The sequence below is a fragment of the Rhopalosiphum padi genome, chromosome 3, assembly GCF_020882245.1.
Source record: "Rhopalosiphum padi isolate XX-2018 chromosome 3, ASM2088224v1, whole genome shotgun sequence".
Classification (NCBI taxonomy): domain Eukaryota; kingdom Metazoa; phylum Arthropoda; class Insecta; order Hemiptera; family Aphididae; genus Rhopalosiphum; species Rhopalosiphum padi.
Genome location: NC_083599.1, coordinates 47,111,166 through 47,166,396, shown reverse-complemented (window position 1 = coordinate 47,166,396; position 55,231 = coordinate 47,111,166). Strand labels below are relative to the sequence as shown.

Below are 55,231 nucleotides of genomic sequence, written 5' to 3'. Positions count from 1 at the left end.
TATAAATTTGTATTTTGTATTTTATTTGTAAAATTTCTATAGCGGATGTCTTAGACCAGGGACGGCCAACGGTCGATCGCAAATGACTTCTAAGTCGATCGTGTTAGAATTTATTTTCAGGCTACGCACACGAAAATTAATCATGGTGGTAGTTAATAACATTATCGATAAATTTTATCTATAAAAAGTAAAAACTTTTTTATTAAATGTGAAGTATATTTTTAGTAGATCGCGGCCAAAAAAAGTTTGGCCGCCCCTGTTTTAGACTATATTAATTATTTAAAAGATGGAGTCAACAATGATGAAAATCGTGAAAGTGATTCATATTAATTATACGTAGTAAATATATCAATATATTTTAAATTTGTATATTATTATATTTTTTAAAAACACAATAATACAAGTAGCTAGAAGGTTTACTTTTTAGCCAGTAATCACAAGTAGACAAGTAGTATTACCAGTAAGACAATTGGTACAAATTTTAAATAATAATAATAATAGTAAGTAAGTATTATAATAATATCAGGTACCTATGTTGCAAATTGTGAGACCTATACATACAAGTTATGTCCTTATAAAAATAAAATAAAAATATTGTATTATATATTAACGCTGCCTATGCGCCGTATTGCAAGGCGGTCGACCGATAAAACGGGTACCGGGTAAGTAAAAGAGAAGGACAAAAACCGCATACCGTCGGCGCCGCGGTAAAAAACGCAAAAATCGTACAAAGCTGGTAAGTAATAGGTACCTATTACATCCGCACAGACGACCGATAACGCGTGCGCAGTAGGCCGTCTTTCAGAATGCAACGAAAATGCATCGTACGCGCGTCCTGTCGCTATTCCCTCCGTCGTCAGCTGCTGCTGCAGCAACTGCACTCTGCGCTGCTGACGACAAATCGAGTGCGTTCTTATCACTAGCTAAAAAACCTATCTTTACGATCGTGAAAACAACGGTCGTTGGTCAATAATAATAAACGGGTCACGGGCGCAATATAATTATTGGTGTATCCGTAGAAAAATTGTAATTATTAATATATATTTTTACGGACGATTTGCCAAAAACAAATATATAAATAAATAATTTAATAATAATAACAACAGCGTCGTATTCTTATCGTTTCCACGATCGTGCGCGTGTACCACTTCCCCGCCCTACCGACCTCGACAAAACCGTCGACTGTTCGTAGTTCGTACGATAATAATATTATATATTATCGTCGTCGTCGTCATTGTCGAATCACTCTCGGCGACTTTCGTCCGCGTCGTCCGGCAGATGTATTGGTACCTGACTACGTTTTTTTAGTACCTACGCGCCGCTCAGAAGGACGTTTGTCGTCGATGTCCGAACGCGGAAGCCGTATATTATCGCGTCCCGTAGACAGCAGACAAAGCTCGTTGTTCGTCGACCGTTCGCCCGTTAGGTACCTCATAAGTAATATCATAATTTGTGTATTGGGTATTATGACTTGCGGGCCGCCGCTCGGCGACCATCGTCACCGACGGATATACGGCTGGTCGTCTGTATTCGTCACCGCACTGGGCACACTAAATATATCACACGTCGCATGAATATCGCTTTTTGTTGTTGTCATTGCTATATTATTATTATATAATTGCGACCCTCGTATTTGGACGTAAACATTCTCAACTCGCTGTAAGTACATCTACATGCAAGCTTAATTTTTTTATCTTTTTGTGTGTATCGTGGCTGCTCCCTGTGAAGCCCAATAACTTTGCTGCTTTGTGTCTCACTAATATCTGCTCAGAGCAACTTGTGTTACATAACTCAAGTCGTTACATTTTTGTGCATTTTTATTTTTACACAACTTGTGAAGTTTTATGTTTATATTAGTTTTCTGAAAGTAAAGTGTTTAACAATTAAATGTGTGCAATAAAATGCTGGTCCCATTGTTACCTAAAAAAAATTGATCTACATTTATCCAAATCATGTTACTTAACTGCTGACCATGAGCATAACTAGGATTTTGTTGTTACAGGGTATAGTCTTGATAAATAAAAATTAAAAATAAGATGTGAAGTTAAAGCCTCTCATAAATCTTCTCCTACTTGAGACCTGACTTAACAATATAGTTCTTACTTAAAACATTAACAAGTAACAACAGCATATTATGTTTCAGCTAGCAACTTACAAATACAATAGTTTAATTGAATTATCTTCATCAATACATAGAGTCCAACGTTCAACCATATGGGTACATATTCAAAGAAAATAACTGTTTTAAGCCAAAAAATAAAAAAAGACAACTGTATCTCTATTTTTTTCTTTTTGAAACTAATGACATAATTTTATATCAAAAATTGGAATTACCACAAGCACAAAATATTAAATATTTATGTCATAGGATGTTAAACTTACTTATAGTTTACACATTATAGTAGGTATAGTTGATTTGTATATTTTCAAATATAACTAGTTACCTATAACAATTTAATTCATAATTTGAATTTTATAAATCTCAATATCTATAAACATGTTAGCTTTAATTTTTTGAAATATCAAATTACAAAAGTGTATAATACCAACAATAAAACCAATGACAAACTATGTATTTTTGATTTTTGGGAGAATTTTATATAATTTATAGAAAAATATTTTGGGAGACTAAATCAATCCCTCTCACAAATATCTTCTTGTTATGATAAAAGTCCATTTCAAGGCCACTTTTTTGAAAATAATCTATAGGTACACTTTTTACTAAAATATATTTTGTTTTGGTTAAACTAAAATATTACTTACTATATTGGGTTTGCATGCAATTGTATTTAATTGGTAAAATGTCAGTACCCTATTTGATAAACATAAAATTAGATACTATTTATACATACATTTTTAAAATAATTTATTAAGTAGTACATCAGATAAGACCTTTCTAAGTGTTGCTATGACAAGCGTACTTTTCATTGAATGTCAATTAATATCTAGGCATAAAAGTTGCATATGAAACTTCACTTTCTAGTTTGTAAAATGTTTAATTGTTACAACATTAAATTGTGCAAACTGTGTTTTAAAATACATAGCTTTGTAATTATATTTTGAAATATATGTTATTACTTTTCTTATTTGTTTTTTGTTTTTACCAATTTGTTAATTATAAATATGAACTTGTAATGAATTTGTTTTATGAAAAACTTTAAAACTTACTATAAAAGATCTGAATTTCTAAGTACTTTTCTGATTTTTAGGTTTTGTTATTTAAAAAAAAATATAGTGAATTATTACTAATTGAATAATTTAATTGTTAAATGTTTGAAATATATAAAGCAATGTATCAACATATAAGGCATATAATGTATTATATTGTTTTAATTAAGTTAAATGGTTTAAAAGTAATAATTTTCTGTTTTTATCTAACACATACGCAACATAGGAATTTATACTTGTTCTATTTTCATCATATTGATTGATTTAGTAAAGGAATAATAATTCTGAAAATAGATTTTAATTTATTGTCAAATCTACTTGAAATCGTCTTTCCCACATTCATGACTTTGATATTAACTTCTTTTGAAATGTTTGGGATAATTGATTTAAAGTTTACTTAAAATTTGTTTCTAGAATTTTTAATGTTTTCATTAAATCTAAAAGTAGAACACACCTAAATTTCTAAGTTTCACGTGTGTTAGAGAAAGACAGAAAATTGTCTCTACCAATTCTCTTAAAAGTATATTTAAAGTGTACTTCAGAAATGGTTTTAACACATTAGTTATAAATTGAAAATATAATTGCTCATTAGGTACTAATATAGGTCCTAATATATTATGACATTTTGTTCCTCTTTATCAAACTTTGATCTTTGAAAAATCTAACCACTGGCATTTTTGTAATTTGTTTTCAATATTATGTTATTAAATTTATTAAACTAAAATAAACAGTTATAACTACTAATAACAAAATATATTTATTATCATAAAATAAACAACTGAAATTAATTTAAATGTATCCCTTATCTTTATTATCAATAAATTTTAAAATAATTGCCCATCCATTAAGTAAATATTTATAATGGTAACTAATATAATTAAGTTATAATATAACTTTATATTATCAAGCATTAAGTTTTTAAAGTTAAATAAATCTGGGGAGCTCAACCTTATCGATTCTGTCACTGAATAACAATTGTATTATGTGTTAAAATAATAAATTATAGACTATTTTAAATCCCTGGATTTTAACCATCTGCATTTAGTAAATTATATCATAATATCATAATTTTCTTCAAGTTATTAATTTATACTAAATAAATAACAGTTTAGTTATTAGATATCTATTTATTTTAATGAAAAATATAATAACAAAATATAATTTACAAAACTTTTACCAATTGTCCCTTTTATTGAAGTATTGTATAAAAATGATTTTATGCTTATAATAGAAACTTATTATTTAAATTTTTAACTTAACCTTTTGTATCAGAAATAATTAAAAAAAAATTACAATAAAAATAATACAGCTATTAAAAATCAAAGAAATTAATAATAAATTGATGCTATTTACTAATGTTTATTTTGATATTTTTTCCGCAAAATATTTTATTATAATAATATATTAAAGATTAATGATTAAAGAGCCACCAGTTCCCAGCTAATAAAAAAAACAACATTTTTTTCTACCTCTTATAAATAACCTTTATAGGTTTTCAGATTTTAGTAATTCATTTACTCAACTTTGGTATTTATTTAATAAATGATAATACTGATTACAGTTTATTTTATGTATATTAAAATACCATAAAAATTATATTTTTCAATATTTGTATATATACTGAAACTTAAATTTATATATAATTAGAAAGCATTAAGAAGATAATTAGAAATATTAAACAAATTGATTTTCAAAATGTAAAAGCCTATAATTTATTAGTGCGAGAAAAAAAGAATGTCTTTTTACCAAAATAGAGGAACCGGTGACGCTCAGATGATTTATTATGTTCCATTTAGTAATTATATTGTTTTGTTAATAATATCTTTAAAAAAAAATTGTTTTTAATTGTGTTACTGTTAATATGTTTTTTATAGTTGTTACATAACATTGTATTTTTAATCTAGACATGCATGGATTGGAAGCAAATAATTCAAAAACATAGTCGTAAGATCTTGAATAGAATAAGTATGGACTTGATGTTAGAAGCATATTTGACTCACGAATCAAGCCTCATGGATTTAGAAGATATACCACAGACAGTTGACCCTGTATGGATACTGGGAAAAAAATATAGTACAGTTATTGGTAATTAAGAGATTTATTATATTTAAAAAAAATTGTTTGTTATTTAAATAATTACCTTTTACAAAAATGTTACCATATTACCTAGTACCTAAATAATACTAAAAATATTTTTCATATTAATGCTATTTTCACAAATTTAAATTATTTTGTTAAATCAAATTTTAATTAAAAGCTATGAAACATTACAATTTTAGTTTTTAAATAGGAACTTCGTCAAATTCAAATTTTTTTTTGTTTCTTCTACATCCGGTTTGCTATTACATTATTATCATGATACATTAAATTTCTATGAAAGCAATAATATTAGGGAAAACATAGACAATTTAAGTATAGGATTTTTAGTTCTTACTATAACTCATTTATAGTTAATATTAGAGCAAATTTAAATATTTTAAACTATACCGTCTATACCTCTTAATATATTTGAATCAATTATTTTTCAAATATTTTGTACATTTAAATTTTTTATGTACATAAATTGAAGTTAAATATTCCTATTCATAATTAGTTTTTATTTGATTAGTATTTGATATTACTGTTACTTTTTTGACAGAATCAAAACAAAAAATTAACTACAAAATAATGTTTTTATTCAAATTATGACTTATTATCTAAAAAAAATACACTTCACAGCTATTTAAAAAATGAGATAATCTTGATTCTTGATATCCTTTATTTTCTAAATTTGTTTTTGTATATTTAATGGGAAAATAAATCTGCAAACATTATTTAAAACAATTTTAAAATCATTAAATTAAAATTATTTATTATTTATATAATATTATTTATTGTGTGTAGATATACAACAAATTCGGAATGATATCCAGTCTAGATTATGGTTTACTTATCGGAAAGGTTTTCTTCAAATTGGTAATACAAATTTTACCTCTGATAGAGGTTGGGGATGTATGTTACGCTGTGGACAGATGGTTATTGGTCAAGCTTTAATTTTTTTACACCTTGGTGAGTAATCTAATTATTTAAATGTAACTCAACGTTCACAATTCACAATATATGGAGCAAAGTGTTTTTTAATTAATAATATTTGATTTCTAAAAATGTCTTAATTAACGCAGAATATGCTTTATGCAGCAGTGTACTGATTTTATATTTTGATATGTGTATTTAAGATTTTCTAAAATATCTATTAATTTGTTGTGATTATATTAACATATTATTGTAATAAACAGTCAAGGCTAAAATTTAATGTATTTTGTTTTTACACAACATTTATTTTTAATTATATTTAATTTGAAAATGATAAGTAACTCATAAAAAGAAAAAAATTAGTATGCTTTAAGAAACAAACATTTCTGAACTTTTTTTGTAAAATATATATAAATATCTATGGATTAAAAAAAATAAAGTGAAATTTTTTTAAATACTGATTATACATTATGTGAAAGTAAAATTTTTCTTTGATATTTTCTCAAATAAATGATTCGACATTTAGAATAATTATTTTTTAATTATATCATTAATACTTCTATTTAAGGTATTTTTTATTTTAATTGAATGAAGAATAGTACAAACTGCATTTGAAATTTAAATATAATCGTAACATATCAATAAAGATAATAAAAAAATAAAATTACTTATATTATTATTAATAGAAATAAATAAAGTATTGCATTAATATACATATATGTTTTTATACTACATACAAATGTGTAATACTTACTTATAAATGTATTAAGAAAAATAACTTTTTAGGAAGAGATTGGCGTTGGGACCCAGATAAGAGGGATATAGATTACTTAAAAATTTTAAGAATGTTTGAAGACAAGCGATCTGCACCCTATTCAATTCACCAAATAGCTCTTATGGGTGTATCTCATGGTAAGCAAGTTGGTGAATGGTTTGGTCCAAATACAATCGCTCAAGTGTTAAAGTGAGTTTTTTTTTTTTTTGACAAAATATCTAAGTAAACAGATTTTATATGTGTTTCATTATTATGCAGAAAATTAGCCACTATGGATGAATTAAGTTCTCTTGTTTTTCATGTAGCATTAGACAACACACTAGTCATTAATGAAGTCAGTGAGTACACAATATTGTATATTAAAATCTCATTTTCTAGTTGATTATAATATATATATTTTTAATTATTTATTTGTTTATTATTTTAGAAAAATTATGTACTGTGATGGAACAAACTAACTCTAGTAAACAAATTTGGAAACCTTTGGTACTAGTAATACCTCTACGTTTAGGTATAAGTTCAATAAACCCTGCTTATGTTCAAGGTGTTAAGGTGAGTAATATTATGATGTTTTATTATTATGAAACCAGAAACATCAACACTAAATATATTGTATTCAGAAATTTAGAAATGTTCTATGTATATTTTGGATTAAATGTATAACTAATTTTATTCCTTAATACATTTAATTAGTAAACTTAAATTCAGTTTTGTCAATATATATTAAAATGTATCGTAGTATTTGTTAAATTAGTGTTAATAATATCTAAAAATATAAATCAATGTCTACACTGTTAAATGTTAGTTACAATAAAAATAAAAATATTAATATCATTTTTTATTTTCTGTAATTTTATCTTATTTTATCGAATATTATTTTTCTCTTACATATTAAATTAAATTTGCCTCTTATGTTAAAAACTTTAATAATGACTTGTGGTCCAGCTTTATATTGAAAATTAATTTTTTAATCAGTAACACACAGGAATGTAAATAAACCCAGAATCTAGTTATAAATTTAAAATGGAAATAGATAAATATTTAAGTATTATGAATGTCGTTTTAGAAATTTTAACAATTATTTTAATTGTTTCAGATGTGTTTCACTTTCCCTCAGTCATTGGGTGTGATTGGTGGAAGACCAAACCACGCTTTATATTTTATAGGTTTCGTAGGTATACAAAACATTTTTAATGAATTTATAATTTTGTTAAGGAGCCAGCCTGCGCATGACTTGTTCTTTGCTCAAAAACACTCCAGTGACTCAACCTACTGATGATATGTGCTTGCGTGTGGTTATATAGCTCCCATAAACCGTTATCAATTACTTATACTCACACTTCACTGTAATAATCATTTGCGATTAATATGAAAGTACCAGTTGATAGCTGTTTTAAAAATCACATGCAGGCTCCTTAACCATTGGGTTTTTTTTACACCAACATTTAGCAGTAATATAATATATAAGTTTTATTTGATTACTGTAAATTAGGTAATGATGTAATATTTTTGGATCCACATACGACACAGCAAATAGGAATGCTGCCGAACAAAGATATAGAAACCGAACATAAAATTGATCATTCGTATCACTGCCAACAAATTAACCGATTACCAATCCTTAACATGGACCCATCACTTGCTGCCGTAAGTGGTCTTTTACTCTTAAGGACATCATCATATGTTTGATAAATATGTCTTGTCTAAAATTACCTTAACTAAATGAAATAACTTCTTTGTTTATAGCAACTGTGTGCTGCTTATGTATTTTAATTTATTCCTGATAACTTTTTATTACTAATTAATTTATAAATTTTAGATACATTTATTTAAAGTTAATACCTCTGACTTAGGAAAAGTATATCAATATTGGCATTTTATATTATAATTCAAAGAATAGAATATTTATAGCTGTAATATGTTTTTTATGAAAAGGAATTAAACAGAAGATGTCATATGTGTTATAAAGCTTTAAATGTTACAACTAGGGTCCAGATCTTATTTATGCAAATTATTATGGAGCATAATATCTATATAATAGAAGTAAAAATGTGGACAATATGTTTAACTTAAAGTGTACGGAAATTTTTTTTTAATATTTGTGAATATTTTAGGAACTAAGGAATATTCAATTCTATAACATATCTTCAAATGTTTTGTAAATAATAATTATTATTATGTGAATGATGCCCAATTTTTAATACATTTGCCAGTTTTTTTTTTTTTTATTTATTTATAAAAGCTATATTTACAATCTGTACAAAAAAAAAGCACAATAAGTAAATTTGATAATAAAGTTAAAATGAAAAAATTTATCTTAGTATTGATCTTACTAAAAAAGTAATAGAATATGATTTAAGTTTAGTCTCAATCATAATCTAAAATAATTGAAAACAGGATTTACATTTTCATTCTCATATTAGACTGATGTCAGCACTAGTAATAATTATTCAAACATATATATTAAAACAAAATTTAAGAAATTAAAAGATTACTATGACAAAAAAGTCATTATAATTAATAACATTTATTTCCAGTAGTTAATTACTAGTAGGATCCATTACCATCATATGTGTGTTGTGTTGATCATGTGTAGTATGCAGTAGCATGCCAATTAAAATATGTATTGATAATATCAATTAATAATCGTGATACAGAAAATTTTGGGTAGAACACGATTGCGTACGTTTGTCCTATTTGGCAATAAGATTGCTTTGGTTTGTAGATGGGTTCAAAGTAAAAATTAACACGATAGCGTATGAAATTGTATGCAACATTGTCAAATTTACTTATTTCATCGTATTATAAATTTATACCTAATAAATATCAAATACATGTACATTGTACAGTTCTATAATAATTCATAAAAAATATTGTAGTGGATAGTATAAAGTTGATAAAAGTGTTTAAGTGTGTATTGAAATGTACAATCTGCGAATAGCTCTGGACAATTCATCATAAACAGCATACAACAATTATCATTTTTCATATTCTATAACTAACGTAGGTATCATATATGAACTTGGAAATAGGAGATACGATTTTTTTCTCTTATCCTACATAGCTTTCTGAACTGAATTAATGTCTTTATTTTCGAAATTACAACTTACATTATTCATTAGTTCTTTTCTTATAATTTTAACAGGTCGTGTTGAAATTCCATCTTCTACTTATCTTAAACAATTTTCTCGCAATATTTGTCGTCCTATTTTTACATCAGATTTAGGTAGGTTCATGTTTGTGTTTACCAATAATACTTACAGTTGAACTTCAACTGTTGAAGTCTTATGCGCATCAGAAACTATGGTTGCGTAACATGTTTTAACTAACCTACGTGTTCTTATATGCCTATACTTATTAAAATTTAAAAGAACTAACTGTTTTCCTTTTTCGGATTGTTTAAGTTTAATTGAATTTTCCATGTTACAAAACGTCGGTATAATATATAATACACGCTCAACGCACTACAACCAAATACCAATTACGATCGACTGAAACCAGAAAATACCATATAATATCACGGAAATAGCGAAATTTCGTTATATTTTATCACGGAGATATCAAGGTCCGTGTATTTTATATATTTGATATCAATAACAACAAACGTAGGTAGTAAAAGCAATAAAAGCCTTTTTCTAGTTCACTCGTATAGTCATGTATATATTATACTGGTATAAAAATTGTCAACAACGCTTAAAATGTTGTACGTTTAGTTAAAAATCAGGTAAAATCGTACGGAATCGTGTGGGGCGTGTTGCTTGAAAAGGTATTGCCGATAACGAATATACGTAATCGTGTTTTACCCACAATTTTTAATTCAATTTTATAAAATATGCAAGTATCCTTTGAATAATATTTTTAAAAGAATTTCAAATTGGTTACAATTTTTACTTGACTTAAGAAATAACACGATTATATGTAATTTACCTACTTATTAAAAGTCATAAAAATAGTATATAATTATAACTAAATATAAATAAATATTTTTTAATATCATAGTCTTAGACCTTATAGTTAATAAAAATTATTAAACAAATAAATGCTAATTATATAAATAGACAATTTATTTAATGATTAGGAAAATATTTATATTGTACTTACAATATTATTAAACACATACTAAGTATAAATATTAAATACCAAGTTGATTCTTTGTACTTAAATCATGTTTTATATTCTTTTATTTTTATATAATTTTATCTTAAATATCAGCGCCAATGAAAGCACTTAATTTAGTGATTTGATAAAATATGTATTAGTGATTATTATAAAGTTAATTGTTATTTTTTAGTCACTTTTTTGTCCAATTGAATTTTATAAACTTTAATATTCTTTAATATATTCTAGTTAAATACAAATATACTAAAAATCTACCTTACCTAAAACTATAAGTACAAATTAATATAAATAAAAAAAGTATGTATATAGTAACTTAATGATCAATAACTCATATACTTACCTCTGGTTTTACTCTCTTTGAGATTATTGAATAGAACGATTTTTTTTTTTTTGTTAGAATTTACAGCAATATGTAAATTTCTGTAATTTTTGTCTTGGTTTATTCTGTTTTATACGCAGTATAGTTTATGTTGTTTCATTGTATAAAATAAAATTTTTAACACGGGCGGTTTAGTGATAAGTCATTATTTTCTTGGACAAACATTAGAGTCGCAAACTTAACTATCTAATATTATAATATATTATAATCATATCCATGGTAATTTTAGTGTTTCATGTGCAAGACTGAAAACGATTTTAATGCACTATGTAATGAGCTGAAAGTACATCTAGTGCAATCTGATCAATCACCATCACAATCACTTATTACTATATGTGATGACCGGCCATCCGATTGGACGTTGGATACCTCTGGAAATCTATCCACATCATCTGAAAATGTTGTCGTGTCATTATCAGGTAGGTCACATCTTCAAAATATTTTCTGTTCCATAGAACGTGACAAATTATAAAAATATTAGCACAACCAACTTAAAATTGATCTATTAAACTAAAAAGTTGAAGGTTAAATTGTTTACATGTATATTGCATATATATTAAAAAAATTCAAAGTATGTGATAGTAGAGATTTTTTTAATACCTGAGGATGGTTGATATAATTTATGCAGTCACTTGCTGTTAAATTATATTATATTAAAACACTTATTTTTTTTTCAGATTTGGAACTAAACGATAAAAAATTGTTAACTGATTCAGATGATGACTTTGAACTATTGTGATATTTATATGAACCAATAGGATTCTTAATAATTCTAAATATCTGTATTTACATATGGAAGATATACACACAAACATCGAAAAATGATATTATGTACTTTTAAAGAGATTATGATCAGTACGATTCCTGGTTGGGGCCTCAATGAATAATTTGGTTGCCCTTCCAATTAAATGTTCTTTTATTATTTTTATTATTATTATTATTAATTTATTATTAGAATCAGTTATGTTTTATTTTATTAAATATTTTGTTGTATAACACTTGAAATAATATAAATTACTAAGTAATTATTAAACTTGTTGGAAGACCGGTGATGTGCAAATCTTTATTTTAAGATTTTTTAAATGATCATTGATTTTGTTATTAAATTTTCATATAATTTATATAGGAAACTGTTACAGTTTAAAAGCCCTTAATGTTAAACTAGTCTGTTATGTTTAATTTCTCGTATATATGTATACTAAACTACACAAAAGAAAAGAAAACAAGATTAGGTTAAATTTATTATTATTTTTTCCCAAATAACCTTACTTTATTATTTGTATGTTATATGTTCGGTTAGTATACAATCAATCATTGTTTAATTTGGCTCCTGTATAGCAATAAAATATTTGCAATAAAATGTGTTAATAACAATTGTTAAATTGTGTAATACAAATAAATAATTTAATTTGTAAATGTATATGAAAAGAAACCAAATTAAAATAAATATATTTTATTTATTCTCTGTATATACTTTCATTTATAAAAACCTAGAAATATAATATTCTATATACTGGAATTTATGTGTAAATAATAACACTTATTATTTAGGCTTAACGATTATATTGAAAAACAGTGTTTTATTTAAAAAAAATATTAAATCTAATACATGATTAGATAGATCTTTATTGTTAGAATAAGGTATTGCTTGTTAAATTATTAAGGACTCTTGTCCAGTAATCCAGCAGTACAGTTTTGATCTTCGTCTGAGTATGTTGTGCGTTAATGATTGTCCCTTATCTAATCTTTGGTATGTGACTGATTATTTCTTGTTTATTTATCATCTGAACAGTTCGTTTTATTCATGCATGCCATGTTGCTTACCTTGAAGACTCGATACAAGTTAATTATTTTTAATTAAATCTATTGTGTTGCACTAAGCAAATCACCTTCCTCGAACACTCATTGGCCATTTCACATACAATGTATGTATAGTTACACCCATTACTGAAGCACAATTTTGTCATGTTTTTAATGTCCCTGCTTTTAAATCTAGAAATATATTAAGCTTTTATGTTTCTCCCAGTACTCAAAATTTTATAATTAACAGTCCAATATGTCGCTTAGCTGAGTCATGTATTACACCTTTCAATTTCAACTGTAAATTTGATCCTGTATCTACCTATCTAAATTAAAATTATATGTAGGAAAATATTAATTGTATTTTATTATTATCTGTATATCTATTACCATATAAAATTATTATATAATAAATATTAAACATCACTGTATCTTGCCTCTTGATGGTATTAATAAATAAATATTTTATTTTTTCTATTTTTGCTTAAGCTACTACAACAAAAAGTCTTAAAAGCATCATTTCAAACAGAAAATGATAATTTATTTAGAACTTTCCCATCAAAACATTGATTCAACACAGAAATGAATTAGTATGTATCTTACTTTTGTTTTTGTATTGTAACTCGTTACATTTTACTTTTTGGCTCTTGGTAAAATATATTTTTAATTACTATTTTTTTTAGTTAAATATTTAACAATTTAAAATTAAAATAATGTAGAATAAATAATTTGTTTTTAGTCATCATTATTTATATTTTTCTTTTCAATAATCTCATCTTATATCTACAGTCTTTAGAATAATATTAAAAAGCGCATAAAATATAAATTCTTTGAAAACATTTTTTTAAAAAAAACTGAAATGGTTATAATAAGAGTTTCATTGCACTGTTATTGAATAATTACAATAACACAGTTAATATATAAATATGATACAACATTTTGCCCCCGTAAAATAATGAAACCAAATTACCAAGTATACGCTTTTGTTCAACGTACCCACGGCTGCCAAGTTTTCGATATTCTTCTCAATCGGCCAAAATGACATTCATATACTTATCGAAGGCTGCAAAATATGAACAAACATAATATATTTTAGGTGTAAGCAAAATTATCAAATGTTTAACTATTTTGATTGCGTTTAAACAAAATACCTTTAACTTTTAAGGACGCCGATCAATGTTCTTGAATTTTGTAAGGTAAAAAGCACTCTGTAGTTGATGTGATGCATCATTATGATTATATTAATCCTTGTGAAGGGCTAAAACAAATAAAAATTATTCAATAACAACAAGAATTCCAAGTATAAATGATAAATGTTATTAATTAAATTTCTATTCTTGTTGTAGCTATAGATATATTTTTATTGAACTATATTTGAACATTTAAAGTATTTTAGTATAAAGTTTACTATAAACTATCAAAAAAATATTTTGAATTTAAAGTGGGTAAGTGGCTTAATTATTTTTGATTGAAAAAAAAAGTTTTAATATTTTTGTATTACATATTATACTCTTTTTAATAGTTCAATTATTAGTAAGTTGTAATGTTTATTAATAATATTCTAATCTGAGGTGCTTAATTATTTTTTACTTATACTAGCGGCCCTGATGTTATTATGGTCAGTTGTTGTTATATTTTTGAATTTTTCTACATTTCGCAAAACAGTTTCCCGAGTCACCTAAATCAGTCTGTACCACCTAACTAATGACCAATATATTTATGTATAATAATAATATATTATAATTAATTTAAAATAAAGCTAACCAATAATGTTTATAAATATATTAAATAATAATATAGATACATAACCATTATTCTCACTGTCAACAACTAACAAGTGTTATGAATTTATGATTGTTCCAATGTGCACTTGTATTAAAATTTAATTGTCGAGGAAGGACTGTAGGCATGGGCGGATAGGCCATTTTTGGCCTACCGAGAAATTTTAAAAAGGGACCCCCACATGAAAAAAAAGTCTAATAGGGCCCCATTACCGAAATACGAAGGAGGGCCTACCGGGAAATGCCCGGTTTTGCCTATTCGCCCATCTATGGAGGAACTATTGCTCACGTTATGAAAATCATGCTGGTTAGCGCCACCGGCAACCGCGTACTCCGTACCTTACCCACGGAGAAAACACTAAACAGTTGTACCTCACTGATTGAAGGACTGCGGCGCATACCTACTGCATACTGACGCTATTGTTTAATTACAAACGTTTTTTTTAAGACAATCGTCAATTTCAGATTATTCATTAGTCATTGCGGACATTACGGTTACACTGTTACAGTAACACACTAATACATCGACATATATCCAATTGAATATTGTCGGTTTACATCACGGCTATAGGCCTATAGATATAGATATAGTATCTATAGCTGTGGTTTACATACATGAAAAAGTAGTAAGTACGGCAAATTGAATTGTTATTGAACACGACGAGTCGACGGAGCTTAGAGCATAACGAATAACGATCAGCCACCTGATTTTTTGATGTGGACCATGGTTGTTGTTTACTATCTACAACCGTGACGACGACTACAGGTATATTATCTTATCACTTATCAGTTATTCTGTGCCGAACTCCATGTGGTATTGTCGAATTGTGACTTATGAGCTACAGTACTTCACCGGTCGGCGGTCACAATAAACTACTGAGATGTTTGTTTAAATATATGAGTTATTTAGATTTAAAATTTCAACGTCAATAGCTGGCGGCGTGGAACAGAATAAATTAAACATTAATACAATCGCACGCCTTGATCAAAAATGGACGAGTGAGTCGGAATCTGATTTTTGTTATTTCTATCATAATATATGTTATTAAATATACTTACAGCTATAAAGTTATACTTATAGCTATAGGTAGGTAGTTGTATTTTGTATCATACATTCAATCTGTAAATAAACAAACCTAATTTGCTGATAAAATATAAAATATGTATGGCTTAAATGCTTAATGCATAATAATTAAGTCGATATTAAGGTCAATATTTGTTTACAATAACTAACTACACACAAGCTAAACATCTATAATGTTTTATTATAACTACTATCTAATGATTGCATATAATAATTTACTACATTAAAACTATAATATCTACTTATATCAAACATATAATTTAATTTTAAAGTTTGTATTAGTACACAAAAAAACAGTTAGGGCTTTAACAATTTTGTTTCATTTAAAATTACTGCACATTTTTTCCATTATATTTGCTTGTAGATTAAATAACCTAGTATAAGTATATGCTCACGGAAAGTGCTATACTATAAACTAAATTCTGATAATTATTTTATAACTAGTTGTATAGCCCAGAATAGAATGAATAAATATAAAATATGGCGCTATGTAGGTATACCTCAGTTCATGGGCAATTGAAATACTTCACTTTGTGAACAAATTTATAGGCAATTTGCATGTAATAAATATATAATTATATATATTTTCAAATATTATAACTTCCTATTGATATTTTTAAGAACAATCTCTGAATCTTACGTCAAAATCAGTTAAATAGTTTTTGTTTCTACGAGTAATAAACATATAGACATTGTCATTTGATGTACATAGTATAAATAATATTTATGGTAACAAACTGTTACTAGTAAAAGCAAAAAAAAAAAAGTATGAATATTTTTATTTCACATTAAAATGTGACTTAAATTTTAATCAAGAAGATGTATACCGTATGTGTTGTCTCTATCTTACTAAAGTATATCATAGCAAATTTACATTCAGCAGAACATATTGTATATTATAAGCTTTATATTGGAGTCAACTGACTTAGTATCAAACTTAAAGGTAAGAATATTATCTAGGACATGTCATATGTTTTTATTGATATTATAATTTTAAAGTTATAATATTTTATAATGAGACAGCACATGCAGATATGTTTTCTTAATGCTAAATATTTATAAGCACATTGAGTATTTATGATTAGGTTCTTATAATTTAAAAAGTTTTTTGGTTTTTTTTTCAGGGATTGTGCTTATGAGATATGTATGGTTGATTCGTCAAAGGAATTACTGAAGGTTGGTTAATAATTATAACTATTATAATTTAAAAATTTATTTTAATTCAAACTTAAAGTAATTATTATGTAAACAATTGATTTACTTTTATTTATGATTGCAGGAAGGTTTTATTAATTTATGTCAAAAATATGGTACAGTTAAAAATTTTACTCTTTATAAAACAAAATATGAAAATCAAGCATTTATTCAGTTTGAGGATAATGAGTTAGTAATTTTACTCTTTATAAAAGAAACATTTTTTTAAATATATTATTGCCATGTAACTGTCGACGGTCATCTATATTTCTCAAATTTTATGTTTTTATAACTGCTGGCTGGCGTCCATAGTTGATCATTGCTACTATGTAACATGATCACCGGTTATTGTAAATAAATATGGTTTTAAATTATTTATTTTTCTGTGGTATTACAGTAATAAAAAAAGTTCTAAAAAAAAGCCCAGTGGCATTGTGAGAATATTTATGATTCATTTGATGTAATAAACATATTTATTTTTATTTTTTTAAATATAATAGTATAGCAAACTAGGAATAGTATGAAAAAATATGTGTGGCGTTTCGTTAAACCTTATAGTGTGATGCGGACACATAGCAGTTAACGTGTTAAAAACATTTTATTTATTATTTAATACAATTTAACAAGGGCATTTCATATGACTACTCAAACATATATTGCTATAGAAATATTAACCTAATGTCTGTTATAGTCTTTTTCTAATACTTCTAGTATTAAAGATACTTTATATAAAACTATTTATTAAAATAAATATTAAATCGACACTTTCTTGGTAAAATTTTACTAGGCTCGATTTTTACAAAATGAGAACTATGAAAAGTAGTTTTGCTTTATACTTTATTATAGTTAAGAACCATATTTAGTTGCAAAATTGTACTTAGACACAGTATGTAAATTATTCTTATTATCAATTATATAAACTAATATAACATAACTAATTTATTTTTTAACTAAATGGAGTTTGCAAAATTAATTATTTTAATAACCAACTATTATTTTTATAGTTCTGCATATAAAGTGTTAAATGAAAAATCATATTTTCCATCTTTCATATCAGTGGATCTCTCCAATCGAACACAAAAAATGATAAATGTTAACATTGGGAATGAAAATGATAAAGATGAAGAGAAATGTGAATCTGATGAAAATACAAAAACAATTATTAATGAAGACGCAAAAGATGAATCGTTAGCTAGGTTAGTTTTTAATAATAAATTAGTTTTTTTGTTATAAAAATATCATTTATTAGTTATTTGTGATTTTTTATTAATTTATTTTTTAATGTTTTAATGATGAACACTTCCTTAAGCCAAGTTTCCACAAATTGTGTATTTTTTTAGTACACTAATAATTAATAGACGAGTGTATAACAATATTTATAACAACTGACAAGTATATTTAAGTATATTTGCTGCTTCTGGAAAATTCACCATTGACTTATAACTATAGAAGTTGTCAATCCTTGGGCATGGCAAATATCTATGAGTGATGAAAGTATTCTAAAAATATTTGTCTATTAAGTCTAAGGAACTCGGCTTCAAAACAATAAGACTTTTTTCAAGATGATAATAGAATATTTAGTATGAAACATGATTAACTAACTAGGTATGCCAGCAATCAAATGATACGCATCGTGCTATGTCATCCGCCTAGGATTTGTTATCAGTATTCAGTATATTCCACACTCCCACAATCCGGCCAAAAATAAAATCTTTGGCGGCTGACGTCACATTCTATTAGAATAATCTGGCTGCGTGTATTAATACTAGCATTGGTAAAGTTGCTGCTGACATACTTAGTTAGTTAATCATGGTATGAAAATAAATAATTGTTGAATTAACTGTCTATTACTTTGAAATTGAAAATTTTAGAGACAATTTATGCTGTTAATCATGTATTTAAAATCCACAAAATATATTTCTTAGATTTATTTTCATACACTTATTTTATTTTAACAAATAATAAATAATGTAGTCTTTCCTATTATAGATTAATATTATTGTTTGTATTATTTCCAGGGATTTATTTTATATCGGTCCTAATGTTTCGGTAAAAAGTTTAGTTGAGGAATGCAAAGAATTTAAAGCAAATAAAAAAATACCTTATAATCTAGGAAATGATGATCTTTTTGGAAAGCCTCTTAATACAAAATGGGAAAAAATAGAAAAGTATTTATAATATATTGAAATTAATACATTTTTACAAAATATTAATGATTAAATTGCAGGCCTGAATTTGAAATTAATAATCTTGATTTCTATAATCGTTTTGAAAATTGTACGGGCGGTGAAATTAAAATTGTAAAAAAGTTAAGTCCAAGCATGTTTACTGCTTTGACCACGATTTTTAATGACGGTGAAAATGTACAAGACAAATTAAAGATTATTAGCAATGATATTGAAAGTTCTGATCTTCTAAATATGTAAGTGATCAATTTGTTGTAACTTGCAAATAGTTAATATTATTATAATATTAATTTAATAATTATTTGTTAATGTTATGAAATAAACAATTTAGAAACAATCTGAAGTATGGAATGTTAGTGGGTGCATTTGATAATGTAACTAATTTGTATGGTCGTGGATATGTGACTTTGGTAGCTGGAAACAGTGTTAATGTTGCTTTGAGCGATTATGGTAGAGTAATCAATACAATAAAAATTAGAGAAGTACCTGAAAAATATAATCAGGTACCAGCCTATTCATTTAAAGTGCATACCAAAGGTGACTATGTTCCACAGTTAAAAGTAAGATCAAAATTATTCCTAGTTCTAATCCTCAGAAACTTCTTGATTTCTTATTTCTTTTTTATGTTTTAGAAAACATCTTATATTTTTAAAGTGGGCAGTGTTTGCCCAACAAGAATCGTGTTGATTATATTTGATGAAAATAAAGAAATTAAAGCCCAATTGAAAAAATGGCAGCCTACTATAGAAGAATCGGGTGTTCCATATATTGATTTTAAGAACAATAGCTCAGTAGAATTGCTAAAATTAAATTATATGAACTCAGCATTTATTAGATCAAAAGAAAAGCACCATTTTGAATTTCTTTTTTCATCCTGGAACAATTTGGCAGCTTATTGCTATAAAAATTGTAATTATTATTTTTATATTTGATTCTATATGTATTTAATAATCCAATGACATATTAACCAATATGGTACATGGAGAATTCATTTTAAATATTTTGAAAATATGCTACACTTTATCTTAAGTATTCACTAATCAAGTAAATATTTACTTTAATATTTTTATACGCCACAACAAAATTATTATTTTATCATTTTGTTATTTTAGAAAAAATGTTACTCTACTATTTTTAAAATTTTAAATGTATTTTATTTTTTTGTGCTATTTTTATTTGATACAATTGTCACTAACAGATATTTTATATCAATTTAAAAGCCTTTTTAAAGAAAAGTAAAGTAAATTTAATAAAATCTCATTGTATGCATCAGTCTGGAATCAGTGGTGTGACAAAAGTTATTGTCTAATATTCCACTCTACCGAAAACCTAATAAAGGCATTTACTTTCACAGTTCTAACTAGCTAACATAGCTAATATTAAATTATTATACGTTGATCATAACTTACCTACCACCGTCCCTAAACCATGCTCAGAGGCTATTATCTCTTAATTATCATTAAACCACTGCATGAAATAACCTGTTATTTTTGCATTATTACCAAATTAAAATTTACAGTTTGTAAAGTATATTATCTTTTTATGTTAAAATATTTAAAAATACATTTTTTTTTTTTTAGCTCAAGCTTTAAATAGAGAACCAGTTTATGGCGAAATCGTAGGATTTAAATCTCCTATAACCAATAATTATGTCAGAGGTAGAGTTCATAAATTGTTCAGAGACAACATTTATTCTGTGAAGCATATGGATAATCCCATAAAAGAAAGTATCAAGTTGTCTGAAATGATAGAACTACAGTTTGAACATAAAAGTGTACGTATTTTGGCACTCATATTCATGTACATATATATTATATATTATATACCTTGGTGATTATTTAAACAGTTAAGGGGGATTGGAAGCGATGATTTTTTGTCTTTGTTTAACACACACGTAACATAGGATTATAGATGTGTTCTATTTCCAACGTACCGATTGATTTAATGAAGCTATAAGAATTCTGAATACAGATTTGAATTCGTCATCGAGTCTTCTTGAGATTGACTTTCCCACATTTTTGATTTTTTGATTTTTACTACTCGTAAAATTGAAATATGTCAATTTTTTAATTACTCTTTTTTAATATAACGTTTTTCGGATTTTGGGAGGATAAAATCAAAAATGTGGGAAAGTTGATCTTAAAGGGGAAACCAATCCCCTTAACACATAAATTAAATAAAATCAATTCAAAATGAAATATAAATTTAAAAATTAAAATGGATTTTTTCTTTGATGAATGATAAATTAATGTATTTTTTTTTTATTCTGAATGATAGCAGACATAATTAAAAAATGTTTACTTCATTTGTTTTTTTATCTTAATATTATTGTGAACTATTGTCTCTGACGAAAATGGTAAAATAACAATATTTGTCACTGTGTCAATGGACACAAGTTTAAAATTTGAATATTTTTGTTTGATAAAGTATTTTAATAAGGCTAAATATTATATAATGTTACTGCGAATGTCCGCAATCGGTGAGTGCTGGCAGTCGCCGGTTAATGTCGTCATACACCAAAGTCGTTGGTGAATGTTGGCATACTGATTAAACTTAATATACTGCTTGTAAACATTTACTAGCGAATGTTGAATTTATATAACGATATTGATGAATGTTGGTAATGCCGATATTATTTAATCTGATATCATCTAATATTTTAGTAGGTAGTACCTTTACACGATGTAGTTGTAAGACAAAGTACACCACAAAAAAGTGTGGTTCTATAAATGTTGGCATTTTATGCAGTTCAAAATGTGTCATGATAGTTTGTCATGTTGCAATAAATAGAACAATTTTTGCCGTTTTTTTAAAATAATAATTTTTGTATGGCAAAATAATCATAATTAATAAAAGTAATTGTTAATATTTACAACTAAACATATCATTTCTATTTTATATTATTGTCTGTATCCTATGTCAACATTGACCAAAACCGTGTTGTGTATGTTAACAATGACCAAAATCCTAATGTAAATGTCAACATCCACTAGTAAATGTCTGTTATTTTAATTTTTCAACATTCACCAATTTAGTAGGCGTATGTTGACATTCACTAGGCTATTGTCAGCACTCATCAATTGCTGACATTCACAGTAACATATATATTATATTTAAATGTGTGCTACGAAAATTGTGTAACACCAATTACATTATGTGTGATTATTTTTAAGTAATTTATGTTTGTTATAGATACCTGTAAGTTTTTTAAAAGTAGGACTGAAAAATGCTTTACCATATCCTATCCAGTTTGATGCTGCATTTTTAGTCAAACATGTTATTGGTGTTCGCCTTTCTGTGGTAAGTTGACACTTCAAATTAAGAAAAATGAACAGTAATTTTAATTACAGAAATATAATTGTATTAGCATTTTGATGAATCAAAAGCAGAAGGATGGAAACATGTAGATTTAACTATTATACCCGTAAAAGAAAATATGAATTCTATATTATATAATTTAGTTGAACCATTGTGGCTGAAAGATGATGCTAATACAGATAGTATGTATACAATTTTATATGTTAATTGTTATTTTTAACATAGTATAAAGTATAAAATAATGTATTTAATATAATTTATAAGATCCTAGTTGGTATTTTTAATTTTGGATTCATTTAGTATAAGAAAGTTTTTATTCAGTTCATTATGGTTTCAAAATAATAATTTTTATTAATTGTTTAGTGAGCACACTATGCTTTTTCATGGAAATTGTTTTATAAAAATTAATGAACAATTATAGTTTGGCTATCGTAGATGGGAAACCTAATGGGTGTAACCTTGCTAGTTAAATTATAAGAAGTAGTCATATCTTGTAGTATGAACATGTCTTGTAGTAGTTAACAAGTCGTTCCCCATCCCTACATGTATAATTCTTAAAACTTTTTGTTGAATACTTAGTAAGTAAATCATATAAATTATATTTTAATTAGGAAACTTCAAATAGCTATAATTCTAGAATTACAATTTTGAAAATAGTATTGATGCATTGTATAAAAAAAACTATCAATTTTACATAGGTTTCAAAAGAAAACAATTTTAAATCATGTAGTAGCTAAACTTTAACTATGTCAAATTGTAATTTTCTAGTTTTAACCTTTTTTACTCAAATCAATTATATTTATTATTAATTCCTTAAAAGAATATTAACCTTTATTAGGCATAAATTATTTTGAAATTGGTAAGGATTCTATTTGCATATACCATTTTATGATTTTTATTTGTATACAATACTTTTTTAAGTAATCGGTGTGATTTTCATCATTCGATGTGTTCAAAGTGTTAATATAACCTTATCAAATATTTTATGTACATCTAATTTATTATCTTTTTATCTGTAATTATGATCAGTATAATTGGGATTTTAATAATGTAAAAAAGTACCAACATTTTCTTTTATTAGCTGTAAAAAAACTCTTATAATTTTTAAACAGTAGTTTAACATTATATTAGATATTAAATTACAATATTACAAAACTTATACAATTATTCTAATTAAAAAATATTATTTTTAGTTTTAATTTTTTTTTTCATAATATTTAAAATATAGGTAGTGATGGAAGCTATTCTAAATACATGGATTTATTAAGGAATGAATTAGTTGAGAAATCCGTGGTGATCATGAAGTTTGTTGTATATCATGATGGAGTATTTTATATGAGAGACAAATTGTTTGGAAAGTCTTTTTCAATTTTATCTGACATGATTAAAGAGTATAGTGGTCTGAATTTAAATCCTTATTTACCACATATTGATGAAGTATGCCTAGGTCAATTTCCAGGTATTTATTACACTTTAGTCTACTCGCTGTTTATATATTAATTTGATAATATGCATATATTATTTTATCTTTTAGATGGTATGTGGTACAGAGTAATATGTGATCAAATGAAACCGGGTTCATTGGTAAAAGTACATTCTATAGATTTGGGAAACATCGCATATTTGAATACTAGAAATTTAAAAAAACTCCCATTAGAATTACTTTTTCATCCAACTCATGTTTCTCTGTGCATTTTAGGTAAATTCTGAATTATTCATATTTAAAATTATATAAATGTCATAGGTTTGATTATACAGTATTATGTTGGTTTTTTTAGATTCTTCCATTCAGATAAATGAAAAAAATATAGAAATATTGCAAAAATATGAAAATACCGATTGCGAAGTAACTGTTTTGAAAAGTTTAGGTGGTAAAAATCATTACTTAATCAACTGTCCATTCTTTGAAGAGATTCTTCAATAACTTTTTAGACATTAGTTATAAGAATAGTTTTAATATCTTAATTTAAGATAATCAAAAAATTATATGAACAACATATATAATCAAAAGAATTTGTATCTATTATAAGCTACATTTAATATTTACTTTTTAGTAACAATTTTTAATTGTACATTGTTATATAAATTCATTTTTTTTCCTAATTTTTGGATTGATCATTTTTAGTATAAGTTGAATGCATTAGTAAGCAGTTCAAATCTAACTCTCAAATCAAATATATTAAATATTTAACTGGGCATAATAATATGTTAGTTGTAAAATTAATATTTTTATTTTATATTCATTAGGGTAGGCAAGCCTCAAGCATTTTATATTTGATTAAATCCTTAATTTTTTTTTAATCGTCAGTAAGATTACATGCATTATTGTAACAAATGGGACAGGCTGAGCGTAGTTATTATACTCCGTAACATACAAAAATTTCGATTTCAGATCCATTCAAATTGTATAAATTAGAAGATTTTATAACAAAATACATAACTACAATAATTTATAATCTTGTTAATAGGTATATGATATTTTATTTTCATAAAACATTAATATCTCATAGAAGTATTTAATTTTAACTTTTTTCTTAGTTTTTGATGAATAATTGTTTGTATCATATTATTGCATACATTTCTTAATAGACTGTTAATTATATTAAATCCCAAAAAATAAATAAAGATGTATCAAGTGTTTTATTTTCAATACTTAAATTTGATTTTAAAATAAATATTTTTATTCACAATAAGGAATACAAACATTAGACATAGTAATAATTAAAATATTAAAAAATACATAGTGCAAAATAAAAAGCTAAATAATCTCAAATTTAAAGTCATTCTCTACTGGACCTTCCCTTCATAATCCGGGCTTGATATAGTTGATATACACTTTAGATTCTTTAGAATTTATCGCATTGCAGATTACTTGCTCATAATTATGAATTTGTCAACATCTAAAAACTTTACAATAAAGATATCTCACACGATAATGATTCTATAAATTATTCTATTAAGAAATCATTTTATTTATCAACAGAAGAATAAAATGATCTTAAAAAATAAAAAGCTTCTTGAAGGTCGAGGTTTGTATCATGATAATTTAAGATTCCATTCCAAATTCCAAACTTGACTCCGTGTAACTAGGAGAAATTATGATTTTCAACTAAAAAATTACTGTATTAAATATTGATATGTATCGATCCATTATTGAGTATATAATATATTTTATGTAAGTCGGAATGGTATGTTTGATATAAATACTCCATATCGAATATAAAATACAATATACACAATCAATACAATTGGATAGAGTATAGACCTTAAACTTAAAGTAGGGATATATTTATACCAATTCTTGGTGTTCAATAAATTTGAAAATTCTTATTATGCATATTTTAATGCCTATACAAAGCAATTACAGATAACGCTGCTGTGCATTTATAACTTAGATCATAATAATATACTAATGAACTATGGATAGAGCCATAGAGGATAGAGCCACGGCGTATTGCATATTTGTATCTTGTATCCATACAAAAAGTTGTTGTCGATATCAGCGACGAGTCTCTTTATTAGGTCTTAGATCTGAGCATGCGTGAGGTTACTCGTCGCATGTTTATCATTTGGATTATTAACGATATAAATATATAATCGATAGGTAATATTAGTGGTTCACGTCTTCACGATCATAATGTATAATTTATTAATTACAAATTACAAATTATTTGTATAAAAATCACGAATTAAGATAGACGATACTATGAATTGGAAGCTGCGGATTATAAATTAAAATAGGAAATACCTTGTTAAATTAGTGAACAAAAAAGTCATGAACTTAAATAAGTTAATGGTATAATATAATCATTATGATCTAGGATTTATAATGTAAAATATACCTAATAACTTCGTGATAATATAATTTTAATAAATTATCGTTTATCCATAGACATATTATAAATTAATTTATATGTCTATGCGTTTATCAGTCCCAATCGGTCTAATGACCGTTTCCAAACTTATTTAACACTAATACTGTATAGTTATGGTGACCAGATATAAAAATTTTAAAAAAAGTTTTTTTTTTTTTTTTTAATTTTTAATTTTTAATTTACAATCTGTTACATAAAATTTAACAATAAGTAAAATAGATAATTGAATAAAAAGTGGCTTGAAGAAAGGACAGATTTAAGAAGCCTTCTAGTGAAGACACTTAGTCAGCTATTTATATACATTTCTATAAGTTAACAATAAAATTTAAATAAAATTAGGCAATTAACTAAATTAATAGGTCCCGACACCACCGCCTTTTTAGTCTTTTCCTAGGATTGTCAGGTATGTTTGCCGACGCAACACGCAAGTCCTTTGATTAGGGGATTATCATGGTTTTTAGCAGATAAGTTAAATCGTCTATAAAAAGTTCTAGCTACATCGCAGACGGGTGAGATGGCAAGATCGTTATGTAAGGTTTGGTTGGACAGTCCAGGGCCTGGCATGGTGGGCGTCTGCCAGGGGCGCAAAATATCGAGTAGGAATGGGGGCGAAAAATTTGATATCATAAAATTTGAATTTGAAAATCTAAGCCGAAATATTTTAATATATTAATATCTGTTATTAGATGCGAGTTGATTAATACTGAGTTAATTCATTAATTGTGTTATATATTTAACACTTTTTACAATTTTTATAATTAAGTAACAAATTTACTACAGAAATAAATTTTCATATACGACGATCGACGATGGCTGTTATTGAATGGTATCGTAAAAGGAATATTATATTGTATTTATAATAATGTAAAAAATATGTTTCCCATGGCCGACAATTATAAAAATAGAACAACTATGATATATGTATATAAAATAGTTATCAGTTTTAAATCGACCAAAATAATATTTTCAAAGATTATATTAAAGTATTAAATTAAGCTATATAATATACACACACACAATTGTATTATTATATTACAATAACAATTATTCGGTTATTTTACAATCGACATTCGATTGAATGACAACGCGCATTACGGAGCTATACCTACCTAATCTACTACGCTCTGAAACAGTGAAGCCTGAAATAGAATAAGGTAATTAGGTAAATATTCTAATAGAATTTATTTAAAATTTAACGATTATGAAAAATTATTAGCATTAATATTGTGTCATTTTTCCCGTTGTATTTTATTATTTTATTTTAATTTATGCACAAATTTGCGTACTTTTGGATTAAAGAACATCAAAACACTAATTTTTTTTTTTTATTTTAAGTTTATTGGTGTATTATTGTAGTTAACACAATGAAAAATGTTTTGGTTAAAATCCGAAGTTAAAAAAATGATTATTTAACAAAATAATGAGAGTAGATGGATAACCGCGTGACGTCGTAGAGCCTACGACCGAGCAGTCGCCTATGTTTTACGCGTAAAAGTAGTTTGATTTACACAATGATATTAATAACTTAAAATTGTATTTAAGAATTTTTTTTTCATAATCCGAAGTATATTTCTGTGCTTAAGACGATGGTGTGATTTAAAATTGAATATACTTATTGTTGCATACATATTATAAATTATAATTTAGTAAAGTTATTGAGTTCACAACTCGCATTGTATTGTTGCGCGAACCAAAATTTGTTATTATTATCTTTATTTGAATTTGAAATATTATTAAGGTTTTGTTATTTCAACTATTAAAATAAAAAAATTTAAGCTTTACAGTAAGTATTGATTATGCTAATAGATAAATAAGTTAACATTTATTTTTTTATTTTGTGGGGCGCAAATTTTTATTTCGCCAGAAGCGCCGCTAATGATTGGCCCGGCCCTGTTGGACACGTAAAAAGGTGCTTTAGTTATAGCTCGGAGCGTTTAGGATTGGAAGCGTTGAATACGGTTAGTGTTTGAAATTTTTGCAGGGCCCCATAATTGGATTCCGTACGTCCACATTGGTTTAAGATAAAGTTTATATATTAGAAGCTTGATTGGTAGTTTTATGTGGTTGGAGGTTAGGAGAGAGCGGAGAAGACGAAATCGATTGTTTAAGGATAGAAGTTTGCTGCGAAGATGAGGAGACCATGTGAGGCGTTGATCAATAATTATGCCTAGATAGCGAGTGCTCTGCGCGGTTGGCAAGAATTGCTCTTTAGAGTAATAGGTGGGCATATTCCCTTCCTAAGAGTGAAGGTACATTGTATAGATTTGGATTCGTTTATTTTCACACCACATTATTCCTTATACCATTTTTCGAGGAGGGATAGGTGACAGGTGTTTTAAATAAAGTACATTTTAAAACTTAGCTCCATCTCTGTCGTAATTGTTCAATGCGTATACTAGTAGAATGTACTCGTTTTACACATATATCCATAGGTCCTTCTAGAAAAATTGTTTTTTTTTTTCATCTGATTACTCTATTTTATTATTATTATCAATTATAAAAACATTAAAAACCAATTATTTGAAATTATAATGTCAACTCATTTAGTGTGTGTCTTTATGATGAAAATACTTTGATATTGAAGAATTTTAAGTAAACTTAAACCAAAGTATAAATTATTTTTTAAAGGTAAAAATACCAAGTGTAAAATTTAAATATACACGATTTAGTACATCATAAGAATGCTTTAGGTCGAACCCTAAAATATAAATTAATAATCAAATTATAAAAACAGTAAAAATACATATTAAATTATACATATAAAACTTATTAGCCAATAATAATTTTTAAAAATGAGTACAATAGCATGTACTTAACACTATTGTTAAGGACATTAGGACACACGTCAAAAAAGAGTACTGTCCTACGAAAAAGAGTACGTCTGGTCACCATATATATAGTGTATAATACAATAAATTATCGTGTAACGTGTAGGTATTCTTGTTCAGTTCCTATTCAAACCAATATATTCAATATTGTGTATTTGTGTCACAAAACGATTTAATTATGGCATTTGATCACATAGAACACAACTGGACAACTGGTAGGTAATCGAGGAATCTAGCCTCTAGGACAAAATATCCAAATGTATCCGTTTTTCCCAAAATAAGTGCATTACACTTTACTTTCTAATAAATTTAATAAAATGTAAATATATTATATTATACTACATCAATTAATAAAATAATATAAAATAAAATGTAAATTAATCTTAGTTTTTTAATCAAATTAATCCATTTTTCTGAAAATAAGTCCATTAAACTTTACTTGATAATAAAATTAGCTCTAATACTCAAATAATATAAGCATTTTGATAAGAAAAACAAAATTTTATAAATAAAAAAATGTATAATATAATAGAAAAGGATCCAGGAACTGATCCGGTTTCTATGTAAATCCATATCCCAATCCACCCCTGAGGCCTGAGTTGAGCTTTTGATTGTTATTAGTTATTAGTTTACTTGTTGATATATATATATATATATATCTCAGGAGCGTATTTAGAAATGTCTTATGGGGATGCGACATGAAAATGCTGCAGACAAAATTAAAGTCGCACAGCGTCAATTGGATACCATTGGACCACCAACGAAAAAGAAAAGAAAAGATTTAATAAAACATATTTGTGAAGAATACAATGATGGCACTAGGGACATTACAAATTTTTTAAATGCTATAGCTAATTTTCTTCGACAATAAGATACAATTTTCTATTTTTTAAAACATATACTAAATTTTTAGTTATTATTTGAGTATACTGTATCTATGTATAAAAACAAATTATTTTACATTTTATTTTATATTATTTGACTAATGTGTGTGTAGTATATTTTGTGATATTATTACTATTAACGTAGGTAATTTATGTATCATAATATAATATATTTATATTTTATTAGATTTATTAGAAATTAAAGTGTAATACACTTATTTTTGGTAAAACGGATACATTTGGATATTTTGACCGATTACCGGTAATCGAGCGCTAACGCGAGAAAGACGTTTGAACGTTTCGTAGTACGTTTTGACTTTCGGATATTCCAACTTCGGGACGTCTGTCGCCGTATGACAAGAGTTGTTGTCCCGGAGTTTGGCGCAGTTGCACAAGAACGAAATCATAATAACGACGCTGCTATCATTGGTCGGAGATGGCGCGTCTATTGATATCAATGATTATCTTCCGAGTATACACCGATCGCCGGTTGCCGAGAACGCGGTCGGAGACGCCGAACGACGACAATACGGCATCATCATCGATCCGCATCAGTTTACATTGTGTACACATCATTCTTTCGGGGTATTTTTGACTGTCGGTGACAGACATCGTGATATTACCCGGAGATCTTGTGTAATCGATTCTGAAATTGCATTCGTTTCGTCGTCGTCAACGAGATTTTTGTCACTTTGTCAGTCTGTGACATCGAATCGACCAGCTTTCAGTATTCGTACGGTCCATCTCGACATCGTCGACAACGTTATACGTAGTAAGTATTAAAGCCGTCGATCGCGCGTTTCTCCGTTTCATCGTCGTCCAGTTTGAGTGTCGCACCTCGTAGGTGGTATACAATATCTCAGTGTCTCTCGCGTGCGATTAATGATTATAATAATAATTATTATTTATTATTTTATTTTGTCATTGGGTATTTTGTTTTTACAAGTTTCGTATAGGATAGTCATGCTTGTGTGTGTATGAATTAGGTGTAAGGGAGCAGTGGCAACAGTGGCGTAACTAAGACTGTGTTTGGGGATGGATTTCCACAAAAATAATTACTTAAAAATGTTACTAAAAATGCAGTAAAATACACTGAAATTATACGTTATAATAAATAAATATCTAGCAATGTGAAATTTTAATAAAAATATAATAAATATACAGTAGACGCCGCTTATAAGACTCGCAGATATAAGGTTCAGTCGCTTATTAGACTCAAAATCGTACGGAATGGTCCAGGCGTATCAAAATACATTAAAAAAAAATCGGTAATGCTGGTCCCAAAGTCTCTTATAAGCGGCGTCTACTGTACTATATATTTTGTTCAATCACAACGAAAGTATGAAATATTGAGATTGAATTGACAGTTTTTGACCATCGTCTTCGGGCTACAAACAAAACCATAATAGTATAGTAATGTCCAGGGCTCGGGACTTTATGTACTTAAAATCTTAACAATATGCGCATACATACGCACCAAAAAATATCAAAATATGCGCTTTAATATGCATTTATTTTTCATTAAAAATACATACTTATTCAAATTTAATTTAAAAAAAAACATATCTTGTACATATTACTAAAAATTTATATTTTATACATACTATATTATTAAAAAAAAAAATGTCAAACTGTTGAATGGGAGGTCTTTGGATTTTTCAACACTCAGCATCTTCTATATCTAGGCATCTAGCAATTACAATTTTTATGTATTAAAAAATAATCATTTTATAATTATAATTATGTATTTATCTGCGTTAGGTAAGTAAAAATAATAATGTCTTCAGAGCTAAAAATAAAATGGTTTCCCCATAATGCTATTGATTATCGCCTTATTGATATTATTGCCGACAAAAGCATGTAGATAAAATTGATTAATTTTCTAAAAATATGATTTAAGAGTTTTTTTGATTTAATCAAAAATTATTTTAAATATGCAATAAAAATCAATAAATCTTAAAAATATGCATTTGTAGAAAAAAATTCCAAAATATGCAAACGTATGCACAATAAACTTTTAAACTTCAAACACCACAACACAAATTTGTACCGGATCATATTTATTCTATTTACTTCCCGAACAAATATGCAAATGCATAAAGTCCCGAGCCTTGGTAATGTCTATTAAACTAAATAATATAGCTAGGTATCCTAAATTAACAACTTAATTAACTTATCTTAAATGTATTTTATTAAAATAATGTATGTACATCACTTCAATATTGTTTTTCGCAGAATATTGTATTTATTATAACTTTTATTAATATAGTTGTCGGTAATGACAGTAATATGAGGTTAACAGGTTATATATAGTAATATTAAATTATATAAGATTATGAAAATTAAACATTATAAATTATATTACTTTTCAATTTTGTGCTATAATGAAATAAAATAGGTAAAAATCTATAAAATACTACCTATGCACTATATTGTATAAATTTATAAAAAAAAAAGTCACAGAGAAGGATGACACCCTTATCTCCCTCTGTAATTAGTCCACTGTAAGGGAGAAGTACTTAGAAAGATTATTTTTCACGCGACTGCATGTCCCAATAAAGTTTGTGTCTTACCATCATAGAATTGTATAGTTTGTTTTAAACTTTATTTGTTTTACTTATTGATTTTGCCTATAGCCATGGATGTGAATAAATTGAGGAAAGCTTGCTCCTTGGGCCCTGTAATTCCAAAAATTTTGATTGTGCTGCCTGTTTTAAAGTGAGATGATTTTTAATTAAAAAAAAAAACTCAATAATTATATTTTTTTTAAATATAACTAATAGTTGAGCTAAAAGTGAAAGACACTAATACAATTGAAATTCAGAATCTGTAGATACTACTTTTTTTGGCTTGTCAGCCTCTAACATATCTACATTAACAAAAAGTAATGTTTTAATTTAATTTAAATATTTTATCATATTATGCCTTCAAACTTAATAAATTAAATAAGGAATACTATAGTCCGTACTCTGTGTAGTGAGTGACAGAGTAAGTTGCTCTAGGGGGGGGGGTAAATTGTAAACCACTAGTGGAAGTAGGTGTACACTGTACACATATTAGAAATTATTTTGGAAGTATATAGAAGTACTTAGAAATATATGGAAGTACATATGGTTGGAAGTCTAGTATACAAAAAATTGACTAGTGGTTTACCTGTTGCTCTTCCGTTCATTAATAAAACTCCTATAGGCTCCATTCATTTTTTTTTTTTATTGTTAATGGTCATTTTCTTTTAATGATAATTAAATTATTGATAACTAATAAACATAGGGACACATACAAATAGCTCTCTAACAATTCATACTTACTAATATACAACAATACTTACTATAATAAAATCTTATTAAAATACATTTTTTCTACTTTTTCTATTTTGTTTTACATAATTTAACAATATTTTTTTTCTGTTTAATTAAAAATTACAATAGAAAAATTATTAATTTTTAATTATTATCAAAATCTTCCAAGACATTGCTAGGATTTTCATCAAGTAGAGATGTACTTTGGAATATTTTTAAATATCTAAATAAAAATATATCATTTATTTAGTTTTTTTTTTTTTTTTTTTTAATGAACTTAAGCCCGGCGACTAAGGCCATCAGCTGTTGTAGGGGTTATGAATTGTGGAGGGGATGTAGTGGTACGGTAGATTGTGTTACGGTTGTCACGGTAAGGTAGCAAACACGTGTATATGTGTGGCAAGGTTTTTAACTACTAAGAACCCGAATGGTCACCCATCCGGGTGCTAGTAGCTGTGGCCGTTACTTACTCCCAGTTGCATTCCACGACTGGTAGCAGCCAACACGCCACGCCAAGCCACATTTATTTATTTAGTTTACCTAAATACCTAATACCATATTTCATAATATAAATACAATATTATAACATATGTTACATATCTAATAAATACAATTATAATAAACTAGAATTAAATTTAATTAATAATTGTTATAAATGCCTATAGACCAAATCAAGTTATCATTATTACTAGTTATAAATATTTTTATCGGCCTAATCAGTTCATTGCACTGCACAATAAAGTTTGTTATGATATGGGGTAAGTAACTCAATAACAATCAGAATGACAGTACTATTAGATACTTGATACTTTGCTGTGTACAATTGTCATAATATATTTTTATTATATATAATATAATAAATATTAATTACTGTATGATTTTATTTTTCAAATTAAATAACTAAACTTATTTGTACACTGTTAAACATCGCTTAATTATATTTTATGTGTGTGATTGTAACATACATAGTTATAATATACCTAAAATTCAGATTTTTGAACTAAAAAAAAACAATAATAACATATTGTTTCAAATAATAAAAATTAAAACTAATTTTTTTGGTAAGGTTAGAACTGACCTTTGTCAAAAATAATTTTTGCATATTTTTTTATTAAGTATTCAAATTAAATTCCTATATAGCAATATATTCCTAAAACATGTTATTTCATACAAAATATTCTTTTACTTTGAAATATGCTTCTTATGCGCTAAAAAATGTTGTTTATTTGTTCATAAAAAAATGAACCATTGAGAAAGCTTATCCGATTGGAGCTACATAGTCTCAGTAAAAATATACAAAAACATCAAAATCTTATGACAAATTATAACTAATTCAAGCAAACAATAGTCAGTAACTACAGTTAGCGACAATATTAATTCAATAAACAAAAATTTAAATAAAAAAAAAGGTAGAAGAATGCTATTAATTGTAAAAATGAATATGTCAATGAATTAAATGTATATTTATTTAGTATAATATATTAATATGTGATATAGCTACATTTTAAAACTATAAAACTATTTATGCTTATTTAATACAAAACAAAATTGTATTTTTTAAAAAAACCTAAGAACTCGTATAAAGAAAAATCACCCTATTTTTGTTAATCATAATATGTTGTTAAAAACTGATTCTTACAACACTGAAAATCAAATTTATATCTATTATTAAATTCAATATGTAAAATAAAGGTAAAATTGATGGAAATTATGTGGAACTAAAAAAAGAAAACTTTCTTAATTATTTTATTAATCATGAATGATAATCATACATTACAGCTGAACAATTTATAAAAGATGTAATTTGTATTTATGGCACATGAAATAAACTTAATCATTTCAATTTAACAACCATTTTAGTTCATGCCGTTCATGATGACATGAGTAAAGGTTTTCCATACTCGTTCTTAATAAGCAATCGAATTGATAATATGGTGTTAAGAATATTTATTCTAAAAGAAGAGTTATTGGTTTTTTTTTAGCCAAATATTTCCAGTGCAGATATAGCTAAAAGTTTTTATAATCTATGGGAGGTTGTCAGTTGAAATGAAACCACAGTATATAAACCTTATACTAGGGCTCTAGATATAAAATATATAGATCCTTACTTATACTAATATAAGGTCTATGTATGTTTCATACAAATATACAATACATTGACTTCATTGTATATGGTATATGGATCAAGTGTGCAGGGAAAATTAATATAAAGTAATACCTAAATCAAAGTAGTTAGAAATGTATTAAGTTTTAATGACCTATTATTCCAAAAAAAAAATATTGATGTGTTTGGCTAAAAATAACAATTTTTTATTGGCAGGCAGTATTTCGACCAATTTGGTAGCATAGTTACACTATTTGTAACATAATAAACTTGATCAAACACATTTTCAGTTAGAGTTGATACATTATTTTTATGTACAGATAGAACATGATCTAGCTAGCCTTATAATATTTGTGTATTGTTTCTAGAAAAAATGTGAAATTATATGTTTCAAGTTAAAATTTTTTATCATTACATTTTGATACCAAATATATACCAATTTAAGAATTTATTACCTTGATCAAAATATTGCCTGTAGAATCTTTCACAATTTTTTCTTTAACAATATCTACTGGTGAAAAATTTTTTTCACAGATTTTCTGTCCGACACTTAATCCCTGAAAAACATTTCTCCAAGTTTCTAGTCTTTTTCTAGTCACCACAACTACCTTCAGTACTTTTTTTACATAATATATAACATAATTGGGCTATTTTAAATAAAAGAAGTAATGTAAATATAGTAACTAAGAAATAATTATATTATATTATATTATTATTATTTTGTTTAGCTTTAACTTATATTGTTGAACTTTGTATTATATTATTCAAAGACCATATGATCTTATAACATAGAATATATTTAATCAAATTGTATCTATGTATTTTAATGCCTTTATTTATTAAAACCACAGATATATAAACATTTATATATCTGTGATTAAAACACCTAAAAAAAGTTTATAATGTATAATTGAAGTGCTTAACGCATCATCTGCTATATATTTCTATACAATCAATACATTAGCATTTATACAATAAACTTCTATAGCGCAGCACTATGCTAGATCCGGATTTTTACCGTGATAAAAAATTAAAAACGCCATTCAAGCATCGCCTTGTTAGACCTATTATTCTAAGACCGTGGTTTGGCAAAATGTTTGAGAAAACAATAAACTGTATGTCTAGTGATAATGAAACAATGAAATTTGCATATTATTTTATATGATATAATAAAATGATTGAGGATTAACAACCTATAACAGTTGGTATTGTTAAAATGTATTTGTAATTTGTTACTGTATGTTTATTTCATATTGGTTATAAGAATTAATTCAAACAATATATTTATAAGTTACCCACCAATATAAATAAAAACCTCAAAAAAATAAAATTTGGTTTTTTTTCTATGCTTTATTTTATTTATTTATTTTTTTTGATTCATTATAATCCTATTTAAAAAAATTTATTATTTTAAGTATTCACTTTAATTTATTATTTCATAATATATTTAGTGTTTATGTTTATTTATTTATAATTGTACATATAATTCATAGATTTCTATGCTAGAAATAGTCTGTAATACTTGTATAATTAAGCACGCCATTAAATAAACCAATTTTAATTATACCAACTACCAGTTTGTTGTTAGTTCTTAATGAAGTGTCTCAATAAAAGGGGCAGAATCTTTATATAATTTTAAGTATAGCTAACTTTTTCAATTTTAACACAGTATAGCAAATATTAACCTTTAATTAATGCAAAATCTAACCTAACTTTTTTATATTTTGTATTTGTTTATAGATTATACAGTTTGATGTGGAAATCAATTTGATTTTAAGCTTGCTGATAAATAGCAGTAATTCATAAGTAAGTAGTCTTATTATAGGTGACTTAAATTTAAATTGTATTCATAATAGTCTGTATGTTTTATTAATTAATAATGATTTATGTTTTAGGTTGTGAAAACTAAAATTTAACAATGCTTGCCTTGTCAAAACTAGCATATTTTGAATGTAACGAATTTCAAAAGCATTGGTATAATACTACACCAAATAATGTAATCAGAATTGTTATCCATCCGTGTTGCGAAACTTTAATACTATACATAAAGGGAGAAAAAAAAATTAAACCTCGGTTGGATATTAGGTTATGTGCCATTGCTGCAGATAATGGACATTTAGATTGTTTAAAATTCGCTCGCAGACTAGGGTTTGCATGGGACAAAGATGTTTGCATGGGTGCTGCAAGAAATGGTGATTTAGAATGTTTAAAATATGCCCATGAAAGTGGTTGTCCGTGGGATAGAAGCATATGTTACACTGCTGCAAAACATGGTCATTTGGATTGCTTAAAATATGCTTATGAGAACAAGTGCCCTTGGGACAAATATACATCCAACTGGGCTGCGAATTCTGGAAACTTTGACTGTTTGGAATACGCATTCAAAAATGGATGTCCATGGGACGAAAGAACATGCATGTTGGCTGCTCATAATGGACATATTGATTGTTTAAAATTTGCCCATGAAAATGGGTGTCCATGGGCTGAAGACACGTGCAAATGGGCTGCAAGTAGTGGACAACTGCAGTGTTTGATGTATGCTCATAGTAATGGTTGTCCATGGACTGTTGAAACATGCACCAAGGCTGCAACAAATGGTAATTTGAAATGCTTGAAATATGCACACGAAAACGGGTGTGTATGGGATAAAAAAACATGCACTATGGCTGCCACTAATGGACATTTAGATATTTTGATGTACGCCTATGAAAATGGATGTCCATGGGATGAATGTACAACTTTTTGTGCTGCCGAAAGTGGACATTTAGATTGCTTAATTTATGCTTTTACTCATGGATGTGGATGTGATGACAAAACGTCCAGTGCTGCCGGCAGAAATGGGCATTTGGATTGTTTAAAGTATCTGCATGAAAATAAATGTGATTGGGATTCATTTTTGACATATGGATCTGCAAAATATGGACATATGGATTGTCTCAAGTATGCCCATGAAAATGGATGTCCATGGCATTCAGATACATGCTATATGGCTGCAGTAAATGGGCACTTTGAATGCTTAAGATATGCTCGAAAAAATGGTTGTCCATGGGATGATAGAACACGTGAATGGGCTATTAATCATGGACAATTTGAGGACTGTTTATAATTAATTTATGAAAAGATGATTTTTCAAATGGGATGATATTGATTTTATTCATTAACTAGATATTTCAAACTTATTTTGTATATGAGTACCATTATGAATTTATTGATGTCAGGAATAGTACGTTCATCATTTTAAATTAATTTTAATTAATACTATAAAAAAATGCTTAGCAGTTTTAATTTATTGTACTATTTAATAAATTTTTTTGAATTTTAAATCAGTATAATAATATTGAATTTTTAAGTTTAAATTGATTTTTTATATTTTATTATCATTGTTTATTTATTTATTTATCTAAATAAATCAACAGAATTTTGCTTAATTTGAGATACAAACTTATGTGCAAAATAATTTATAAAAATGTACATTTTAAGCAAATTGTTAATTTAAGTATAATATTTAGTACCTATTTGTTCCTGTAATTATGTAGAAAAAAGGGCTTTTGATAAAATATCAGCCATTATTAAGAGTAGTAAATTACACGCACAGTATTATTTATAAGGGAAGAGATATTAAAAAAACTTGGGCAATTTGAAACTACTATTTTTCATTAACATAATAATATAGTTTTATCAAATGAGTAATTGATATAATAAATAGAAATTACATATTTCTGTTCTATAAAAAAATCTTCCATGTTTTCTTTAAAGATAATATATTAATAGCAACAAGTTTTGATATCAAAATAAGGTACATAATTATGTTAAAATATTATATTCACATTATTTATTTTTAGCATTGGTAAGATGTTACTTGTTCTGAAGAATTCATTTAATCCTATATACTTAATAGTTAATACTGTAAATTCTTATTATTTCTTATTATTTAAATGTAAGATTATTATCTAAAAAACAGAGAATCTCATAAGTTTTATTTGTACTTAAATTTAAAAAAAAAGCTATGATTAGAATACAATTAAATATTATTTGTGAATTTTAAAATATTCATAATACGCTGCCTCTTAAAAAGTTAAGTTAGAATTATTATATATTAACCTATAAGGCTATAACCTTTTTATTTTATTTTGAAGAACTATAACCTATAAAATCATTAGTTAATCAGTTTCATGCATTGTATATCTATATACCAAGTAAATAATTATAATAATTACTTAATTATAATATTTTAAATTGTTCTCATCTATATCATAACCGATCTATAATTTACTTCTGTATTAAATATTTAATCTAGATTCTAATTTATAATACTGTAATATAATGACTTTCACATAATTTATGTTCTTTTTTTTTTATAAGAAATTTACAATCTGTACTTCGGGCACAATAAGTAAATATGATACAAGAAAAGATCTTAAAAGATTCTTACCTTAAAAATTGACAGCTCACTCTAATATTAAAGCTAATAATACAAAATTATGTCTACTGAATGCAAATTTGGTATGTGGTTATGTTCTTTGGTTGTAAGTTATTAATTGGGTTGGTTAAAAGATTGTTATTATTAATATATTTGATTATTTGATATTATTGAATGTGTATTATATATTGTAGTATTGATAAATAAATCTTTTTATATTGTTAGTTTTTGTCACAAATTTAGTTACTATAGTATATAGTATTTATATCCCTGGTTTTTGTGTATGTAATGCACTAATGCAGTAATGTCACACATTCTGGTTTTTTATGGTGATTTAACAACTTGAGTTAAAAGATATTAATGTTTCAGGTATGATAGTTTGTGATAAATTATCATTATGATGTATGATTGGTTTATTGTAATTTTGTATTGTATTATATTGTTAGTAATAATATTATCATTATTTTATGACTTATAATTAGTTAAGGCAACATTAATACTTACCTCTTGATATATGTTAATACTATTAATCAATATACTATATCTTAATACTAGAGTAAGTATAACTGCAAAGAAAAAAATCATTGCTAAAATAAGTTCATAAATAGTCTACATTATAATACTTTATTATAACAAAATTAAATATACATATTTTAATTATTAATTATTAATATATAATTATGTGATCTGGAAAAATAAGATGAATTAAGATCAAATAAAATATTAAATGTGCTTGAAAATTAGTGGACAATTTGTGTATTCTGACATTACTTCAGCATCAGATAGGTGTGCTGCACACACCTTAAATTAGATTACAGACAATTTGACATAAAGAATGTTGTAAAATATAGACTACAAAATCTTAAGGCGATTAATTAAAAAATAGTATTTTAATTTAATAAACAGTCATCACAATGTACAGATTTCAAATTAAATATAAAATTACTAGCAGATATTTTAAATTAATAATATTGTACAAAATGTTATCTAACACCTGCATGAATTCTTTAGAATTCAAATTAAAACTAAGTTTAATGATTACTTTGCTTAGATTTTGTCTTCCCATGGTCTAATATTTATTTTTTATCTTCGTGATGCAGTGTAAGTAGGTAGGTACCATACCAATCCATACGTTAATATTAGGTTCTACACGTGTTCATAAGAAAGTATTAGTGGGATCTCATAGTTGAAAAGTTGTCTAAAATGCACTCTATTTTGTATTGTTTCTAGTCTTGCTGTTAGTAACATACTATACTACTAAACTACAATTTTAGTCATTTATGTATAATATATAGAGCTAAGACCTATGATTATTGATAAATGTTAAAAAGATATTTTAAGTTATTAACTAGATACCAGATTTATATGTGCTTAAAATCTTAAAAATAACATTTTTTATGCTTTATAGATGAATCTTTTATATACATAAATATTCTTTTTGGAAAATTTATATTTTTTTCAAAACAATGTATTAAATACTAAAAAAAAGAAAAAATAACTGCACTAAAAAAATTAGTATATCAATTAATTGATAAAAGAGTGTTTTCTAAACTGGCGCGTATAAAAAACAATTACAGAATTACTTTAACACAAGAAAATTCAAATTCTCTAACAGTCTAATCTTTTCTGATGATCAGAAAAGATATTTTTGAATCTATTGACTTTGATGATACTATCAAAAAATTAACTTCCCTAAAAGGCTAAAAGCAAGAAAAAAATGTTTTTAAATGTAAAACTTAATGTAGTAATTTATAAGATAGATAATGAAAACTAATAATAGGAACTGTAGTTATATCACTTCGACGGTTTTCTCCCTTTCCGGCCATCATGTTCGAATCAACAATATTTTCGACCACCAATTGTCGTTTTAATATGAAATGTCTGTTGTTACTTGTTTGACGTGCAGAAAACGCGGTCATCGTATCTAAAAACTGTTATGTCATTTTAATTATATTATTACCCAACTGCGTGTAAACTCATAACTCGTATCCATTCATCATCAATATTCGTATTCGTAATAGTTGAGTTATACAATATTATTATTATTTCATATTACCATCGTAATCGTATCCAAGGTGAGTTTCTTCATATTTTTCCCTTAGTTTATTTCCGATTAAATATAATTATAAATTTTTACGATGTACGCTTGTTTAAATTAAACTCAAGTTTTTTACGTGTTACAGTAGGTATGTTTGAATAAACTAAATTTTTTAATCTTGAAGTTGGTTTTTACATCGATTGCGAGTACATAGTACTACTATATCTACACGACTACACGTCGTACTATATTGTAAGTAAACAAGTAGGTACTCGTTACAATCATTTTTGTTGATTATATTCCTGTATAATATGTAATTGTTCGTGCAGCTTTACTAAACCAACTATATTTTAATTAGTCAGAACATGTTTTGACATTAAGCTTTATTTAAATTTGTTTTAAAAAAAGTATTGGATCTATCGGCAGTTTTCTGATCAAGACTTTTTACAGATTTACCTATTGGTCGAATCTCATTTTTCTCAAAATGGACGTTTGTTTTGAACATCTCTTATTCTCTAATCAGTAAATTGCATTAGATTTGCACGGCCGATGGAATAAGTATTTTTTAATACCTAACCTACCCCAAAAATTTCAAATAATATGTTCATAAATACACCACGATCACGTCGCACATATTATTATGTATGACCATAACGTGTATCATAAAATATTTAATATGATATTAATGTAAGAAGCGATTTTTAATTTCGAACAAAAATTAACATTGTGTCCAGTATACTATTTATTTATAAATATTTTACCTTACCTACTCTCTTCTATTATTCAATAACATATTTTCAAATAATTGTATTTTTTTTATTTGTTTATTGTTTAGAATTATAACATCGTTCTGTATTTTAATATATTTTTATTATAATGCTTATATTTTATATTTTTAATTATGTTATTAATTTTACAGACCAATCTAATGGTTACTTTGTAACAATAAACAAGTTAATAGGAGATGAACAATAGATCATACTCAATATTAACCAAACAAATTGTCAATAATTCTAAACATAAAAAAAATTTACCAGAAAATGTTTTTTGCTCTGTATGCAATGAATATATGAATAGAATTGAAAGATCTCAATTATTTGAAACCCACCAAGAACATAATGTATTTTTATCAGATAGGACTAAAGAATGTTGGCATTCTATAGATTGTTTACAAACTCTTCATAACAACTTACATCAAACAGTGGATCATACTTACTGTAGTTCAGAAAGACAGCTAAAATTAAATCCTTATTTAATGTTGGATACGGATCCTACATTGGACAATTTAAACAACTCAAATGCATTATCTAGATATTCTCATTCATTAGGTAAATGAGATAATTCATTTTTAATTACTTTATCAAATTTTTTTTATTTAAAATCAAAATGCATACTACTGGTTAATTATCTACCAAATGTAGGAACTGTACCAGACATTTTTTTTTGTTCCGCATGCAATGTACAAATGAATAGAATAAAAAGATCTCAAACATTTGATACCTACCAAGAACATAATGTATTTTTATCAGATAAGACCAACGAATATTGGTGTCCTATAGATCGTTTACAAACTCTTCATAACAACATACATAAAATAGTAAATAATAGTTCAGAAAGACAACTAAAATTAAATCCTTATCTAATTTTGGATACTGATCCTACTTTGAACAATTTAAACTACTTAAATATATTATACAGATATCCTCATTCATTAGGTAAGTAAGATAAATAATTTTTAATTACTTTATTAAAAGATTCTTTTTCAAAATCAAAATTGATGTTATATATCAATAATCTGCCATATGTATTTGCTACTCTACAAAGAGAAGATTACATTTTTCAAAATTAATATCTATATAGTTTTACAAATACCTACATAGTAAAATGCCAACTTTTTTCAAGGAAAGAAAAAGAAAAATTATAAAACACTTTCTAATTATGAAATTAAACAGAATGATAGGCATAATAATGTTTTTCAATATCACAATAATCCAAGACAATGGAAAGAAAATGAGGACTGTGAAGATCAAGAGGAATTCAAAAATAACGATCAATTTAATTATACATCAATTAAAAAATATGATATGCATAGAAGACAACCTCCTGTCTATTGTAAGTGTATGGTAAGTATTATAGTAAAAATAACTTTTATTGATCTATATTTTAAATCATAGATAATTATTTTTTAGATACCACCAATGGTTCCTCCTAAGACTTCTATTTCTACAAATTGTATTCAGAATGTAGGATGCTTTTCTTTAAACACAGATAGTCATTTTAATTATACAAATTCAAAGAATAAAGATCTAATGAATATTTCAAATCATAAAACGCTTGTCAACCATACACGGAGAGCTACATTTATGCCTGTAGAATCAAAAGAAACATCTATATCTATTAATAATATTAAAGATACTCATATAGTAAAAGAATCATCGATGATTACTAAAAGAGACAAACAAATTCTAGAACAAATAAGTCCAAAACCAGAATTAGAACTTAATATTGATATTTATGAAAAATCAAAATCAAAATTATCCAATAAAAATAGTAAAACGTTAATTAATAAAACTCAAAGTCAAATTGATAATATAAATGACATATCTGTGTTTCCATTTAAGTAAGGATAAAATTAATTAAAAATGAATTTTATTTTTAAATCTAATTCTTGAAATATTTTATTTCAGTTCATTAAAAACACATGTAGACTTAAGTACATCAGAAAGTAAATACTGATTAAAATTTTTCCTAATATTTAGGTATTTGTTAATATTAAATTATATTCTATTTCTATAACAGTTGCTCAAAAAAGCATAGAATCTCCAGTAGTGCAAACCATTAACAAGAGTGTAGAAAAAAACTTTCTAACTGAAGAACCAAATAAAATAGTTTTTAATGATTTGTTTTCAGGTATTATATGTTTCAAATGCAAATTTAATACAAATTTAATGTATACCTGTATAGTAATGATAATTTTAAAAATATTAAAAATTACAGGTCCTCAAAAACAAAATAATAATCCTGAATACCATTCAGCCTTAAGACCTAGTTTATTTTCTTATATGCCACCATACATAAGATTTTATTCGCATGATATTAAAGGTACCAGTATTTTTATTTAGTAATTATTTAGATAACTATTATTATTTTTTCAATAATTATTATTGTAGGTGAATCATTTCCATTATCTTTGCAAAGTATATTAAAGTGGAAACTAAGTTCTATAACTCCAATTGTTGTACGGCGAACTATTCAAAATAGTGGTTTTAAACTCGTTAGGAGTGAGCATTGTTTAGTTCAAAATGCAACTGATCTTTCTGTCATATCTGAACAAACCAATCAAAATACCATTTCTTTACAAAATCACTATGGTGTTACACCACCTATTATTGATGCTTTCTGTGGTGTAGTTCCTTCCCCTAATGAATTAATGATGTTACCACTGTTACCTGAATCCCGTGAGTGCATCTGTACTTTTTTACATTTCTTTTTGTATTATACAAAATTAATAATAATAATTACTTTTTGAATTTTCTTCATATTATATTTAAGAATCTAATGATTGGGTTGGAACTTGGGGCAAGCATATGAAATCATTTTGTTTCAAAAAACTTCGGGAACAGCAAAAGCTTAACCACCTTCCGGGTACTTATGAAATTGGTCGCAAAGATCGATTGTGGAAAAACTTGAATAGATTACTACTAAAATATGGTAAAGAACAATTTGGTTTTATACCCACATCATATATATTACCTCAAGAAGCCAACATTTTACGACAAGTTTGGGAGAAAAATGATGAAAATAAATGGATTGTTAAACCGGTAGTGTATTTTAAATTGTTTCTTAAAATAATGATAAAATTTATGTTTTGAATTTTTTTTTAAACCAACAGCCAGCATCATATAGAGGAACTGGAATTCGTGTTATATCAAAATGGAGTCAAATACCAAAGAAAGTACCTATAGTTGTACAAAGGTACATAGATAATCCATATTTAATCAATGATACCAAATTTGATTTAAGACTCTATATACTCATCACTTCAATCAATCCACTTCGTCTATATCTTTATGATAACGGGCTTGTACGATTTGCTTCAGGTACAATCATTTTTGATGTATGATTGAGACCATTTTTATTTATTTTTAATATTTCAGTTAAATATTCATCTGATCTTACTACTATATGTGATCGATATATGCACTTGACAAATTACAGTATAAATAGACTTAGTAGCCAGTTTACTGAAAATGAAGATGCTGATGCATGCCAGGGTCATAAATGGTAAGCAATATATTATATTGTATTAAGTACATTTATTTTAAATTTAATGTCAGGATTTATAAAATATAATGATTATTAATTAGTTACAATAACTTAGGACATTACGATCATTATGGACTTATATGAAGAAAGAACGCAATATTGACGTTAAAGATTTATGGGAGAGTTTAAAAGATTTGGTTGTAAAAACTATCATTAGTGGTGAATTACCCATGAATAAAATATGTCGTTCAAATCTAAGTAATAGATATAATGCATACGAGTTATTTGGAATAGATGTTTTGTTCGATGAATATCTTAAACCTTGGATATTAGAGGTAATTAAAATTGTTTAATTATAACATTGAATTATTGAATAGTTTTTTTTTTTTTATAAAATATTAGGTAAATATATCTCCTTCATTACATTCATCTTCTCCACTTGATTTGGCTGTCAAAGGACCATTAGTCAAAGACTTAATGAATATGGCTGGCTATCATATTCCAAACAAAATGTCTCGTAGTACACATGTGAGTTTTAATTCGCTTAGACAAATACAAATTTGATTCAATAATTAGGCTGCAATAAATATTTTTATTAAATTAAAATATTTGTATAGAATACTTTACTCAAGACATTAGGTGTCAAATCACCACTATGTTATGATAAGAGAATATATACATTTAATTTATCTGCTAAAGAAAAAGAAAAACAAGAATATTATAAACATATTAAATCTAGAGAAGAAGTACTAAACTATTGATTACAATTAAAATGATCAATTAATTATAGACTTAAAATTTTTTTAGTATATTGATAGCATATTAGATAATCTATTACCAGATGATATTCGGCATCTTATTATTTATGAAGACGAACTTACACAAATTGGCTCGTATGTATTTTATTAATACAACATTATTTTTAGTTATCACTATAACTTTATATTCAAGACCAAAATATACTGTTAAGATTTTTATGGTTTTAGTTTTCAAAAAGTATTTCCAACCACTTCATCATTTAAATATCATCAATACTTTTTTGGCTTCAGATATTATAATATGCTTTTAGATGCATGGGAATATAAATATGGTAACAACAGAGAAGAAGGTAAGGACTATTATTAAAAATTATTAAAACTTAAAGTAGATATTAATTCACTTCAAAAGTATTAAGTATACAATAATAATTTTATTTTTAAGGAATTGCTGTGCTAGAAAAGTTGTGTCATTCAAAAGTTCACCTGGAAGTTCCAGACAACAATGAAAAAGAATCAAAAGTAACTTATTAAATTATTAAGAAATATTTATATAAAAATAATAATAATTGAGCACTTATGAGTCATGTAAATGATTTAAAAGTACCTAAATATTTATATTTTTTTAAATTATCAAAAAACAGGAATTTTTTAGTTCTATTGTTTATAAATTAAAAATGCAACAAGTCTTCTTATTTGTAATTACTTTTAAATTTAATGCACATTAACTATGTAAACTAATTAACATGTTTTGGATGTTATAGCACTGGAGAGTACTGAAATATTCGCTATAATAATATGATCAAAATAACCTTATGAGGACGCTTTAGCAGCATTGTGTTATCTCTGTCTTAAACACATAAAACAGTAATAAAAACACTAAAAGTCATTTCACGCAGGGAAGAACCACTAGGGCTGTATTAGTTAAACAACCTAATTTTAATACTATAAAAAGGAAATCATTGGCTGTGCAATGTTATTTTTAATTGTTTGACATTAGGATCACTAATGCGAAAAAAGATTATTTTCGTTTCAAAATCCATTTTTTCGAACTACAATAACTTTTTTTTTTGTAGTTTTGATATCAAAAAAATAAAAACGATTCTGCACAATCTAACATAATATTATCCTCTTTCTAGTTTTAAAAATTGGTTCTTTGACTGCGTGAAACGGTTTTTACTAAGTTGTAAATTTGTATGTTTGTAAGACGGAGACAACGCATCAGGTGGTTGATGCGTCCTTTAAAAATATATGGTATAATATACCCTAAAAACATCAAAAATAGCAACAACAAATTATTTATGTGTTGCGTAACGTTTAATTTTTTTTGCACTTTTTTTTCTACTTAAAATTTGCTCAATTTTCAAAACAATACTCACGTCGATTAGAAAAAACCCTTTTGTCTTGAATAGTGCGATATTTTATCTTTCGGAATTTTACGTTAATTCAAACGATTCGGAGAACTGGCTGACGTTGAAATACGTACGACACTAAGATAGTATATTCTACATTTCTAGTATTCCAGAGAGTAAACAATATCTAATTTAAAAGAAACAGATGAGAAGTCATAAATGTACGAGTATATTAATATTTATCGTTCGATATTTAACGAAACTGTGAGAATCGTATGTAGGTGTTTATAAATACTATTTAATGTTTTAGATTCTGAACGAAGTGATTTTACGATGATTTTACGATGATGTGTGTTTTTTTTTGTGTCTGTCATCACGTTTTGGAGTAGAATTAATGCTTTGCTTTTTGACTTCAGCCCTTTTTTGAAAAGGAAAATTCATCTAGTTGGTACTTTTTTTTTTTTTTTTTTGGGGGGGGGGGGGGGGTCAAAAGTAAAAAATTAGTAGTTTTCAAAAGCTTTTGATTTTGCTGTAACTCAAAAACGAATTGTTGTAAACACTTGAAATTTTCACAAAATGTTTATATTAGCGTTATCTATTTACGATTAAATTTTCAAAATATTTTGACCTTTTTTAAACTATTTATAGGCAATTGAAATTTTCGATTTTTCTAAGTTTTTATTTTTGGAATGACTATGAAAAAAAAATTGACTATCAAAAAAATCTTTAAAATTTAATACAAGGTTTATTAAAAGTTGTACTTATCGTAGTAAAAAAAAATCAAAAGTCGTTAGTCACAATTTTTGTTTATAAGCATTTAAAGTTCAATTGTTTACGAAATATATCAATATCGCGAAAATTTGTAAGGAATTTTGAAATTGAAAATTCGTAAAAATTTGAGATTTATACCTAAGGTTAAAAAAACCAATACAAGGTTATCCACAAGTTTTCCTTCAAGTAACTGTGAAAAAAAATTCTAGCGTCAATATTGAAAAAATTTTATGAGTGTATGAAATTTATTTTTTTACGAAGTCTAGTAAAATAACGATATATTATAATATAATATATCGTAATAATTATCTTAGACTGACAAATCATCTCCATTCAGAATCGTTTTTCGTATACAATGATACATGTCATTGCATTCAAATTTAACACATATAGTATAGTGACCTCTTATCCATCTCTACTATACAGTAGAGCGATATCCACTTGCCCACCTTTTTATTATTTAATATAAACGGCATTTATTATGATTTATGAAAATACAAAATAAAGTATTATATTGTGCATATTAGCAAAAAATAATACCAAAACTTAAAAATAACACTAAATTTCTAAAATACTTTAAATATGCAAAAAATAGCAAAATAAAATTTCACATTCCAATATTTGGATTCCTTGGTGCAAAAACAAATTTATAGCTCACTCTACTGTTGTCTGTTTTTATCTGTAGCCTATATTATAATAATTAGCAAATGCTATATAATCTGAACTCTGCTAATTAATGCTGTATTAGTTTATAGTATTAAGTTATTTTTGTAGTTTTAATTTCAGTAATAATAAAAAAAGTTGGATGAATATTTCAAGTATCTACATACGTTCATTTATTTTTTGTAACTTTCAGCTGTGTAAATATTACCTTAAATATCAACTGATCTAATTTTCTTTCAACACTGCCATTAAAGTTGAAGATATCAGTATTTTTCCTGTTTCTACAAGACAAAAAAATATGTATATATAAGCAGATATTTCTTTTTTACTTTAGTTTTTTTTTATAAAATATTTAAGTTTATATAAAAATAAATGTAAGTTAAGATTTTATAACTGATTGAATACCTATAATTATAATTTATAGCTTATAAGTTATTACATAATATACTAATATTACTGTAATACTTAAAATTGCATATTTAGTTAATAAAATATATTAATATTGTTCTTAAAGTGCAAATTTAAATATATAAAATAATTTTGAAAGAAAAATTGATCATTTTGTTAAAAGCCTTAAAATACATTTTTTTAAATACAATTATAATTATTTTAAAAATCAATATTTCAACAATGTCAACTTTAATTAATATTTTTCTACAAATATTGGTTTATAAAAAATTAAATTCCCCTCCCACTCGTTATAATATAAATAAATTATTTAATTAATTAATTTTATATTCCGAGCCAATCATATGGTTCTTCTGAAATGTGTATTTTGCCTATAAAAATGATTAAATTTTGTAAGTTGTAAGTGAGTGGTATTTTTTTTTTTTTAGTTTTTTTAGCATGTTAATTTAATTGTTTTAATCAGTATGAAGTAATTATAAAACTAATATAGCTTTTAAATAGAATATGGAAATTATAAAAAATGGTTCTGATTAAGTTCCGTTTTAATTTTTACCATATTTAATTATAAATATATTGTTTTCACTATACTTTATTCATTTCATTACTTATGAATATAAATAACATTTTTTTTGTATCAGTATTTTAAGTGTTAAGAGTTACAATAATTGTAAAACTTAGTTATTTAGATAGTTATTTTTTTATTGTTTGATTGCTAAGAAAACTGCTTTAAGATTTTAGTCATAATGTTGAAAAATCATATTTCTTTTTTACATTTTTTTTTGTTTTGGCACTTTAGATTTAAATAAAATAAAATATTACAGTTTTAATCTTTGGTTGTGCACTATAGTTATGAGTAGTATTTTAGTCATATATTTTTTATAAGTTATAAAGTCCAAGCTATTAGTAGTTATAATTCAAACAAATGTTCTCATTCACAGTATTATTTTAAATATATTTTTATAATACCATGTATCAATTATCATATAATTAAGCTATTACAATATATTTAAATGCTTTAATTGTTTTTAATGTTGTAAAAATAAATATTATGTTTCTTATTGGATTGATTTAAGTCTTATTTTTAATAAAATATTATGATTATTGTTATAATAAATTCTACTTATAAAAAATCAGGCAGTAAATAAAATTTACATGTAAGTGATATGAGTCTTACTTTTTTTTAATTATTTCAATTCTTAGTAATATAATTTACATTTAAAATTCAAAACAGTGAATTGTTTTAAGTATTTGTTAACTGCTCTTAAATCATTTTAGTCTTTTAGTTAAGTTATTAAGTTAGTTGATTTTAATGTTGCTTAATACATTTTTAGGTGGCATGTATTGAATAAATATTTATTTCATAGTAAAATTAATTTTATTTATTTAATAATTGTAATTATTTTATAACTAATATCACAATAATTGATTGAGTATAAGTAGATAAATAAATTACTAAATTATTAATATTTTAATATTATACTTTATTATATTATTCCTGATGTATACAGTATCTTAGTTAATATTTTGTAAAAATATTAGATTTTTATGTACTTTTTTTTTATTTGTTAGATTTGCAGCATCCACCAAAATGCACAAATTGAAGTTGAAAAAATGTTGGAAAAATCACGTGACGATAAAATAAGTGACCATCATCAAACAGTTATCAGGTAATCTGATAACTGGTCTCGTAGGTATACTTAATTCTATTATTTTATCTTGGTTTTTATAAATATTATGTTCAAAAATATCATTAATACCATACAATTTTATTTAATTGTTTATTTTTATTAGTTATTCAATTTACATACACCTTTTATATTCATATTTTAGATTTTTGGATTTTGTAAATAAAGGTAACCCGTAAGTTTCAAATGACTTTTGTTTGTTGGCTATTCAACAATTAAAATTGTTTTAATATAGTTTTCAGTAATAAGAATACTAATTTAATACTAAAAAGTATTTCTGAATGAATAATTGATTTTTCAATACCAACAACACCCATTTCACACTACTTTTATAGTATTATATAATAGAAATGTTATGATGTGAATTAATTTTTGATATTATTCATTAAATTTACCTATGAATTAACTATTTATGTCAATAAATTAGTATTTATATATATTTGTTAATTAAAAATTGTGTTAGAAAATTATTCAGTAGGTGCCTGCTTTTTTTGATTATATAGGTACAGTATAGGTTATTTAATTTATAAACATTGTTTATATAAGTATGTAGGTATTATAATATTTTTAAACCTAGGTAATCATTTCAAAGATTAGATGGCTCAGTGAAAAGTGTATCGATGCACCTTGGTTCAGTGCCTTATTTGTCATATGATTATCGTGGTGTTTCAGTATATTTTGTATATTTTTATATACCTACCTGTTTATTTCTGTCTGCCCCCTCAGATGTCTAACTAAGTATGGAAAATAGTGTCATCTTACCTTATATATTTTTAGTTTTACCACTGACTACTACTCTTCCTCACCCTCCAAAATAATTTACTTAAGATTATGCCGATGGCTTATAGTATAAACCTACCAAGATACTAAGGGACAAAATTATTTCATTACGTTAAAATAATTGTGTCGTTTAATAGATATACCAGCTAGTATACAGTATACCACTGATATTGCCTCCACAACACCACACTATAATTATTAAAATTTAAAGTTTGGAAGTTTGTAGGAACAGCCCACTGACCAGTGTGGATTTTCATTCCACCAATAACGTCGATCAACTAGCCACCAGCACCAATAGTACTTGCCAATGGTATCAAGTATTTGCCATTAGTACCAAGTACAAGTAGTACAACTTTACAACTTCAAGAAATAAAATAATTAGCGTCTGGAAGATTGGCAGGCCGATGGTATGTTCGTGATGAAAACGGTTGCTATTATGCAGAATCACATGATCAATTATTTTTTAATACGATATATTTTCATTTTCCTCATAATGTTTATGTGATTTGCAAGGTTTAATAAATAATATATAGGATGCGTGGAGTGATATATATATATATATTAAATTGATAACAGTGATTAAAAATACTAATATACTTATTATAGAATATAAACGATAAAAAAACAATTTATACATCAGATCGCAAAAGCAGATGCAGACGCAGACACAGGTCGCTAACGAATGTGACGATGACAATATTGTAAACTTAAAACAAGAATGCTTATATTATAAGTTATACATTTATAATAATGTAGATATGTCCTGGAATATTTTTAAACACGTCATATATGTCTATACAAACCCAAAAATCTCAATTATTGGGAATAATATAAAATCATGGAATTTGATTTAATAGCGAGTACTCTAGATTATTCGAGATCCGCACGTTTAAACGATTAACTCTTTTTCGCGAATATCGTTTAATTGGAATTATATAACATACAAGACATTATAAGTGCAAGTTAATTACATTTCAGGTTTAACTTTACGTACGAGGGACACATCGTGGAGTATGCAGTGGCGTATATAGAAATTAATTTCAAGTGGGGTTAAAAAAAATTTCCATTCTTAAATTCCAATTAATTATACAATCAAAATCATTGCCCGTACAAATCATACATTTCGGTGGGGGTTTGAACCCCTAAACCCCCCTTATATACGCCACTGGGAGTATGTAGACTATCCTTCTTTGAACTAGTTATCGTGCGTGTAATGTGACAAAAGTTATCCTATGTCCTATACGTTTTTAATAAATTGTATTTAAACCAGATTTTAATCATTTGATACTTCACAATTCATATTACTTATGAATTAGGCGGGACAGTTGCGTCATGGTTACAGACGTTATGATTTCTATAACTGTTTTATATTTGTACATCAACCAATTCATATAGTTATATTTGAATTACATACTAGTTTGTTTAGTTGCAATAACTTACTGTATGAAGCAAGTTGGCTTGACTATAATTGTTCAACTAATTAATTTTAATACTTCTAACTAAACATATTGTTTGATACAACTTAAATATCTATTACCTACACCAACTAGAAACTATCCAACTATTTAACAATTTTTTTACGCGTAGGTATACGTAATTTTATTATTATATATTATCGTCATAATTTACAATAAAAAAATAATAGAAAATATGTTTATGGCTACAATCATTTATTATGTTAAATAATCTACAAATTGTCATATTATATCATGTGGAGAAGGAGTTCCAAAGCCTTTGATGGTTATATGAGTATATACACTTACTTATATAATTGTTGTTATAGTACATATAATACCTATAGTTTAAAACAAAATAAATAGGTGTTTAAGGCTCGCCGCTGAGTTTTCTACCCTGCAATTTAATGCAGAGTAGGTGCCCGCGATTTGTGACGCCTGTACATTTATAGAAAATACAATAAAACCTATATGCTAATAAGTATATTAATAATATCATATATAATTGTCGTGTATTAACATAATATTGTTTTCCCTGCTATATATATATACAATACAGTCACGGCACTTTCTGAGGGATCGATCGCGACCCGAAACAGAAAAAACAGAATAAAACGAGAAAAATATTTATCGTCTCACCGACGTGATGACGTACTCTTGGGGTATGTAGAAGTGCATGTTTTGCTGGTTGGTGGACTGTATTATCTCCACCGACGTGTCGCCGCCTGCACCGCCGTCGACGTGTCGGCCGAATCCCGAATCGGACGACGGTCGGCTTTCGGAAGAGTCGACGGACGTCGTCGCCGCGTACCTGTGCTGCGGCGCGATCCTCT

At 26.0% G+C, this 55,231-nt stretch overlaps 5 protein-coding genes and 1 long non-coding RNA gene across 11 annotated transcripts in view; 4 read left to right on the top strand and 2 right to left on the bottom strand.

The window, feature by feature from the left end:
- Positions 1-928: 928 nt before the first annotated feature.
- Positions 929-12,922, top strand: LOC132926549 (cysteine protease ATG4B-like). Of its 3 annotated transcripts, none has more exons than XM_060990913.1 (10): positions 929-1,426; positions 5,073-5,253; positions 6,052-6,216; positions 6,967-7,144; positions 7,214-7,293; positions 7,383-7,507; positions 8,052-8,130; positions 8,448-8,602; positions 11,683-11,872; positions 12,131-12,922. In XM_060990913.1, the coding sequence occupies exons 2-10, from the start codon at positions 5,079-5,081 to the stop codon at positions 12,190-12,192; spliced, it is 1,209 nt and encodes a 402-aa protein (XP_060846896.1). In that variant the 5' UTR covers positions 929-1,426; positions 5,073-5,078; the 3' UTR covers positions 12,193-12,922. The 3 variants fall into 3 exon arrangements, with proteins under 3 accessions (XP_060846896.1, XP_060846895.1, XP_060846894.1); XM_060990912.1 differs by having other exon boundaries at positions 930-1,659; XM_060990911.1 differs by lacking the exon at positions 929-1,426 and adding an exon at positions 4,816-4,963.
- Positions 12,923-14,075: 1,153 nt separating this feature from the next.
- Positions 14,076-15,770, bottom strand: LOC132927330 (uncharacterized). 3 transcript variants are annotated; one of them, XR_009661695.1, is made up of 3 exons: positions 15,650-15,770; positions 14,405-14,511; positions 14,076-14,316 (listed from the first exon to the last, which is right to left on the bottom strand). It is a non-coding gene; the product is annotated as an uncharacterized LOC132927330 (long non-coding RNA). The 3 variants fall into 3 exon arrangements; XR_009661697.1 differs by lacking the exon at positions 15,650-15,770 and adding an exon at positions 15,324-15,629; XR_009661696.1 differs by lacking the exon at positions 15,650-15,770 and adding an exon at positions 15,407-15,629.
- A 49-nt stretch (positions 15,771-15,819) lies between these two features.
- Positions 15,820-25,466, top strand: LOC132927329 (uncharacterized). The gene is made up of 14 exons (XM_060991848.1): positions 15,820-16,033; positions 17,243-17,294; positions 17,398-17,501; positions 18,317-18,508; positions 19,331-19,480; positions 19,540-19,734; positions 19,830-20,058; positions 20,131-20,407; positions 21,079-21,272; positions 22,691-22,798; positions 22,866-22,998; positions 24,045-24,275; positions 24,351-24,515; positions 24,595-25,466. The coding sequence occupies exons 1-14, from the start codon at positions 16,026-16,028 to the stop codon at positions 24,738-24,740; spliced, it is 2,184 nt and encodes a 727-aa protein (XP_060847831.1). The 5' UTR covers positions 15,820-16,025; the 3' UTR covers positions 24,741-25,466.
- Positions 25,467-30,852: 5,386 nt separating this feature from the next.
- LOC132926897 (uncharacterized) lies at positions 30,853-40,450 on the top strand. The gene is made up of 3 exons (XM_060991317.1): positions 30,853-31,175; positions 37,547-37,612; positions 37,702-40,450. Exon 3 carries the CDS (start codon positions 37,725-37,727, stop codon positions 38,910-38,912), a length of 1,188 nt encoding a protein of 395 aa, XP_060847300.1. The 5' UTR covers positions 30,853-31,175; positions 37,547-37,612; positions 37,702-37,724; the 3' UTR covers positions 38,913-40,450.
- Positions 40,451-44,348: 3,898 nt separating this feature from the next.
- LOC132927474 (tubulin monoglutamylase TTLL4-like) lies at positions 44,349-47,819 on the top strand. Its single transcript, XM_060992016.1, has 15 exons — positions 44,349-44,387; positions 44,454-44,884; positions 44,952-44,989; positions 45,064-45,174; positions 45,262-45,366; positions 45,435-45,545; positions 45,817-46,085; positions 46,157-46,364; positions 46,422-46,548; positions 46,646-46,865; positions 46,933-47,058; positions 47,148-47,276; positions 47,338-47,423; positions 47,517-47,638; positions 47,731-47,819. The coding sequence occupies exons 1-15, from the start codon at positions 44,349-44,351 to the stop codon at positions 47,817-47,819; spliced, it is 2,211 nt and encodes a 736-aa protein (XP_060847999.1).
- A 6,778-nt stretch (positions 47,820-54,597) lies between these two features.
- The window catches only part of LOC132927476 (uncharacterized), a 3,604-nt gene continuing 2,970 nt past the window's right edge, over positions 54,598-55,231 (bottom strand). For both annotated transcript variants that reach the window (XM_060992018.1, XM_060992017.1), the window contains exon 2: positions 54,598-55,231. This exon is cut by the window's right edge. In XM_060992018.1, coding sequence (XP_060848001.1) covers positions 55,026-55,231 — 206 coding nt within the window. In that variant the 3' untranslated portion in view covers positions 54,598-55,025.

What these genes read in the sequence shown, in the direction of transcription:
- LOC132927329 (XM_060991848.1), top strand. An exon ending in ACTATGTTCCACAGTTAAAA is followed by an intron (nt 20,059 to 20,130) that starts GTAAGATCAAAA and finishes TTTATGTTTTAG; the next exon opens with AAAACATCTTATATTTTTAA. An exon ending in TACAGTTTGAACATAAAAGT is followed by an intron (nt 21,273 to 22,690) that starts GTACGTATTTTG and finishes TGTTTGTTATAG; the next exon opens with ATACCTGTAAGTTTTTTAAA.
- LOC132926897 (XM_060991317.1), top strand. Translation starts at nt 37,725, where the DNA reads ATGCTTGCCTTGTCAAAACTAGCATATTTTGAATGTAACGAATTTCAA.
- LOC132926549 (XM_060990911.1), top strand. An exon ending in ACTAGTCATTAATGAAGTCA is followed by an intron (nt 7,294 to 7,382) that starts GTGAGTACACAA and finishes TTATTATTTTAG; the next exon opens with AAAAATTATGTACTGTGATG. An exon ending in ATATTTTATAGGTTTCGTAG is followed by an intron (nt 8,131 to 8,447) that starts GTATACAAAACA and finishes ACTGTAAATTAG; the next exon opens with GTAATGATGTAATATTTTTG.
- LOC132927474 (XM_060992016.1), top strand. Translation starts at nt 44,349, where the DNA reads ATGCATAGAAGACAACCTCCTGTCTATTGTAAGTGTATG. An exon ending in CTGTCTATTGTAAGTGTATG is followed by an intron (nt 44,388 to 44,453) that starts GTAAGTATTATA and finishes ATTATTTTTTAG; the next exon opens with ATACCACCAATGGTTCCTCC. An exon ending in TTAAACCTTGGATATTAGAG is followed by an intron (nt 46,866 to 46,932) that starts GTAATTAAAATT and finishes ATAAAATATTAG; the next exon opens with GTAAATATATCTCCTTCATT.